Source organism: Castanea sativa, chromosome 12 (assembly GCF_040712315.1).
Source record: "Castanea sativa cultivar Marrone di Chiusa Pesio chromosome 12, ASM4071231v1".
Classification (NCBI taxonomy): domain Eukaryota; kingdom Viridiplantae; phylum Streptophyta; class Magnoliopsida; order Fagales; family Fagaceae; genus Castanea; species Castanea sativa.
Genome location: NC_134024.1, coordinates 9,230,885 through 9,291,832, shown reverse-complemented (window position 1 = coordinate 9,291,832; position 60,948 = coordinate 9,230,885). Strand labels below are relative to the sequence as shown.

Below are 60,948 nucleotides of genomic sequence, written 5' to 3'. Positions count from 1 at the left end.
AATCTTGTTTATATAAGTTTCTTTATTTTGATCCTTAAGGCATAGTCCTCAATTTATTTGGTGTTTCAAATATTTACTCAGGCTTCAATCCATTTTACTATACAAAGTAATTAACCCATCCTCATCAAAAAAAAGAAGAAAAGAAGAAGTAATTAACCCATCTATCTGTTCACTATTTAGATTACTTATGGCATAGTCCTCAATTTATTTGGTGTTTAAAAATTTAAATGCCACCTTGGGTGATAATATCAAAGATAATTAAGTTTAATATGGGGCCAACTAAAACATAAATATTCTGACGAAACTTGGTTATTTATGGAATTTGGTACAAGCAATTTATTTAAGGCAATTCCAAGATTTGCCACAATTTTTTTTTTTAAGGAAAAAAAAGTACACACAATCTCATCCTACTATAATATTAAGATCAAGTGTAATCCAAATTAAGCTTCCACCGCATCATGGATGTGAATCCATGAATAAAAAAAACATGTAAAATCGTAGGCACGTTACACACGTAATCTTGCACAGAGTTTTTACTTATTGTTGAGACCTACACAAGGTAAAATAATAGCCATTAGGTTGAAAAATTAAAACCAATTCAAGAAAAGGAATAGTTAGAAATATATCTAAATCGAAATTTGTTCACAAACGTTTTAGCGAAAGTGCAGGATTCCTTAGCCTTGAAACATCCTTTAATTTGCAATCTTGCAATATTCACTATCATTGCCACGTAGAGCCAATCATTCAAGTTGTTTGTCGTCCGGAAATATAGATGTCTCCAAGAACGGTTCAACATCAGAGAGCCACAAACTCCCCAAAACCCAACCATGAATCCAAGCCCCATACCAATATAAAGACATTTCAGGAATTCATCTTCATCTTCTTGATTGTTTTTAGTACTGCCTTTAGGTGACTCAGCATTTGGTTCGACATCTCCTGGACACTTCGGTGTAAGTGGAGGGCCACAGAGTGCAAGATTACCAATGAATCCAGAAGGGTTAGCAATCTGGATTTGAGTGCCTATTGGAATTCTTCCCGACAATTTCTTATATGACAAGTTCAGGAAACTTAGAAAATTAAGATCAGCTATGCTAGCAGGAATTGAACCAAAAAGTTGATTTCTCAACAAATCCAAGGATTCTAACTATTTCAAACGATCAATCCCTTGAGGAATTAGTCCTGTCAACATGTTTCTTGCTAAATTCAATGCTTCCAATTCTATAAGGCTGAAAATTTCTGCTGGAATTTCTCCGATTAATTTATTACTTGAGAGATCAATACTTCTCATCTCTCCAAAATTCTTTTCATAGATGTAAGACTGTCCTTTCCAACTAACATTTGTATTGAAAACATAATTGTCCCCATCAAAATATATATATAACTTGAGTGCCATCCATATATGTGTCATCATCTATTGAAGTACTCTTATTATTTGTATTTTTAAAAGCCATTGCAGTCAAATTATAAAGGCATCGTGGAATATTTCCTGAAATATTATTTTGAGACAAGTCGAAAAATTGAATATGCGCTAACCAGCATAGTTGTTGCGGTATGCATCCATGAAACTTATTGGAGTGAAGGTTAAGAATGACCAAAGATAACAAGCTCTCTCCCATCCAAGCTAGTAGTTTTCCCGAAAATGAATTGTCTTTCAGATTTATAAATGACAATATTGTGCAATTTTGTAATGACAATGGCAATTCTCCCAAGAAGCTATTGTTGCTCAAATCTAATACCCTAAGGTTTATCAAAGAGCCCATAGAGCTAGGAATTTGTCCAGACGGATTATTGTTGGCCAAACTTAAGACTGCTAATTTTTGATTTTTCATTAAACAATCGGGTAGGCCTCCAGATAGCTGGTTGTTTGAGAGATCAAGCAACTCGAGCATAGAAACCATGGTTTGCACCCAACTCAAGCATAGAAAAGAATTTAAAAATCCCAAAAACTTATTGTTGGAGAGATTTACATAAAAATACCCACGGTTCCAAAACCACGAAGGGATGGCATCTGAAATTCCGTTACGGGAGATATCAAGGAAGTAAATGAGCAGTTGAGTATTTAACCATTTTGGGAATCAGGACCCAAGTTACAAGATGACAAATCTATAGTCAGCTATTGGAAAGGGGGCACCCAATCATTGCTTAATTTTAAAGCCAAAAGAATTATGAGATAATGACAATTCCTCTAAGCCGGAAAGATTTGAAAAATGTTGTTCAGAGATTTCACCTTCCAAAAGATTGGAACCAAGACACAAACTCCATAGCATAGGCATGTTTCCGATGCTTTTAGGCACTGACCCCTTCAATTGATTCCCATCTAAAGACAAGAATTGTACTGGGGACCCAGACAAGTGGTGGATGAGCTCTGCCAGTTGTCCACTCAGTTTGTTGTTCCTTATAGACAAATAACTCAAATCACTCATATTACCAAAGAATTTTGGAACACATTCTTCAAGTTGATTATCATCAAGATCGAGATTTTTAAGAAAATTCATGTTACCAAAAGCATCTGGAATTGAACCTCCTAATTGGTTATCAGAGAGGTACATCTCAGCCAAGCTGGTACTACAGTTGAACAACCACGGAAATCGATTGAGTGACATGGTTAGTTGAAAGATCAATATGATAGAGAGATATAGAACAGTTGACATGGGGGAGAAACGAGAGCTCAGTGATAGGAGGAAGATCACACATTGCCAAGTGCAAGTTTGATAGTTTAGGGAGATGACTCACAACTTCCAGCCAATCATTGGCTACACTGAGATTTGTGGAACTTAGGTCAAGGTTTTCTATTGAAGACAGACGAGAAAACCATTTGAGATTTTCAACAATTTTCAAATCATTGTTATTGAGATGAAGAGATAGCAAGAGTGAAAGGTTTCCAATTTCATGTGGAATTGGCCCATTCAGATTGGCCGAAGAGAGATCGAGGAATTTTAAGTTACTTAGAGAACTGATAGACTTTGGAAAATGGCTGTCGACGACTAAATTTCTTAGTTCGAAATAAATCAAACAAGTAAAATAGTTTCACAAATACGAATTTGTATTGATAAATGTGTGATACAATTCTCTATAATTACAAAAGAGTGATCCTCTGATTCGATCTTCCTGAAAGATTTATTGATTGGAATTGTGGTAATGTGATTTTGATTTGAACACAAGATATCCTTCAATTTGGCTGAAGAATGGATCAAAGATCTTTGAAACAGAATTACAATGAATCTCTGGCTAAGAGCTTGTTAGAAATTCTTTGTTCTTCGTGTTCTTCGTGTGTTCTTCGTGTTCTTCGTGTTTGAAGGTTTGTGGTGGAAGTTCTTCGATACTTTAGAGGCTTGATTCTGTAGAGCTTCGTTGATTTATGGTTTGTTGAGGTTTCTGGAGGCTTTTGAGCTTGATTCTAGTGAACTTTGAGATCTGGACGAGTAGTTTGGATGATTTTGCTTCGAATGTTGTCTGTATTCGAGGTTGAAGTTCTTGAAATTCTTGAAGGCTTTGGGGTTTGATTCCGGCAGAGCTTCTGGATTTCTGAACTCAAGATATCTTCTTCCTTCTCTCTGTGTGTCCTTCTAAATGTCTTAGGAAGGCTTCTATTTATAGGAGTTTAGGGGTAGGTGAGCGACACGTGGCGGAGTCTGATTGATGACACTTGTCACAGCTTGATTGGTCCGCTTACGTCATCGCTTACATGTGCAGGGCTGCTTGTGTCATCGCTTACACGTGCAGGGCTGCTTGTGTCATCGCTTACACGTGCTGATGCAATTTCATGCCTTTATTTCAATGACACTTGGCAAATTTCTATTGGAATCCGAATAGTGATGGCAAAACCTAGCAGCAGTACGTGGCGCCTTGTAATTGGCTGTATTTTGTAGACTTGGTAGTATGATGTGTCAGCTTGTGATAAGTCGGGAATTTTTCCTCTCTACAAATGCCCCCTCGAGACTCGTTCATGCACACAGTTTTTAGAGTGTGGTGAATGAATGAGTCTTGAAAGAAAGTGGATTTCTTTTTATACTTAACTCTTCTAGTGAAATAGTTGAAGGTGGTGGAGCGTTTAACAGGATGAAGTAATTGCAGAAGAGTAGACCCACCCATATGAAAGGCTTTGATGAGATCGAGAAGGGGTCTGCCAGTATTTGAATGTGCTCGTATGACCGAGCTTTCTCAGCAAAGGTTAAGTCAAAGTAATTTCAGAAGAGTATTTTGGATCGTTGGTGGCGATCACAGGGTGTTGAAGATGGAGAAGAGGTAAGAATGTTGGCTGGGTATAGCATGCAGAGCTTTGGAGCTAGCCTCTTATTTTTAAGAACTTCTGGTGAAGTTATATCTGAAGGGTATACTTCGGATCACAGAGAGAACATGTGAGAGTGTGGTTGAATGTGCTTGTGTTATCGCATCACTCAGGTTAAGTTGAGGTAATTTCAGAAGGGATTCTGGGATTGTTGTTGTTGATGGTGAAAAAGATGGTGATGAAGCAAAGTGGATGGGTGAGACATACGACACCATGGCCCTGACCCTGCATGTTGGGGACTCTCTGGTGTAGATGTCTCTGAGAAGTACACCTTCAAATGTGGGACTGGCTGCATGCTGAATGAGGTCCGACGGCAAGTCGTTGAATGCGCATGTGTGACTGGACCATACTGACGGACATTAAGTTGAAGTAATTTCAGAAGTATATTTTCTGAAATTCTTCAAGCTGATCTTAAGTTGGAGTAATTCCAGAAAGTGTGCTTTGTGGTACCAGCAATGATGAACTTTGGACCCCATGCTGGTGGAAACAGGGAATGAGGCTTTGGTGACCATTCACCGACACCAAAGGCTAATCTCTGATGAGCTGGTACCTTGGAGGTCATCACAAGTGTTGGATGGGAGACAATTTGTAGGATACCCCAACACTTTTTACCATCTTCACCTGATGCAACTTTGTTGGGAAAGCACAACAAATGAAAGATGGAGCTAACTTGTGATCCTGGTTTTAGAGACCAGCCAAGCTGCTGTTTGTTCCGAACCACTGCTTCTAATGGGAGACCAAACAGTTGAAGAGAGACTACAGAAGCCCTGTTTTTAGGAATAGGTGTCTCTGCTGGACTTGGATTTCCTGGCCAACCAATTCCACGGAGGCATGGAAGGTCGATACAGACCTTGTTATGAATAACTCTATGAACAAACGTGGTCATTATGTGAGGAAAAAAAATTTGTTTGAATCCTAAAACAGTGATGATGTTGTGAGAAGGGTTACTACTGAACCATGAAGGGGTTGATTTCAAACTGATCATGAAGTGATCTTGGTTGCTAGGTATTGAGAATGACGAGACCATAGTGAGAATTGGTTGTGAGAAGGAGGATTTGAAAATTTGAAAGAAGCAAATTTTCATTTCATGACTCAGTGTATGTGTTTTTTTTTTCTTGATGGATTTAGCGGATCCGACCCTCCTATTTATAGCGAAGAGATGAAGAATGGTAGCTGGGTAGTTAAGAATGGCGGACAAGACTTTTTGGTGAGAACGGTGGATGAGAATGGTAGGCGCCGAATGGGAACGTTAGGTTGGAGACTGGTAGGCACCGACAGAAATAATTGGCTGAAGTAGTGACCCAATGTAATTTCAATTTTAAGACATACTTGTGAGAGTTTGTTTGTTTTTGAAAGGGGAGCTTTGATCAAGTCTGGAGGATAATTTTGAGGGAATCCAGACCAAATGGATGGATTTCAAATTATGATCTTGAGAGCTTAAATTTTGGACACCGCTAGTACTTTGGAGAAGCGGATGTAGTCTCTAAGTCCAAAACAAATACCTAGATTTCAAAATCAAAATCTTTGCGACAAACCTGTTAGGACAAGTTTTGCTTGAACATCTTGATCTTCGGTCAAAGCTTACATCAAAGCCCATAGTTGTAGAATCACACTATTTTGAGCAATTTTGGATTCTCAAATGAATAAATAGACCCCAAAATTGGAAAGTACGCGAAAAATTGAGCAAGACAGGTCAATCTTAAAAATTTTGACTTTTGGTCAAAGTTTGTGCAAAAGTCAATTTTTTTAGAAATTGGACTGTTGTACAATTTTCGAGCCTCAGTTGAAGAAACAGACCCCAAAATTGGAAAGTACGCGAAAAATTGAGTGGGACAGGTCCGTTTTGAAAATTTTGACTTTTTGGTCAAAGTCAAAGTCTTAATTTGTTAAATTTAATTTATTTTTTTTTTCCAGGCGGTCCGGATCCGGGCCGGGTTTTCGGGTCTACCGGGTCGAGGAGTATGACGTCATCTGTGACGTCATCGACCTGTGGCGCGTGTGACGCGTGGCGCGTGTGGCACGTGCAAGCGCGTGTAAGCGTGTGGAAAGATTGCCGGCGCGTGGGAGCGCGTGCAACTGAAGCTGGGATTGCCGGACCTTCTGGCGGCGCGTGGCTCATCGTTTGGGCTTGAAATTTTCACATCTTGTAGTTATAAGGCCGTAGAAGACTGCTATATGGTCGGTTTTGTGAAATTGTGCACAGATTTGCACAGTTTTGATGGACTAAACCGGTGGTCATCGCGAGGTTGTGGCGGCGCGTGGTGGCGCGTGGTTGATCGTTTGGACCTAAAAATTTCAGGTTTTGTAGATCGAAGGCCGATAGCTCTAATGGCGGTATCAGTTTTGTAAAATTGTTCTCAGATTTGCGCAGATTTGAATGAGAAACCCGCGGGTCACTGAGAATTTGTGGCCATTTGTGGCGGCGCGTGGCCGGGTATCTGGGCCTGAAATTTTCAGGTTTGGTGGATCGAAGGCTGTAGAAGACTCCTGTGATGTCGGTTTTGTGAAATAAGGTCTGGATTTTCACAAATTTGGATGAGAAAGTCGTGGGTCTTTGTTGGACTTATGGCCTTTTGGTCTAATTTTGTGGTGGCCGCCCTGACAAGATGTAGAAATTCAGACGTGTCATGTGGGTAATGAGCCATTATCTTCTGTCTCCATGAGTGAATATGCTCTTTCATTTCAAAATTCAACGCAGACTTCTCTGATTTTAAGTGCATTTGAGTTTGCAAAATCTGACTTTGAGTTCCAATTGTTTTCACATTTCTGAAATGTGAACATAAGTTTTTTTCATTGGTCGGTTGGTAGAACCATTTTATGGTTTGCTGACTTTATTTATTCTTTATTTTTTTTTTTTGTCTGCTAGTTTAGCAGAAATTTTCTATATAAGATGTGAGATTGGCTTCGTTCATTTGGGCATTCTTAGCCTTCAGTCTTCTTCTCCAGCTTTTAAGATTTTTTTTTTCTTTCTTTTTCTTTTGTCCTTTGTTTAGACATGCAATGAGATTTTCTTCTGAGATTTTTTTTTGTTGTTGCTTGTTTTTGTTTTGCAGCTCAGTTTCCTTGATCTTTGGGTTTTGACATCAAACTTCACGCTGAAATTCTCATAGAAGTGTTTGCCTTCATTTGGTGACTTTGTATTTCATTGATAGCAACGTTGCAAGAACGTATGCCTTCATGTTGTTACATTCTTTTCTTGCATCAACAATCTTTTAGTGATATTCGTCTTTGCAACGACGTTTTCATAAGGATATTCAGCTAGGCAATAATGCTATCGCCCATAAAGCTATGTCAACACTTCATTTGAACAAAAGCCATGCCAACATTCATCTTTGCCATGAAGCTACGTCAACACTTCATTTGCATCGAAGCTGGGCTAATAGTTCATCTATATTGAAGTCGTGCCGACATCCATCTTTGTCATGCAGTCGTGTCAACACTCCATTTGCACAAAAGCCATGCCAACATTCATCTTTGCCATGAAGCTACGTCAACATTTCATTTGCATCGAAGCTGGGCCAACAGTTCATCTATATTGAAGTCGTGCCGACATCCATCTTTGTCATGCAGTCGTGTCAACACTCCATTTGCACAGAAGCCATGCCAACATTCATCTTTGCCATGAAGCTACGTCAACACTTCATTCGCATCGAAGCTAGGCCAACATTTAGCTTTGCCATGAAGCTACGTCAACATTTCATTTGCACAAAAGCCGAGCCAACAGTTCATCTACATTGAAGTCGTGCCGACATCCATCTTTGTCATGCAGTCGTGTCAACACTCCATTTGCACAGAAGCCATGCCAACATTCATCTTTGCCATGAAGCTACGTCAACATTTCATTTGCATCGAAGCTGGGCCAACAGTTCATCTATATTGAAGTCGTGCCGACATCCATCTTTGTCATGCAGTCGTGTCAACACTCCATTTGCACAGAAGCCATGCCAACATTCATCTTTGCCATGAAGCTACGTCAACACTTCATTCGCATCGAAGCTAGGCCAACATTTATCTTTGCCATGAAGCTACGTCAACATTTCATTTGCACAAAAGCCGGGCCAACAGTTCATCTACATTGAAGTCGTGCCGACATCCATCTTTGTCATGCAGTCATGTCAACACTCCATTTGCACAGAAGCCATGCCAACATTCATCTTTGCCATGAAGCTACGTCAACACTTCATTCACATTGAAGCTGCACTAATATTGGCCTTTATAATGAAGCTTGAAGTTTTAAGAAGCTCCCATCAAGACTTTGAGGATGCAAAGAGATGCCAATAAAACCTTGAAGATGTGAGAAGAATGCCGCCATGATTTTGACATTGCACGAACATGCCCTTAGAGGAGAGATGATGCAACATCAACTTCAGATGTTGGAGGAAGGTGACGTTGTCTAGATTTTAGAGACATGATGTGAAACAACACCACTCAGAAGGGAGATGATGTGGTTCAAATTTCAGAGTTGTGAAGTGGCACATCCTAGAAGAGAGACAATATAGCCTAGACTTGAAAGGTACAAAAAAGATGCCCCCAGGAGATAAGTGATGCAAAGTATACTTCAGAGACGTGGGAATATGTCCACAAAAGATGAGCAATGCCATGCAGACTCCATTCCTTGCAACAGAGGTTGAAGATTTTATTTTACTCCATAACCGAGAATCAACTTATCATTATTTCAAGGAAAGCTAAGTAACACCGATTCTTCGCAGCTATCACTTTCTACCACAATGATCTTTGAACATCATATAGTGAGCAATTGATTGATCTTAAGCGACGCCTTGCCAATCAAAGGGTTCTTGAAAGCATGTTGACGACTGTAGGGGTATTGGGCCCAATAGCATATGAAGGATGGCCCAACGAAGTATTTTGGGCTGGAAACCCAAAATCCGAAGACATCAAAATGGTCGTGGACTATTTACATATCCAAACACGTCCGAGGAGTAGATTTGTCCTCGGATTTCAAGGCCGAGGACATAGAAAGAGAAGTTTGGTATCCCTGGGTTATATTATAATGAGTCCTACAATTATGGGGATGCACGGTATACGTGGAGGGCGAGAGAAAGAACGGTGGAATGTCTAAAAATAAAGCTGCTACCACCGCCCATACATTAAAAGCTCTGTAAATTGATACACTGACTGTATAGATGGAAGGATGGGACCTGAACATCGAGCTTGGAACTTGGTCCCTAATCCCAGCGGGCTTTAGGGAAGAATGGATGGGACAAGTATCCAAAAAGGGGGATTGCAACCAGGAAAGTGGAAGGTGATGAAGGGAAAGGAAAGGATATAAATAGGAGGAAAGGCATACGAAGGAGGGAGGACTTTTCTGAGTAAAAGAGATAGAGCCAATAGTAAATGATAATCAACACTTGTATCCAAACTTGAGAAATATCATTAGAAACCATCCTCGGACACAATCCGAGGACGATTTCTCAGTCTTACTCTTTGCAAACGATTCTTTGTTCTGTTCTATTGGGCCCAAAGCCCGTTCTTTTTGTAATTGTCTAAACCATCCTTGAAATCTAAATTACAAGCCCATCCTCTACAAATTCATTGTAAAGAAAGGTCTTTCAAGCCCATTTTTCTCCCAGTCGTAGTTTGGGAACTTGAATTGTGTCCTTACAATTGGCGCCGTCTGTGGGGATTTAGTCTTTAAGGAAGTTTAGGACATCATGGTAGGATCAGGACCACAACGCAGTGCGGAGTCCGTGGGCTCTCAGCGTGAGGATCTCTCCTTGCATCCTGATCACGGAGAGAACCGAGAGGGAAGTGTACATACTACACATACCATCAGAAGTGCAAGTCATTCGCAAGGAGGAAGCAGAGCTCCTTATGAAAGAAATGCCAGGGCCATGCAGAAGGAGATTGACGGCCTAAAGAGGAGATTGCGCCACGAGAGGCGAAGGAGAACTCCTCCGACCTCTGACCCCTCTTCGGAAGGATCCGAGGATGACAATTACGGGCAAAGATCCAGAACTCCCCCAGGTGAATATGCCTCTTCCGAAGAAGACAATCTGCATGGGAGACGTGGCAGAGACTACCCCCCTAGGGGCTTAGGAAATGACGCAATGGGAAGAGCATTGCACCAAATCTCCAGGTCACCCTTCGCGCGCAGATTGGAAGAAGGAAGGTTGCCTCGGCGCTTCACACAACCGGCCTTCACTCTTTACAATGGTCGGACGGATCCTGTAGAGCACGTAAGCCACTTCAGCCAGAGAATGGCAGTGCATTCCAGGAATGAAACTTTGTTATGCAAGATTTTTCCTTCTAGCCTAGGGACCGTATACATTATATGGTTTGACGTATTAAGGTCAGGCTCCATTGATTCTTTCAAAGAGCTTACTAGGGCATTTGGTTCTCGCTTTATCACGTGCAGTAGATTTCCTCGTCCATTGGATTCTTTACTATCCATGGCCATGAGGGAAGGGGAAACCCTGAAAACATATTCGGACCGGTACTGGGAAATGTTCAACGAAATTGACGGAGACTTTGACGATGTAGCAATAAGGACCTTCAAGGTCGGCCTACCAACAGAGCATGACTTGAGGAAATCCTTAACGAAGAAACCTGTCGAAGCGTACGTCGATCGATGGATCGCATCGACGAGTACAAAAGGGTTGAGGAAGATCGGCGAGCGGGGAAAGGGCAAGGCGAAGGTTATCCCACAAGAAAGGAGGGATTTCGGGTCGGACCGATACAACAACAATAGGCCTACGCGGGATTTTTCCGGGCGGGGCCGGCCACATACCCCCACAAGTGGTCAACACCGTCTTCGGGGAGCCGGTGCGGCGGCTGTTGGAGAGAATAAGGCATGAGCCTTTTTTCAAATGGCCAAATAAGATGGCGGGGGACCCTTTGAGACGCAACCAAAATCTCCACTGCCATTATCACCGGGAGAGAGGTCATACCACCGAGGACTGTCGCACTTTGTGGAATCATCTGGAACAGCTGGTTAAAGAGGGAAAGGCTGAAGCGAGTTTCTCGTACCAACCCAACGGGCGAGGAAACCAATCGGGAGTGGCAAACCACGACGGTCCTTCATCCGGACCTCCTCTAGGCACTATCAACGTCATTTTTGCGGCACACAGTAGGACCGGCTCGGCTCCTTTCGGGGTAATGTCGGTGCTCGAACATTGGCCGAGGAGTCACGGGATCGGCCGAAGAGGATCAAGACAAGTATCCCGCCGGTCCTAAGTTTCTCGAAGAGGACAAGATGGGGACCATCCAGCCTCATGATGATGCCTTAGTGGTAACCCTCGGAATTGGGAACTATGATGTAAAGAGGGTAATGGTTGATCAAGGTAGTGGTGCGGATATCATGTACCCCGACCTATTTAGAGGCTTGAAGTTAAGAGTTGAAGATCTTATGCCATATGACTCACCCTTGATAAGCTTCGAAGGGAGAGGCTGTCGTTCCAAAGGGACGATTAGACCGCACTGTGCAATCAGGTCCGGAGGTAGTAGACGTAGATTTCATCGTGGTCGATGCCTACTTTCCCTATACGGCTATGGTGGCGAGACCTTGGCTGCAGGCGGTAGGGGCTTTTTCCTCAACCTTGCATGTCAAAATCAAATTTCATTCTCGGGAGATCGAGGTGGTGGAGTTACTTGGGAGTCGATCTGTGGCTCGACGGTGTGTCACGGCTGCAGTGCTGCGTCGACCAGAACCAGACTCCCCGTCCTCGGCTAACGGTGAAGCATAGCAATCAAAGTCTCTTCCCATAGCCGAGGTAGATGAAGCAACGTGTGAAGAATTGGAGAAAATTATCATAGACAATGATCCTGAAAAGTTCTTCCAGGTTGGAGTTCAATTGCCGCAGGAAGAGAAGACAGAGCTGATTTTATTTTTAAAGAAAAATATGGATGTATTTGCTTGGAACGCGTATGAGGCCCCTGGGGTTGATCCGAACTTCATATGTCATCATTTAAGGGTCAATCCAAATGTAGTGCCGAGGAGGCAACCACCTCGGAGGTCCTCAAAGGAACATTCGGAAGCCGTCAAAGAGGAAGTGCTCAAACTCAAAGCGGCAGGGGCTATCAAAGAAGTGTTTTATCCTGAATGGTTAGCCCATACTGTGGTGGTGAAAAAGAAGAATGGGAAGTGGAGAGTATGTGTAGATTTCACAGATTTAAACAAGGCTTGCCCAAAGGACTCATTCCCGATGCCTCGGATTGATCAACTGGTTGACGCTACTGTTGGACATCCTCGGATGAGTTTTCTTGATGCTTTCCAAGGTTATCACCAGATACCTTTAGCCGTTGAGGACCAGGAGAAGACAGCATTCGTCACTCCTACGGGAAATTATCATTATAAGGTAATGCCTTTTGGCTTGAAAAACGCAGGGGCTACCTACCAAAGGATGATGACGAGGATGTTTGAGGCACAGCTAGGAAAAAATATTGAGGTATACGTGGACGATATGGTAGTAAAGAGTAAAGAAGTTTCGCACATCTGGAAGATCCGAGCAACACTTTTCGAAGCTAAGAGAGTATAAATTGCGGCTCAATGCCTCTAAATGCTCTTTCGGTGTGGGGTCGGGCAAGTTTCTAGGATATATGGTGACTCACCGAGGAATTGAAGTGAATCCCGCTCGGAGTTAAGGCAATAAGCGGCTTACACCCACCTCGGAATCCTAAAGAGGTGCAAAGACTAACAGTATGACCGCTGCTCTCAACCGATTTATATCTCGGTCCGCGGACGGATGCGGGCCTTTCTTTCGGTTATTAAATAAATGGAAGGGTTTTGAATGGACCGAGGAGTGTGCAACGGCTTTCCAACGGCTAAAAGAATATCTCTCGCGACCACCGGTTATGTCTCGACCGAGAGGTTGATGAGATTACGTTTGCATATATTGCGGTGGCTAAACATGCGGTTAGTCCGGTTCTTATCCGAGATGACAATAACATCCAGAGACCGGTGTACTATGTAAGCAAATCTCTGCATGAGGCCGAGCCGAGTTATTTGCCACCGGAAAAAGCTATCTTGGCTGTGGTACATGCTACACGAAGACTTCCCCATTACTTCCGGTCTCATACGGTTGTTGTTCTTACACAACTCCCTCTCAAATCAATTTTGCGAAGTGCAGATTATATGGGAAGAATTGCCAAATGGGGAACTCGTCCTAGGAGCTTTCGATATCAAGTATATGCCTCGCACCTCTATAAAGGGGCAGGTCATCGCGGACCTTGTGGCGAGTTTGCCGAGCCTTCGTTAGAAGACTATCAAGAAGGCATGGGTAAAAAATCAGTAGGCATGATTTCGTGTGAAGGGCCTCCGTTATGGAAAGTCCATGTTGATGGAGCGGCAAATCGAGAGGGGATCGGGTATCGGATTAGTTTTGATATCCCCGAGAGGGTATTACTTTTGAGAAATCCACGAGATTAGGATTCTCGGCCACCAACAACGAAGCGAGTATGAAGCGGTCCTCGCGGGGATGAACATGGTTCATAAAATGGGAGGAAAGGCGGTGCAAATGTTCTCGGACTCACTATTGGTGGTAGGCCAAGTAGAAGGGAAGCTAGAAGCAAGGGATTCCGAATGCGAGAATACCTAACCCGAGGTCGAGTTTATGCAATCTAAATTTGAGTCTTTTCTACTATTGCATGTATCCGGATGTGGCAATACCCATGCCGACTCATTAGCCACGCTCGCGACGTCCTCGGCACAAAGTCTACCACGAGTTATCCTCGTTGAAGATCCGTTGAAGCCCACTGGGACGGATGGTAACTCCACTCAAATTCTTCAAATTAGGACGGGACCTAGTTGGATGGATCAAATAGTAACATTTCTCGAAATGACATCCTACCTGGAGAAAAAGCTGAAGCGGATAAGGTTCGCGAGAAAAGCCACTCGTTTACGGTTATCCGAGGACCAAAAATTGTACAAACGTTCCTTTTCGGGACCATATTTGCTATGCATACACCCCGAGGCAACGAGCTACTTTTGGAAGAGCTACACGAAGGGATTTGCGGAAGTCACACGGGAGGAAGGTCTTTAGCTCACGGGGCCCTTACTCGGGGCTATTGGTGGCCAAATATGCGAGAGAGAAGCGCAAGATTATGCAAAGAAATGTGACCAATGTCAAAGGTTCGCTCCAAACATACATCAACCAGGTGGAGTCCTAAATCCTCTATCTAGCCCATGGCCTTTTGCCCAATGGGGCTTGGACATTGTTGGACCCTTCCCCAAAGCAACGGGAAACCGACGGTGGCTTCTCGTGGGAACGGATTACTTTACCAAATGGGTTGAAGCCGAGCCATTATCAAACATCGGAGACACGGAAGCAAAAAGTTTGTATGGAAGAATATCGTTACCAGGTTCGGCATCCCTCATACTCTCATTTCAGATAACGGTTTACAATTTGATAGCAAAGCCTTTCGGAAATACTGCTGTGATCTGGGCATTACGAATAGATATTCCACTCCGGCTTATCCCCAAGGAAATGGGCAAGCCGAAGCTGTCAACAAAGTAATAGTGAGCGGACTCAAAAAGAGGTTGGGTGACGCCAAGGGGAGGTGGGTGGAAGAACTGCCACATGTCTTGTGGACGTATAGAACTACACCACGAAGATCCACAGGTGAAACACCCTTCGCCATGACTTATGGAGCCGAGGCAGTAATCCCCTTAGAAACTGGGTTCCCAACTCTGAAGAAAAGCTCCTTTATTTCAGATAGCAATGATGATCTATTAATGAGAAACTTAGACTTAGTTGAGGAACAGCGAGAAAGCGCCATGGTTCAACTAGCTTATTATCAACATAAGCTCAAGCAGGGATATGATTCTCATGTGAAACTTCGACCTCTTGGACCAGGTGACTTAGTATTAAGGAAAGTTTTGGGCACGATGAAGAATCCTGCGTGGGGAAAATTGGGGCCCAACTGGGAAGGACCTTATCGTATTACTTCGGTCGCAGGAATAGGGGCCTACAATCTGGAAGATTTGGACGAGAATGTTGTACAACGTCCCTGGAATGTAAATAATCTACGAAGGTACTATTACTAAATAAAGGGCACTTCGGCCGTTCTTTGTTGTAAACTACATTATATTCGTTATCTTCATTCGTCTAAGTATCAAGCTGAAACTTGGTATGCCTGGATCCTCGGACCACATACCTCGTCTAAATTGATATTCTTTACTAAGTGTTAAACAGAACCTAAGTTACGTCTGGTCCTCGGATCATCTACTTTGGGAAAATTAACACTTTAAATTTATTCATCTAAGTATCAAGCGGAAACTTGGTATGCCTGGATCCTCGGCCCACAAACATCGTCTAAATTGATATTCTTTACTAAGTGTTAAACGGAACCTAAGTTACGTCCGGTCCTCGGATCATCTACTTTGGGAAAATTAACATTTTAAATTTATTCAACTAAGTGTCAAGCCGAAACATGCTATGCCCGGATCCTCGGACCACATACCTCGTCTAAATTGATATTCTTTACTAAGTGTTAAACAGAACCTAAGTTACGTCTGGTCCTCGGATCATCTACTTTGGGAAAATTAACATTTTAAATTTATTCAACTAAGTGTCAAGCTGAAACTTGGTATGCCTGGATCCTCGGACCACATACCTCGTCTAAATTGATATTCTTTACTAAGTGTTAAACAGAACCTAAGTTACGTCTGGTCCTCGGATCATCTACTTTGGGAAAATTAACACTTTAAATTTATTCATCTAAGTATCAAGCTGAAACTTGGTATGCCTGGATCCTCGGACCACATACCTCGTCTAAATTGATATTCTTTACTAAGTGTTAAACAGAACCTAAGTTACGTCTGGTCCTCGGATCATCTACTTTGGGAAAATTAACACTTTAAATTTATTCATCTAAGTGTCAAACTAAGTGTCAAGCTGAAACTTGGTATGCCTGGATCCTCGGACCACATACCTCGTCTAAATTGATATTCTTTACTAAGTGTTAAACAGAACCTAAGTTACGTCTGGTCCTCGGATCATCTACTTTGGGAAAATTAACATTTTAAATTTATTCAACTAAGTGTCAAGCTGAAACTTGGTATGCCTGGATCCTCGGACCACATACCTCGTCTAAATTGATATTCTTTACTAAGTGTTAAACAGAACCTAAGTTACGTCTGGTCCTCGGATCATCTACTTTGGGAAAATTAACACTTTTCTTTTTTTAATGTATTTATGAAGCTTTATCTTGGTATGCCTGGATCCTCGGACCACATACCTCGTCTAAATTGATATTCTTTACTAAGTGTTAAACGAACCTAAGTTACGTCCGGTCCTCGGATCATCTACTTTGGGAAAATTAACACTTTAAATTTATTCATCTAAGTATCAAGCCGAAACTTGGTATGCCCGGATCCTCGGACCACATACCTCGTCTAAATTGATATTCTTTACTAAGTGTTAAACGTAACCTAAGTTACGTCCGGTCCTCGGATCATCTACTTTGGGAAAATTAACATTTTAAATTTATTCAACTAAGTGTCAAGCTGAAACTTGGTATGCCCGGATCCTCGGACCACATACCTCGTCTAAATTGATATTCTTTACTAAGTGTTAAACGAACCTAAGTTACGTCTGGTCCTCGGATCATCTACTTTGGGAAAATTAACATTTTTAAATTTATTCATCTAAGTGTCAAGCCGAAACTTGGTATGCCCGGATCCTCGGACCACATACCTCGTCTAAATTGATATTCTTTACTAAGTGTTAAACGTAACCTAAGTTACGTCCGGTCCTCGGATCATCTACTTTGGGAAAATTAACATTTTTAAATTTATTCATCTAAGTGTCAAGCCGAAACTTGGTATGCCTCGATCCTCGGATCAATTACTTGGGAAAAATTAATACTTCGTTCTTTTTTTTTTTAACATAAACATCAGATATTTGCATAGACCATATGCCTTATCTTTACATAGTTCAAACTAGAGATCCAAAATGAAGAATCAAATACTCAAAAAAAAAAAAAAAAAAAAAAAAAATCAATTAAATGCAGTTCCCGGCATAATTAAACCCTCCTGGAGTATCAAATTTCAATTCAAGTTGTTGCTAGTAACTTTGGTAAAAGACAAGAAGATGATATTTATGGAATGATATGATCAGCATAAAAACAAAAAAAATATATGTATAAGAATCATCTAAAAACAAACATTCATTCTTGTATTAAATTCCAAAAAAGTACTTTTGCACCTATACTTAGGTATTACACTTGGAGACAAAATAAAAATAAAGAAAGGAAAGACAACAAGCAAGTCACTGTTTCAGCTTAATCTTCAGAGGGCCTTTGGAGTCTTGAGGAGATGGAAGCTGAGCCGAGGACTCAACGGCAATTCCTTTGCCTTTGGGATCATCTATCAAGGTTATTGGGTTAGCTTGATCACCCAACTCATCCTTTGAAGATTCCCGAAGATCACTTGAAGGCTGTACGTCTTCAATTGCCTTTTCTTGTGCAGGGTCAAGTTGTTCGGGGGCATCTTCGGGAAGAGTTGAGTCTTCAGCCAAATCACCCCCTTATCCTCGGATGATCCCCGGCGCCTTCTTGTGCAGGTCGTGAATGGAAGAAGCGCGAATTGCAGGAGGATAGTAGACACTCTCTGCTTTCCAAAGAGTGGAAGAGGCATCAACCCCAGCTTGGGAAAGTGCCTCATTCCACACTTGGAGGCAGTAGTGCCTACATACCTCGGGAACCTGAGCCTTGAAGGTTTCAGTGACCTCCTTCACGCCTATATCATAACCGTCTTGTTCGGCTTGGTCCCTCGAGTTCTCGGCCTCTTCCTTTGCTTTCTCGGCCTTTTTCTTCTCCTCAATGGCTTCTTCTTTGCCCTTGATGGCTTCTTCTTTGGCCTTCTCGTACTCGTGCGGATCTTTCTTAAGATCCTCTACGAGCCTTCGTGCTACTAAGAGGTTATCCTCGGCTTGGCGAAGCATTAGGCACCGATCCTCGGCCTCGTTTAGTCGTCGTTTTCGCATCAGCCTCTAAGCCCGCCTTGGCACTCTCAACCTTAGCCAATTTTGCCGTGACCTCCTGCAGCTTTCTTCTTATGAAGGTCCGAGATCTTTTGAGCAGCTTCACGCCCGGACTCCTCGGCCCTCGCAGACTTATAGGAATTAATGGCAATCTCTTCCGCCCTATGGGCGCATTGAACGGCCTACAAACAAAACATATAAACCTTAGACGTATAGATATATATAGGAAATAAAAACAAAAGTCAAGGTTTTAGAGAAAACTCACCATTGCAAGCTCCTTCTTCAAAGTCATGAAGACGGTGTGGTCCCTTTTCTTTCTCACTCAATCATATCCTCGGGGAGTAACAGCTTGCTCCAAAGCATCCGCGACGCATGCCGCTGTCCCTTCATCGGAATTTCTAATGGACGCATCCACGGTAATGACCTCATCGTCCATAGAAAGGTCGAAGCCATACGGGGGCGCGTACGACCGCCCGTTGGTCGGTTCTTCTTTCCGACCTAGTCCGTATGGTGCGGGCTTGCTTTGCACCCTTTTCAACCTCGGGCTCCTTGGATACAGTAACCCTTTCCTACCTCCACAACTTCCTTCCCTTTCGGCTGATCCCTTTTTCTTTTGAGATCAGCTATGTTGGCACGTTGAGTTTGGGAGGATGGAGGAGGAGGAGGAAGCCTAGCTTCGTGGCGTTTGTCGGCACCCTTTTCTTGAGTCCGAGGGCGCACCTCTTTTGGAGGTTCTTGGACTCTAGGGTCCTTGTCGCCGCCCTCAAGGACATCTTTCAGCTGGGTTTAATCTTTCGTTGAATGCCCATAACGTCAAGTTCTTCGCAGTAACCTTTGAGATTTGGGTAGAAGTGCCGAGGATGGAAGTTGAGTCTTCGTGAGAGTAGAGTTGATTAAAAACCTCGAACTCGTCCTCGGAATCTGGTACGTCAACTTCTTCTTCTTCTTCTTCTTCCTTTACAAGCAAGGTAGGAAGATGCGGCTTCACCGCAGGTTAAAATTGTGGAGAAAGGAACCGTGGGAATCCCAACCGGAACAAATGGTGGCGGTTGGATTGGTTGGGTGACCAAGGTACCTTGAGGAATGGTAGTCCCCCCGGTAGCAAAAACCCTCCACGCGCAACGCTAATCCGAGGAAGACGAGGATCGCGGGCTTTAATCACGCACTTCGGCGCCCGAAAGGCTTTTGATATTGGAGTGTAGCCGAGGATCGATGAGCCGCACGGAGTTGACCGTCGGTGTGCACGAAGATCTCGGCTTGTAGGATCCTATCCAATCGCCCGAAATCCACAAGGTTAGGATGACGATCCGCCGCGTGTGGATCCGCAGTTGTCCAAGTAAAAGTGGGTAAGAGTAAGTAAAAAGACGAAAGATAAAAGTATGTAAAAGAAACTTCACCTGGAGTCCCTTCCCTTGTCGGACAGGAGGCTGTCGTGCCAATTTCCCGATATGATCGGGAAGTCATTTTTTAGGCCCTTATTTGATTCGGGCGGACATTGAATTAGCCTCGACTTCGGGTGTCTAGACTTTAGGTAATATTCATCTTTTTTGCTTAGGTGATGGAGGTTATAAACCTAGTTCACGTCGTGGTGAGTGAGCCCTAGGTTCATCTTCTCATTTAAAGCGTCTATGGAACCTAAGATCCTAAAGACATTTGGGGCACACCGGGTGGGAGCCAACCTAAAAGCCCTAAGATAATCCCTAGTCACAGCTCCCATGGGGATTTTCATTCCCCCTTCGATGAACGCAATCATCGGGATTACAACTTCCCCGTTTTTCTTTTTGTATAAAACTCTTCCTCGTTACGCACCTAATGGATACATCCGAGGGAATTTTGTACTTAACCTTAAACCGTTCTATTTTTTCGTTTGAATCCACCAGGGACGCAAATCTACCCATTCTTTTTGAAAAAAGGCGGGGTGTGGAGAAAAAATAACTATGCCGAGGATGAAAGACACAAGAAAAAGAGAAGATGGGAAAGAAAAGAAACAAAAGAAACAAAAAAGCCGATAAGGAGGGGCGAGTATTGAAGAACTTACTTTTAAAAAGGAAGAAAGCACGGTCACCTCGGACAGGGTACTTGATAGACGAGAGAGAGAGTACGGGGAGATGAAAAGTGTGGCAGGTACGTTATGAGGTTTACGTAGTGTGAAGAATTTTGAAGAAAATTAGTATTTATATGTCGAAGATGTTTTAAAGCGGGCGAATTCCCGCCTCAACCCAAGAATCGCTCTCGACCGTTGGATATGTGTCATATTAATGAAACGTGGGGGACATAGAAGCGCCAACAATCAATTCGGGGGCGTTTCGCATACCGAAGCATTGGGAACACGCGATGGGTGATTCGAAGTTATCTCTGTCAACAATGTTGCCAAAAGTCTCAGGTAACAGGTCTATTTAAGTCGAGATTCTATTTTTCTCCCGAGGTGAAAAAATAAAGAAACTCGAGGGGCTATTGTAGGGGTATTGGGCCCAATAGCATATGAAGGATGGCCCAACGAAGTATTTTGGGCTGGAAACCCAAAATCCGAAGACATCAAAATGGTCGTGGACTATTTACATATCCAAACACGTCCGAGGAGTAGATTTGTCCTCGGATTTCAAGGTCGAGGACATAGAAAGAGAAGTTTGGTATCCCTGGGTTATATTATAATGAGTCCTACAATTATGGGGATGCACAGTATACGTGGAGGGCGAGAGAAAGAACGGTGGAATGTCTAAAAATAAAGCTGCTACCACCGCCCATACATTAAAAGCTCTGTAAATTGATACACCGACCGTATAGATGGAAGGATGGGACCTGAACATCGGGCTTGGAACTTGGTCCCTAATCCCAGCGGGCTTTAGGGAAGAATGGATGGGACAAGTATCCAAAAAGGGGGATTGCAACCAGAAAAGTGGAAGGTGATGAAGGGAAAGGAAAGGATATAAATAGGAGGAAAGGCATACGAAGAAGGGGGGGACTTTTCTGAGTAAAAGAGATAGAGCCAATAGTAAATGATAATCAACACTTGTATCCAAACTTGAGAAATATCATTAGAAACCATCCTCGGACACAATCCGAGGACGATTTCTCAGTCTTACTCTTTGCAAACGATTCTTTGTTCTGTTCTATTGGGCCCAAAGCCCGTTCTTTTTGTAATTGTCTAAACCATCCTTGAAATCTAAATTACAAGCCCATCCTCTACAAATTCATTGTAAAGAAAGGTCTTTCAAGCCCATTTTTCTCCCAGTCGTAGTTTGGGAACTTGAATTGTGTCCTTACACGTGGTTCAAATTTCAGAGTTGTGAAGTGGCACATCCTAGAAGAGAGACAATATAGCCTAGACTTGAAAGGTACAAAAAAGATGCCCCCAGGAGATAAGTGATGCAAAGTATACTTCAGAGACGTGGGAATATGTCCACAAAAGATGAGCAATGCCATGCAGACTCCATTCCTTGCAACAGAGGTTGAAGATTTTATTTTACTCCATAACTGAGAATCAACTTATCATTATTTCAAGGAAAGCTAAGTAACACCGATTCTTCGCAGCTATCACTTTCTACCACAATGATCTTTGAACATCATATAGTGAGCAATTGATTGATCTTAAGCGACGCCTTGCCAATCAAAGGGTTCTTGAAAGCATGTTGACGACCTTTGGACAAACTCTTCAAGCTAGACTGGCAGTCCTTCTTCTTTTTATGTGACTGAACTTAGTGAAAAGTACTAAGCTACCTACGTACCCCGGAGAGGGATCAAGTCATTACGTAGTTCAACCAAATTTTTTTTTTTTTTTTATGGTTTTGATGATTTTTTTTTTTTTGTTTTGTTGTTTTTGTTTTTTTTTTCTGTTTTTTTGTTGTTGTTTCTTTTTACAAAAAGGGAGGGCTCACGTGTGTAATCCTCGCCCTACACCCCACGGCATTTCATGGGTACCAATTGCGCAACAGTGGGTATCACCTCTAATCGAACCTGAGACCTTGGCCTCAAGGGTGACATGGGCATCCAACCACTACGCCACATTCACAAATGGTGACATAGAGTGGGATTAATTTCTCCTTATTTGTGCACTTTCAAAGGTAATGGAAAAACATCATGTACCCTTGTAGTGCTGCAGTGGGTAGTTTAAGCTCTTACCGAGGAGCAATTCTTGATTTTCAAGCATAGAAGCGTTTGAGGAACTTCCCATTGATGGGGCCGATCCTTACACCCTCCTGGTCAATCAACTTGTAAGCTCCATTAGTGTAGACTTCTTGTACAACATAAGGTCCATACCATTTCGAGGTGAACTTACCGCCTGTACGATGAGTCATGATGATAGGTCTTCGAACAGCGAGGACTAAGTCACCAACTTGGAATGATCGTGGTTTAACTCTTTTATTGAATGCGCTTGACAAACGAGCTTGATAGCACTCAAGGCGCTGTTGGGCCTCGAGCCTTTTCTCATCCAGTGCCTCCAACTCTTGTAACCTAAGCTTGGCATTTTCCTCTTCAGTTAACCCTTCTTGAGTGGCGATCCGTAGTGATGGGATCTGGCGTTCTAAGGGAAGGATAGCTTCTACTCCATAAACGAGAGAATACGGGGTCGCTTGAGTAGGCGTTCGAAATGTTGTTCGATATGCCCATAATGCTTCTCCAATTCTTTCGTGCCAGTCTCGCTTAGTTTTGGATACCACTTTCTTTAACAAACTACCAAGAGTTTTGTTAAAGGCTTCGGCTAATCCATTCACTGGGGCATTGTACATAGAAGAATTGTACTGTTTGAATGCAAATTTCTCGCACAACTCTGTCATCAACCTATTCTGAAACGGTTTGCCATTATTGGTTATGATATATCGAGGGACACCATACCGATAGATCAAGTGAGTTCGGATAAAATTGACCACCGTCTCTTTCTTTACTTCCCTAAGAGGCACAACTTCTGCCCATTTCGAGAAGTAATCAGTTGCAGCCAAGATGTACAAATGGCCGCCAGATGATTTTGGTAATGGTCCTATTGCGTCAAGCCCCCATGCATCAAAAGGCCAAGAAGCTACAGTTGGGTGTAGAGGTTCTGGTGGCTAATGGATGAAGTTTGCATGATATTGACAAGCTTCGCACTTCTTAGCATACTCCATGGAATCTTGCACCATCGTAGGCCAATAGTAACCCATTCGCTTGATCCTGTAGTGTAACTTAGGACCTGATTGGTGTGCACCGCATATTCCAGAATGAGCTTCTTCTAAGGCTTGTTTAGCCTCTTCCTCTCCTAAGCAACAGAGAAACAAACCATCAAATGAACGGCGGAAGAGAGTTTCTTTATAGTAAATGAATCGAGCAGCCCTTCGCCAAACTTCGGTCTTGTGGCGTACATCATCTGGGAGTCTTCCATGTTGAAGGTACTCAATGATTGTTTGTCACCAATCTTCCTTTTCGACAAGGCATACAAATATGACGTTGGCTTGCTTTTCTTCTTTTTCTTCTTCAATCCCGGAAGGCACCACCCACCTTTGGGAAACAGCAACTTTGGCAGTCTCTTCTTGGGATAATGCTAAGGTGGTAGCCAAATTAGCTAAAGCATCAGCCTGTCTATTCTCCTTCCTCGGTATATGCTCCAATGTAATTGCCTCAAAATTTGTGAGCAACTTCTTCGCATATTTGCAATAAGGGACAAGGTCCTCTTTCTTGACATCATACTGCTCCAAGATTTGGTTGATAATTAATTTGGAATTCCCAAAGATCTAGAGTTGCGATATGCCGATTTCAATGGCCATTTGTAGACCAATGATCAATGCTTGATATTCGGCTACATTGTTAGAGCAAAGTTTGCTTAATGAGAACGAATATAGAAGTATTTGTTGTTGTGGAGAAACAAACACTACACCTGTCCCCGCTCCTTCTTGACGTGCAGCCCCATCGAAAAACATCATCCATGGTGGCATTACTTCAATGTAAAACACATCCTCATCTGGGAAATCATCAGAGAACTCCCAATCAGATGGAACTGGGTGATCAGCTAAGAAATCTGCCAATACTTGTCCTTTGATAGCTTTTTGCGGAACATATGCAAGGTCGTATTGTTGCAGCAAGACTGCCCATCGAGCTATGCGACCCGAAACCACTGGCCTGGAGAGGACATATTTAATCGGGTCCACCTTTGCTATCAAACAGACCGTATGTGCTTGCATGTAGTGCTCCAGTTTGTCTACGGCAAAGAAAAGAGCGACGCACATATTTTCAATAGGAGATTAATTTAATTCAGCTCCATTGAGAGTTCGACTTAAATAATAAAGGGCTCTTTCTTTCCCTTCTTTATTTTCTTGTGCCATAAGAGCACCTAGAGACCTTTCTTGTGCCGCGATGTACAACACCAAAGGCTTTCCCGGGATAGGAGCACCTAAAACTGGAGGATTAAGCAAGTATCTTTTGATGCGTGCAAAAGCATTGCTACAAGGCTCATCCCATTGAAAGTGTGCATCCTTCTTCATTAATCTATTGAAAGGTTGACATCGACCTGCCAGGTTTGAAATAAATCGTCGTATATAAGCTAGTTTTCCTTGCAAGCCTCTAAGTTCTCGCAGGTTCTTGGGCTCTGGCATTTTCTGGATAGCTTCAATTTTGGACTGGTCAATTTCAATACCGCAGTGCCTTACAATGAAACCAAGAAATTTCCCGGATGTTACACCGAAAGCACATTTGCGAGGGTTCATTTTAAGCTGATACTTTCTTAAGCGGTTGAACAAGGATCGTAAATCTACCAGATGGTCTTCCCTCCTTTTTGATTTAACCACCAGATCATCGACATAACACTCCACGTACTTATGAAGTACATTATCAAAGATCTTTTGCATGGCTCGTTGATAAGTAGCACCAGCGTTCTTTAATCCAAAAGGCATCACTTTGTAACAGTAAATACCTTTAGGGGTACAAAAAGCTGTGAACTCTTCATCCTTAGGATTCATTCGAATTTGGTTGTAACCAGAAGAGCCATCCATGAAAGATAAGGCTTCATGACCAGTAGTGGCGTCAACCATGATCTCAGTGATAGGCAACGGAAAATCATCCTTGGGACATGCATTGTTCAGATCATGGAAGTCAACGCACACCCGGATTTGTCCATTCTTCTTTTTGACAGGGACGATATTAGTGATCCACTCCGGATACTGTACTTCACGGATGAAGCCTGCCTCAATTAGCTTATTGACCTCAGTTTCTATTTGAGGGATAAGCTCTGGCCGAAAGCGTCTTTGAGCTTGTTTTACTGGGTGAACGCCCTTCTTTACTGCCAAATGGTGTAAAGCAATACTTGGATTGAGCCCAGGCATTTCTTTGTAAGTCCAAGCAAACACATCTTTATATTCTACCAGGAGCTGGAGGTATCCTTCTTCTTCTGCAGGAGTGAGAAGGGCACTGATGAAAGTTGGTCGAGGTTCTTCAGTAGTTCCTAAATTGATCTCTTTAAGTTCATCAACTGTAGCCTGTACTCCATCTTCCAAGGCTAGGGGAGCTTCATCGACCTCATTCTTTGCGGCTTCATCATCTGACAGTGTATCTTCTTCTACTATAATGTGAAACGAGGATGATACTTCTTCATTTTGCTCATTGTGGACGAGTGACTGACTTGTGTGTACAATCGTTCGCCTTTTGACTTTGAGAGCTCCTTCAGTGCTGATATCCAAGATAAAGTTACGCTTCATGCGTGAAGGAATACTACTACGTATCTCATCATTAGTTTTCTCCTCCTTTTGGTCCTTAGAGTTTATTAAACTTTCAGAGCAAGTATCAATGGGCCTTTTTGTTGCCCCCAATCGATTAAAGATTGATCCACACGCAAAAGTGTCCCGAATTTGCGTTAAACAAGCCGTATTCAACCTGTCGAACACTGTAATTCGTGACGATGAAGCCTTAATGCGATCGAATACTGAGATGCGTGATGAAGAATGATCTTTTCTTTGATTCGGACTTTCATCAACCTCTATTGTTATGTATTGGGAACTTGAAGCATTGCTTCTTTTATTGATCCATATTTGAGCTGGTGGTTCTGGAGTATAACCTATTCCGGTCTTTGGGATAGGAATTTCATGCCCTTCAAGTCGCATTTTCCCTTGCGTTTTACTAAGACCATGCATCTTTTCTCCGGTGGCTTCTGGAATTAGTTTCCCTAGGCCACTTTGTTTTGAGAAATCATAGCCTGCTTTGGCTAATAGCCTATATGCCTTTGGGTCAAACCATTCTTTCGTCCGTTTACTTGGTAGAATACCATGCTCTGTCAAACTTTGTAAAGACTTCACGAATCCATTTAGTGGCTTTGAGGGCAAAGGATTTGTGGATGAAGTTAAAGGCATTACATGATTTTCTTTCAACATGGCTACATCCTTCATTGTAAGCTTTGTAGGCGGTCTTCGCATGTCCATTGTAGATTGAAGGCATTCCGTGAATGGTGATTGTCCATTTTTGCGGCGTGACAATGGTACATAACGGAGAATGGAGGGTTATTGGAAGGCGTAGAACTTTCATCCCCTCTCTCTGAATTGCTAGTAGACTCACTAGATTGTTTATTCCCATATCGTGGATCTTCCTTTGGGGAAGGAATATCCTTTCTAGTGATGAATTTAACATGCTTCTTTTCACCCTGCTTGCTTTTCATGGACGGGACTTCAACTGGGAGAACTTCATTAGGGATATCATCTTCTACATAAAACTTCGCGTCAGCAAAGTGAGCTTCAGTTTCAGAAAAAGGCTTCAAGTCGGCATCTACTTTCTTTATTCCACCTTGAAGATACTTGAAACATTGGTGCAAAGTTGACGACACTATTCCATTCCCATGGATCCATGGACGTCCTAACAACATGTTGTAGGTTGTCTTGGCATCAATGACATGGAACAAAACATTGCTTGTCAATTCTCCAATAATTAACTCCAAGTGTATCATGCCGATGGCGCGTTGTCCTCCTTGGTTAAAACCTTGTATGACCAAGCGACTGTGTGATAATTCCTCCATAGCAAGACCAAGTCGTCTCATTGTCATTTTCGGTAGTATATTAATAGCTGAACCTCCATCAATGAGAATGCGATCAATCTTTTGTTCACGAGCATAACCAGAGACATAAAGTGGACGATTGTGAGGCTTAGGGCCTAACAATAGATCCTCGTCAGTGAAAGTCAAGTCTGGAGAGCATGCGAAACATTCCTGTGTTTGTTGAAGTGTATTGGTACAAGGAGTGTACATCTTTGGCTCTTCAAGAGCTTGGATGATCCCTTCTTTCGGTGAGGTGGAGAATTGCGAGGGTTCATCTTTATCAACCTGAGATTTGAGTTGTTCTAAAGACGACAAAGTCTTATTTGAACTACCATGGTCAACACCTTTTTGTTTTTCATCAACTTCACAACGAGAGACCGTGTGAACAGCCTCTGCTGACTTGTTTTGAAAGAATTTTATGGGGAAAAATTCTTCCAATGTGACAAGACTTCGAAATTTTTGGGTTTGTGCAGAATCATCACACATTTCCATTCTTAGTCTTTCTTTTCTTTTATCATTCTTTCTTCTTGACTGTGGCTGAATTTGGTTTTGTGCTCTTCTGGACTCTTAGGTGATCAAATGAAGAGGGAATACTCGTCTCTTCTTCCATCTCTTACGAGTAACCAACGTCCAACCTTCTTCCTCATCCATTGCTGACTTTTTATCACCATTTGAGTTATAATCAGATGCTTTTTGTGAGAGCTGAACTTGAACAGGTTCCAAAGAGCCAAATCGGATGAACGTGGTATTCGCCCTCTGCTTAGTAGTTGGAGACTTGCAACTAGGCGACCCGTAAGCAAATGTTACAAGGTTTAACTGAGCAACGTCATTAACATCTAAGTTGAATTTCCTTTCCTTGGCTAGCTTCATGATGAGTTCTTTAAGAACAAAGCATTTTTGGATCGGATGACTTATGATGCGATGATACCTACAATAGTTCGGGTCATCAACCTTTCCTATTTCTTCGGGTCGTTTGCATTCTGGCAATTCAATTAATTTCAAGTTGAGCAGTTGTTCTAGCATTTCGGGTATATCTGCATCAAGGAAAGGATACACCTTCTGTTCCCATTCCTTGAGTGATGAGCGACGCATCTCGCGTCGTTGGCCTCCCTCAGGCCTCTTCTCGTTAGCCTTTACATTTCCCGTTGAAATTTTGACTGGGGCAGGGTTGACATTCATGGTGTGTTTGACATTACTTTTTGTATTCCTGTCATTTCTCCTTATTTCTCGCCTTTCTTTTTTTTCTTCAGGTACGGGAGGTTTCATATTTTCATGGCAAGAGATACTCAATTCCATGTCATGCGCACGAGTTGCCAATTCTTCGAATGTTCGGGGCTTTACCCCTTGTAGGATGTACAGAAGTCCCCAATGCATGCCTTGGATGCACATTTCTACAGCAGATATTTCAGACAGTCTATCCTTACAATCTAAACTCAAAGAACGCCACCGACTGATGTAGTCAACAATGGGTTCGTCTTTCCACTGCTTAGTATTGGTAAGCTCCATCATGCTTACCGTACGACGCGTGCTGTAAAACCGGTTAAGGAACTCTCTTTCCAACTGATTCCAACTATCAATTGACTCAGGTTCCAAATCTGTATACCAATCAAAGGCATTCCCTTTCAGAGAACGAACAAACTGCTTTACAAATAGGCCTCCTTGAGTCCCTGCGTCCTCACAGGTTTCTACAAAGTGCGCAACGTGTTGCTTAGGGTTTCCCTTGCCATCGAATTGCAAGAACTTGGGGGGTAGATACCCATTTGGCATTCTCATATTGTCAATGCGCTTCGTATAAGGTTTTGAATATATGAGAGAATGTGTAGAAGAACCTCCATATTGTACTCGTATGGTGTTCGTTATCATGTCCTACAGTTGTTGGACAGATATCGAGGCCATTGAGGTGGAATGTCTTTGTTGAGAAGTGCCTTCACCTCCTTTTCCCTTATCACCCCTAGAGTTTTCGTCCTTCAAGGTAAAGCCAGGAGGTTGCTCAAGGTCTAGATTTGATTCACCCGAATCTTGGACTTCCAGTTTGTTCATCAGGGTTGCAATTTGGACGTCCTTATCTTCAAGTGCTTTTGTGAGAAGGGTGACCCTTTGTTCCATTTCAGCCATTTTTTCTTCCACGGTAGAGGTGTTGGTCATCATTACTGGCATAACCTCTAGATATGATGGAGAAAACGATGCGACAGGACGAGTCAAAGGCATTTTGTTCCTTAGGCTTCTCATCACGGGTGAAGAGTTGATAGAAAAGGTCTTTGTTGAGGATGATTCATCATTGATCTCAAAATCCTTCAAGACAGATGAATCCTTAGCGGTAGCTTTCCTTTTTGCAAGAAAGTCTAGAGAGATGATATTATGAAGCTTGCTTTCTTTGGTTGATTGGGGTTGCGGTTGATCAAGAGCTTTGGATCGACTACGAGTGATTGGGCCGACATAATCATCCGCAACGGAAGCATCCATCACCGATTTTTGAGCATTCTTGTTAGAAGCCATCGAAGCTAGTAGTAGATTGAATTTCTTTTCTTTTGAAGGAGAAAGAGATGAGAGGCAGAGATGTCCCACCGGGCGTGCCAGAATTTGTCGACGACTAAATTTCTTAGTTCGAAATAAATCAAACAAGTAAAATAGTTTCACAAATACGAATTTGTATTGATAAATGTGTGGTACAATTCTCTATAATTACAAAAGAGTGATCCTCTGATTTGATCTTCCTAAAAGATTTATTGATTGGAATTGTGGTAATGTGATTTTGATTTGAACACAAAATATCCTTCAATTTGGCTAAGGAATGGATCGAAGATCTTTGAAACGGAATTACAATGAATCTCTGGCTATGAGCTTGTTAGAAATTCTTTGTTCTTCGTGTTCTTCGTGTGTTCTTCGTGTTCTTCGTGTTAACTCCCCCTATGCGTGCCATAACGAAGTGTTCCAATGGGCCTTAGGCCTTATTTTGGGTTATGACTAAGTGGGCCTACGTGGGCCTTCCAAGCCCAAACCCCCTACACATGCATTTAGAATAATACATGTGCTTAGATATAAATGGTTTTGATTTTAGAGGGGGGACATGTCCTTACTTTAAATTCTTTTTAAAAAACCCATGACTAGCAAGAGTTAATGTTGAGATTAAATAAAAATCTCAATGTGTGAGGGCTACCTCGATCACTCTTATGTGTGATCTATGGCATGCCTGCTAGTATCTTGTTGTTAAAAGAGATTTTTCAAAAATCAAGGTGAAAAATATGGATTTTAAACAAAATTTTAAAGGGTGTATATTGGAACCTTCCCATCTGTTCTAATCGGGTCGGTGGCTTTTCGCGGTCAGCAGCTGGTTTGGAACTTCTCCGCTTGTTTTGATCGAGTCGGTCATGGGTTAGGCACACACCCGACCCGGACCGACCCGTGGACAGCCTTATATGTCAATTTGTAATCCTATAGTAAATTTGTGTTATCCTTAGTATCACTAATAATAATAAAAGAAGGTAAACAACCATTATATACACACACACACACACATATAATTTTATAAAATTTGAACCTTTTGTAATAGGGGACAATGCTTTTTTTCTTAGGAGTAGAATTTTGAGCCTTTTGTGGTGTGGGCCTTAGGCCATCCCTACAGGGGCATGGGTCTAGAATTTGACGGTTTTGAAAATGACTTCAAATTCAAAGTCCAACCATTGGATGGGAAGAGCACGGTAAAAAATGGGTATTGGTGAAATTAAGGTGTGATTGGATGGTTTGGTTGTGAGAGCAGGCCGATTAAAGTACGGATACATGACATGTAACCTTCATGTGCCAATTTAGATTCCAATTCTAACCGCTGGATTTACATAGCAAGGTAAAGTATTGGTGTTGATGAAATTTAAGCTCAATTGAACAACCAGATCGAGCTCAAATTAAACCATTTTTACATATAAGCAAACCCATCATTTGTTTTAATATTTAATAGCTGAACTATATTGTTATTTTATAGTATTTGATATAGCTCACTCTAGAGATTTCATATTGTTCTTTTAACATATGACATATAATCTTTTTTATTATCTAATTTTGGGGAGCTATTCAATTTATGAATTATATCTAATTTATTTCATTAATTAATCTATGTATTTCATATACATACTCCTATTTATCCTTGTTTATTATAAAAAATTATACTAATTGTTTAAACTTTAAACCTTATGAACTTCAAACCACATGCTGCTACATATATTCTAAAATTTAAATTAACAAAATTTTTTTTTCTTATAATAAACAATTTCTTATAAAACTTTTTTTTTTTTGGAAAAGATTTCTTATAAAACTTTAACCCTTAGCCCCACATGTCCATCAATTCCCTTTTCCCTCAAAATTTTTTTCACTTTTCCCTCTAACACTCCCTACTCCCAACTCCCAACTCCCTCGGAACGCAATTCCCCTTTCCCGCTAAATTTTTTCACTTTTCCCTCCAACACTCCCAACTCACCATCACTCACACTCTCTCTGCCTTTCCTCAGTCCTCACCGTCACTCTCTCTCTCTCTCTCTCTCTCAGATCTCTCCAGTCTCCGACTCTCCTCATCGTCACTCTCTCTCTGCGAATCAATCGGCTTTCAAAGATTTACACATGCATACACACATTTATTGGTTTTGGCATCGATTTTGCGCTTGATTCTCGTTCCTCATTCTCTGCGAATCAACTGGGTCTTTCTACCACTCTCTTTCCTCAGGTAAATGACTCATTCTTTTCCCTCTTTTGCTAGTTTGGTTTCAAAAGAAAATTCTTTTTTGTGGGTTTCTGGGTGTGACGTTTTGGGAGGATTCTGATGATAATTAGCTTTTGTTTCCTTTTCTAGATTGAATTTGTGAACTGGTGAGTTTTTTGTTCTTTGCTTGTTGTTTACTTGTGTTGTCTTATTGAATTTATCATCTGGGTGTGTGTTAGATTTTGATTTTAGAGTTTGAATTCAGTTGGGTATGTGTCGAATTTGGTTTTTGATTGAATTTTATCAACTGAGTATGTGTTAGAGTTGGTTTTTGATTGCATTAAGGTGTTTGATTCTATATGGGGATATGTCTATTTATAGAGCGGAGTGAATCTGTCTAAGTCTTTTCACAAACGGAGCATGTAAGACTTGGTAATTCTTCAAGCGTTCTCAATTTCTTGTTTGATGGTTGAACCTTTCTTTAAACAATAAGTCTGTAATCTGTACATATTTGAAAAGCAGTCAAATTAGACTACTTTAATGCTATTGTGCAATTTTCGTGTTGCTTTTGATGAAAAAAAAAAAAATTAACCTTACGTTCATAGTATATTTAACAATGAAATGATTGAAGGACCCATGTATATATCTTGACTCTGTGAGGTCCTTTGGTATCAGACGTAATGAAATGATTGCATGCTATGTCACTGTTAGGGGTGAGAAGGGAATGCAGCTTTTGGAGAGCTGTTTGAAGCTAAAGGAATATGAGATGCTGCGAAGGAACTTTTGTGATACTGGACTTGGGGGAAAAAACATAAAAACATTTTCTTATATTTTTGTTTTTTTGGTAACTTTCTTGTTAAAAAATAGATGTTCAGTAGAAAAGTAGTGATTCCTTGTATTGTTTTTTGATGCATCATTGTGCTCCAGTTTTAAATTTTATTTTCATTTGTTGGTCATCTTATGAGTCTCTAGCCCAACCTGAGATGCATGTTTACTGTTTTAAAATAGCTATTGGGTGTTCCAGAACCACCAAGGTGAAAAATGCCAGGTGAAATTAAACAAGATGAGTCTTTTTCACCAACTGGCCACTGTAACTGTTTCAGTTTGTGATTTTTAAGTTGTAGGGTGTTGAGGTTCATAAAAGAACAGAGATTTTTTTTTTTTTTTTGAGAATTATAAAAACAAGGAAGGGCAGCAAAGATCGCAGGGCAAGGATAGTGAATGGCTTATTGCATTGTTTCTCTGTATAGTATATGACAAACCAACTTAATTTTCAACACTGTTGGGCTAATGTAATCAGCTTGGGATGGGATGATCAAATAACTAATAATTTTTATTTAGGTGTTATGAATTGGTTATTGGGTAACTAACCAATAAAAATCTAATCTGTTTTCGAGAAAGCTTATCCCAAACTCATAATGTTTCCTATGCATGTATGTTTGGTATCACTATAATGTATTGTCTTTCACTCCCATTATCATTTCCTTGTTTAATTGACCCACTTTAATCATTGTGTATAAAACTGGTAGGTCATTTTGAGTTACTTTCAATGTTGTGAATAGTGCTTCTTGTCCCAAATCTAAATGAATGAGTATTTTGTGTTTTGGCTTTTAATGCAACTAGATGGCATTTTCATAACCCCATCTCTAGTTATGTACCCTGAAGACCATGAAACATGGAATGTACAATTGTTTTGATCAATTGATGGAGGAGCCGCCTTTGGCTTCCCCAATGCTCCTGAGGATGCAGCCAGGGCCGGTCTTCACACTTGGAAGGATAATGTAGTTGACAGAAGCATTCAGGATGCTTATATCAATGCCATTAGACGAGAAAAGAATTTCATATATATTGAAAGTATGTGCCCTTTAGATGTTTAGTGAATTGGGTTTGTTTGAGCTTGTGTTGTTGAAGTTTTTGTTATGTTTTGCACACTTAGATATTGTACATGAGTAACGCGGTCATGGCCTTTGTAGTAAAGTGGTAATTTTTTATTTTACGAATTCGTAAAGTGGTACTTATTTTCCTTAAAAAATGTTTAAACAGTGGAAAGTGAGAGCCTTTTGGGATGAAAGATTGCTACTCTGTTACTTATTAAAAAAAAGAGATCGCTAACCTGTTGAAACTGTGTATTCTTCTATGTATGTTTTATCAAGTAATAGGGATTGAAACAATTCCAAGAGAGATTCATATTTTAAAATTGCATAAATGATTATTCATTGAGCTAGCTACATAATTAAATTCTGCAGCTTGGAAGGCCTTTCACCAAATACAATATCAAATAGTGGAGAACTTCATCAAATGCCTGGTCTGCATGATTATGGACTTCCAGCTGTAACAAGAGATTCTATTCAATGCCTTCCAGAATATAACAGCACGAACAAAGTTGGAGCGTCGTTTGAGACTCCTTGTGGGCATCTTTTGGTAATTGGCCCATATCGCTTCTCGTATGCTTAAAAAATCTAATTGATAATATTTAGTGATTAACTTGAAAATATTTCTAAATAAAATTGTTTGCTCTCAGATCAAACCTGTAGAATACATGGAATTGATTCCTTCCATGAGGCCAAATATATGGGTCACTTTAGCTGATGAAGTGCCTACATGGGTATCTGACAAGAGAAACAGGACATCAATGGATCGAACTATGAGATGGCTTGATGACTGCATTGCATTAAGTCCAGTAAGAACTATACATGTTTTCCCCCCATATTTGGACATTATAAATTACTGTATTAAGATGTTTCTGAGTTATCAATTGCTAGTCAATATTCATTGTTTGAGATTTCAAATGAAATTTGATTAACCAATATTATAGCAATTTTAAAATCTTTAGCTGTTATGCTGTGTGGGAATCTCCCTCCTAATGAGTGTTGCACACATTCATGGACATGAAACCCACTTTCCCTTCCCATTTGGATATTCAACTTCATTTATTATGATTAAATGTGAATCAATGTGAGATCGAGAGAAGGTTTTCCCAAATTCCTAGCTGCTTGCTCTCCCACCTTGTGGTTTTCATTCAATTTTTTTCGTAGAATCATGTAAATTGTGAGCTGACTGCTGAGTATTGACATGTTTTAGATCAATTTGATAGATCCCTTGTTGTATAGACTGGTCAATAATGGGCTTGTTTTAACCCATATTTGTTGGCAGGTGGAGCTGTATTTGTAGCCATTGTTAAAAAATAGATGTTCATTAGAAAAGTAGTGATTCCTTGTAAAACTAATGTTCATTAAAAAATAGATGTTGAATTGGGTTTCTTTTGGAAGCTCTTTCTGCTGGAATTCACATGGCCTTAAATTTGAGGAGGTCGGTGCTGTAAATCTTATTCCAAAAGAACTGTCACTGAAGATTGTTAGTAAGATTGAGGCAGGAGAAAGATTTACAGTCTATGTTGTCATTCCACTGGCCAGAGGGTATCCCAGAAAGTGCATCTGTGCAAGCAATATTGAATTGGGAAAATAGGACAATGGAGATGATGTACAAAGATATAGTGCAGGCCCTCCAAACTAAGGGGAAAGAGGCAAACCCATTCATAGTATTGAGACCTCTATTCTAGTGAGACACTGGACCATGACTTGCCAGGCCATTTGCTCAGTTATCCCATTCATATCACTGAAAAAGGAGTGGTCAAAGAGCTACCTGGGATAGAATTCTTCCCAGACACAGGCTAAAGTTCTTGGATCCAAGTCTGAATTACTGCCTCCAATTCTCACCACTTAATTGCCTTGCATTGATTTTAAAACTGAGCTTTTTTTTTTTTGTTCATCTTATTTCCCAGTACTATGAATGATTGGCAATCACTGATTGCTATGTGTTGTGGATATGTAAATAACATTTTTACTATAGTCTAGTTCATGCAACTTTCCAAAGAAGCGATCATGTAGTTCTTGTAGTGGTTAATTACGCAGATAGAAAATGATGGATAAATTAGAATTATGAAGTTCAAAGTCAAGCTGAGTCCAAAGGTTTCAAAGAATTAGAGCAACCAACTATAAGTTGGTGGCCTAATTGAAAACCAGAGATGAAAAACAAGATATTATGAATTTTAATAAGCATAATTTTGAATACAAATTTCCTATCACTTTATAATTCACCAATCATTATATTCTTTGAATTTTAAAATAACTTTTATCTCCAAAGAAAATTATTATTTGCGAAGGCCAATTGTGTTCCTCGCAAATAAGTTAGTATTAGTGAGGCTATGTTTTTAACTCTCACAAAAAATAAATTTTTGTAAGGGATTTTTATTGTTCCTCGGAAATAATTTGGTAGGAACATTTCCTTCCAAATTTTTTGACATTTTAATGATTATTTGTGAAGGTCGATCTTGGCCCTCGCAAATAGTTTAGTATTAGTAACGGCATTTTTTTAACTGTCACAAATAATACACTTTTTGCGAGAGATTTTTAATTGTCCCTCGCAAATAATATGGAGGGAAAATTTCCCTCCAAAATATTAGTATTTGTGATGGCTATAACACATAATTGCGACAGTTTTTTTTGTTGGTCACAAATATTTCACATTTTACCAAGTATTTGTGAGGGTTTTATTTTGCCATCACAAATAATATTTTTTGAGAGGGCTTTTTGGGTCCGTCAACAATTCTTGGTCGCTAATAGGCATTTTTTTTGTAGTGGTTTGAAGGTTTGTGATGGAAGTTCTTCGGTGCTTTAGAGGCTTGATTCTGTAGAGCTTCGTTGATTTATGGTTTGTTGAGGTTTCTAGAGGCTTTTGAGCTTGATTCCAGTGAACTTTGAGATCTGGACGAGTAGTTTGGATGATTTTGCTTCGAATGTTGTCTGTATTCGAGGTTGAAGTTCTTGAAATTCTTGAAGGCTTTGGGGTTTGATTTCGGCAGAGCTTCTGGATTTCTGAACTCAAGATATCTTCTTCCTTCTCTCTGTGTGTCCTCCTAAATGTCTTAGGAAGGCTTCTATTTATAGGAGTTTAGGGGTAGGTGAGCGACACGTGGCGGAGTCTGATTGGTGACACTTGTCACAGCTTGATTGGTCCGCTTACGTCATCGCTTACATGTGCAGGGCTACTTGTGTCATCGCTTACACGTGCAGAGCTGCTTGTGTCATCGCTTACACGTGCTGATGCAGTTTCATGCCTTTATTTCAATGACACTTGGCAAATTTCTATTGGAATCCGAATAGTGATAGCAAAACCTAGCAGCAGTACGTGGCGCCTTGTAATTGGCTGTATTTTGTGGACTTGGTAGTATGATGTGTCAGCTTGTGATAGGTCGGGAATTTTCCCTCTCTACAATGGCTTTGATTAAAATCATTGTTACTGAGATCCAGGTAAGTCAAATAAGGAAACTCAAGTGGTGAAGGACTAATCGTACCTCGCAAACCATAGTAATGAAGGTTTAGGTTAATTACATGGCCTGTTTGGCTGTTGCAGTGTACTCCGCCCCAATCGCAGCAATTCTTTTCATCTTCACTCCCCCACGAAGAGAGCATGTCGTTGCCATTAACAAAGCCTTTTTTGAATTCAAGGAGGGCTTGTCTCTCCTTCTTTATGCTCAAAACGCTGCCATTTCCAACACCTGAAGTGAATCCAAGGGCTGGTTTCAAATGTAGTAAAAGCGTTAAAAACGCATAGAGAAGTTTTAGGGACCTTCCACCCATGACCTTTATCATCGCTTATGAAGAGCAATTAAAATTAGCTAGGATCAAGAAGAGAGGAAGGACAGCTAGAAAATTCAGTGCAACAAGAATGATTTTTTTTTTTTGGTTTCCAATTACTTTTAATAAGCTCTGAGTCTCAGAATCCCCAGCATAATAAACTATTTATAGCGATGGCTCCATGCAAAACATAAAAGAATAATAAATAATAAATAATAAAACAAGATTAAACACTCCCCACCCAAGCGACAGCACTTGGAAAATTTGCATTTGGACACAAAAGATGAAAGTAGCCATTAATTAATGCTTCTAGGAATAAAAAAATAGAAAGGAAGAAAAGGAGCAAGGGAGACAGTTAAAAAAAAAGAAAGAACGGAAAAAAAAAAGTGAATAAGGAAAATGCTGAAAGTTGTGTTTTCTTAGCAAGCTCTACAGAGTTTCTCTTCACTGTCAATTGCCCTTTTTCTTCATTGGTCAGAAAAAAGTTTCCCATTTCCTTTCCGTGGACTTGAATTCAATACCTTATATTTGCCTCACTAGAGAGAAATCAGATTAAGAGACAAAGACTCGATTAGTACTTATCGAGTCTTTGTCTCTTAATCTGATTTTTCAAAAAATGAAAAAAAGAAAAGAAAAGAAAGAAAGATTGTAATCAATAAGACATTAGCTGATTTTTCTATTTGCTTAAAATGCAAAATTAACCTTTTAACTTTCTTTGAATTTTATTTCAGTTTTCTAATTTTATTTTCGTTTATTTCAGTCATTTGCGTTTTATATTTATTCAATTAAGATTTTTCCATTAAATTTTGTTGAAATTTTTTGAAATAAAAAATCTGAAAAATATTTTTCAATCATTAATTGAATTTCTTAATTTTAAAATTTTAAAAAAGTAACCACATCATAAAACAAAAGTTAATGAAAAAGTCTTAATTTTCCAATCTTTTCTTCTTCTTTTTTGTGGTTGTGCGTTGATTTTGATGGGTTGTGGTGGGCAGAATTTGGTAGGTTGCGATGGTTGTGGGCTGATTTTGCCATATTGGTGGTTGTGGTTACAACGGTGGGTGGTGTTTGGTTGATTTTTGGTACAACCAAAAATAAGTCGAGATGGTAGAAATTTTTAATATGGTTTTATTTAATTTTGATGTGGAAGAAATTTTTATCAAAATAAAAGTAATGTATTGAAAAATAATTTAAAATAAGTAATAAAACCTTATTTTGATTTTCTTAAAATTTTTGCAGTAGAGTAATTCATTTAAAGAATATTATGTTAACAATATTAATGCAATATATTTATATTGAGACATCTCATATGATGCAAAACCCGAGTTTTATTTTAAAATGGTACAACTTAGATGTGGTTTGTGTTATATATTATTGTTTACAATTATAAATGGTGTGTTAAAATAAATAAAGTAACATTTTAGTGTTTTAAAATGACATTTTTTTTAGCACAACTGATGATGGTCTAATTGAAAAAATATCAAGTACACAAGCCAATTATATATTTGTCATATCTAAATATATTCTATAATCCCAGGTATACATACCACCACTCGTTGAACGCTGCTTCGTCTAGTATTAGAATGACAATGGAAATGGAATATGTACATCTACTATTTCTTTTCTTTTTCTATGAAACCACTTTTTTCACCTATCTCAAATGTACCATAAGCATTAACAGTTTAACTCGTTAAAGACGTAACTTTTAACTCGTTAAATAGTTGACCGTGACCAAAAGAGAGAAAGAAAATGGATTTTTGAAATAAAAATAAAAAAAAGTTAGATTTTAGATATTATTAACTTTGCACTCCTTTTTTAAATAATAAAAGAAAAATGTTAATGGATGTTTTAAGTGCATTTGTTAATTAACCATTTTTAAAAGCTTTTTATGGAAAAAGAAAAAAATTAATTGACCTATTTGATAGCATTTTATATTTTCCATGAAAGTTGTATCAAAATTTTCTTAAAATAATTAACCAATACCTTGAGGGCATTTGTTAACATTAAAAAAATCAGTCAATATTACCTAATTTAAATAGAAAGTAGATACAAGATAGATTGACTATATATATATGTAAGGATACAAATTGTACCTGGATCCAACAGTATGAAGGGAACCGGCCCAAGGAGCCCTAAACAATAAAATTTGTAGAGAGTGGGTTTGAAATTTAGGTTATAAGGTTAATAGATAACGGCAATAGCGGGCTAGATCCCTAATAAACAAAGAACAAACTGTTTTAATCATAAAATCCCTCTTGGGACAAACGCCAAGGATCACTTGTATTACTGTTTATTGTTCTAAAGATAAAGTACAGTTGAGAATGGTGTGTACAATGTTCTTTTCCTTTTTTCCCAATCCCCCTCTTGAATGCCCCCCTTTTCCTTTTATATCTTCTTTCCTCCTCCCTCCATCTTCCATGTATGGACCAGATCACCAGTCCAGGCCTTTTGTCCTATTCTCCATCTTCTTGAATCCCTTAAATAATAGCTGTAACACTACCCATTACTATTCAGAGGTCGCTTCCCCATTAATGCGGCCAGAAAGGTAGGTGCAAAATTTTTAATGCGGTGGTATCAACTTTCCCTCAGATATTTCTCATTTACTCCATCTCTTTATGCTCATGCGAAACTCATCCTCATCCACTTGACCTTCTAGAATTTCCTTATCAGCACCAGGATGCATAGTAATTCGTCATCTCACAAGGTTGAAGTACTCCTCTTCGGACCATGTTCATCCAACCTCTGTTGTAATGTTCTGCTTATGGGCCTCTAAGTTTTGTGTAATTATTACCCTTAAATCCTCCTCGGACGGGCCTATACCCTTGGATCACACTCAACTTGGATCACACTTAGAGCCCATGGACATATTTTGACAATTCTGCCCTCACAATATATATATATAAAAAAAAATATATATATATATATATATATATATATATATATCTATATATATGAAAGATAATATATAGACAGAATACATTTCAAAGTTTACCTGGATTTTGACATTTCTAAAAAGAAACAAAGAGAAAAGTAGAGCAATACTAAATAATAAAGATGTCTTCATTTTCAAGGTCTTAACATCTTGAAACTTTTTAGACTTATATTAAACCTTTGTACACTTCAACCGAAATCTATTAAGTCTAGATGGCAAACAATAAACATGCAATAAAACTAGCTTTTGTGAAAAGGATGTAAAAATTTATGCTTTTTGCATCATTCCATTTGGAAACATAACCCCCAAAAAAAATTGTATCATTTGGAAAATTTTGCATATCAGATTTTTAGTAAAATGATTTTTTTTTTTTAAGTGGAAACTTTATTATCAATTTTGCAGGAAAAGATCTCTAGTCTAAACGTATCTATTGTATATATAAAAACTAGAAACAAATATATATTGACCTCTTATAATATTTTTTGTTATTATATTCACCTCATATAAAATACAAATTATTTACATTGATCTCTCTAAATGGCTGAAAAAAGGTTATTAAAATTTATTGTAAATGGTCGACCAGGACCAAAAAAGAGAAAGAAAATGGATTTAAAAAATAAATATAAAATAAAGTTAGATTGTCGATATCATTAACTTTGCTACTAATTAATAAAGTGAAATGTTAACGGATGTCCTAAGGGTATTTTTTAATTACCAATTTTTAGAAACTTTTTTATGAGAAAAGAAAAAAGTAATTGGTTTGTTTGACAACCTTTTACATTTTTCATGAAAGTGGTATAAAATTTTTCCTAAAATGGTTAATTAACCAATGCCCTAAAAGGATGTTAACAAGACTCTTAATAAAAACAAAACAAGTCAATCAATGTTACCTAATTCAAATAGAAAATAGATATAAGACAGAATGCAGATATTATGTGTATGTGTGTGTGTATACAATAATAATAATAATATCTAAACAGAAAAAATTCCAAAGTTGCCCTAGACTTCGACATTTCTAGAAATTATGGGAAAAGCAAGGTAATAATTAATAATAACGACGCATTCATTTTCAAGGTCTTGACACTTTTTAGAATCTTACTTATATTAAACCATTGTACACTTCACTGAAATTAAGTTTATCAAGTCTAGATGGCAGACAATGGACGTGTAATGAAACTATATTTTGTATAAAGGACAGGAGAATTTATGCCTTTTGCATCATAAGATTTTCTATTATTATACTCACCCCATATAAATTACAAACTATTTATAATAATCTCTCTAAATGGCCCAAAAAAGGTTATAAAAATTTCTTGTAAAACTTTTTAGAGGTTTTTCCTTAAATCTCTTTTATATATATATATAGTGTATTAACTTTTCATCAGCCATCAGATTTTTACATATGACATTAGCTTATCAGGTGAAATCAAAACCCATTTTGATGCTATTTCTATGTCTTATAGTAAAAAACTTACATTTTATGATATATACACTTTTATCTCTTTAAGATTTGTTTAATTTATTGTAGATTAGCTCTCTTATTTTCTATTAAAGAATATTTTACAACTATATTGATTATTGAATACATGATTATTACCAATGATTTTTCACTTAAATTTTTTTTATATAAGGCAAAATCTCACGATATTTTCAATTTGATTTGGGAGGCCCTTCTACCCAATAATAAATAAATGGTATATTTTCTGGCTAAGACTAGGTACATTATAATTCTCTTATACTCAAGTCTCTCCAACTTGAAGGGAAGTAGAATTAGATCTCAAATCTCTAATAATTCACCAAGGTTAGGAGATGAAAATTTTGAAAAGTCCTTAGAAATTTTTGAAATAATGAATTTTGATCCCATCAAGTTAAATTTTCATGTTTACATGAGCATGTTAAAATGAATAAATAATAATAATAATAATAATAATAATAATAATAATAATAATAATAATAATAATGAAATTTCGAAGTTTAGAACTTTTCAGTTTGCACAATTTAAGATATTCTCTTATTAATTTACCAACAAAACAAAACCAATATTAAAAGTCCCTTAATATATTATAATAAATTAATTTGCATTCATGGTTCTGCATATCCCATTGGGTCTTACATCTACCATCTCGACTTGTCACAAAAATGTCCTGTGAATACTCCTTGGACGAAGCCCAATTATACAAACATAATTTTTTGATAAATTGATCACACTCATTGGTCCCAAATTTCGAGTCGTCATAATCTCATAGGGAGTGGGGTACAGTATGATAACATTTTTTGAATGATCATTGTTTCAAATCCCATACTCAAAGGAAAAAGAAAAACGTGGTAACTATCCACAAGATACACAATACTTTTTTCTTTTTTTTGAATTTTTATTAATATGATGACAGAAAATTTGAACCTTAATGTCATTACTCTACTTATATTTAAAGCAATAATCAAATACCAAGCTTTATTTCATGTGTATTTTTAGCAATATGACTTACTTCATAATCATGTGACTTGTTTAAATGAATTATTGAATCATGTAGTTTAATGCATGTGGAGGGAGTTATAAGGGTGAAGTTTAGTTTAGAACTAGTCTAAAGGAATCTCTTCTAACCTACTACATGACGATTTATAAGACTATTAATGTATATTATTTAAAAAAGGCACAAGACTCTTTTAATGAGTCATGTGACTAAATTACACAAATATTTTCTCTTCAATTACTATGTAGTGGGTTGGAAGAAGGTAACTCCAAATCAATTTAGAATTAAGCTTTTTCCGTCTTATAAACCTCCATGTAATGAGTTTGAGCAGATTCCTCGAACTCTGTTTAAAGGATATTTGTTTTCACAACCAAATGTGTTTATAGGAGATATTGATATTTATAATGTTATAGAAGTATATTTTCATTACTCACCTTTTTTAGAAAAACATATCATCATTAGAACATTTGTCTATAATCTTAATATGCATCAATACTAGTGGTAGGTCTAGAAGAAAATTAATAAGAAATTGAAGTATCAATAGTTTGTAAAAATGTATGTTGGTAGCATTACTTTTTTTTTTTTTTTTTTGGTCCCACCAAAAAATTACATTTTGGTCTCAACTCTGTATGTTTCACTTTCCCCGTTAAACAACTCCCGCACCCTGAATTCTGATCTGAAGTGAATAGTTTTATATATTAAAAAAAAATTTTGAAAACCCCAGCGACATCATTTGGACAATTTGGGCATGAGAGATAAAAGTAGCCAATATAAAAGGAAAAGTTAGGAAGAAAAAGAGAAAAAAATTGAACTGAAAGTTGAAACTGGTGTTTTCTTAGCAAGTTCTGCAAAGTTTTTCTTGACTTATTTGACACTTTTACCGTTAAAACTACTCCCCACCCAAGCCACGGCACTTGGACAATTTGCATTTGGACACAAAAGATAAAAGTAGCCATTAATTAATCTTGCTAGGGATAAAAAAACAAAGAGAGGCTTAAAAGGAGCCAGGGAGACCGTTAAAAAAGAAAGACAAGGAAAAAAAAAAATTGGTGAAAGGAAAATGTTGAACCCAAAGTTGAAAGTTGTGTTTTCTTGGCAAGTTCTAAAGAGTTTCTCTTTCACTTGATAATTTTCCTTTTTCTTCAGTGGTCAGAAAAAAAAAAAAAGTCTCCCATTTCCTTTCCCATGACCTGAATTGAATACCTTTTGCTTTTCTAAGTCTTTGTCTCTTAATCTGACTTCTCTCTTTATAATAAAATAATTAAAAAAAAAAAAATGTATTCAGTTAAGACATTTGCTGATTTTTCTATTTTTTTGGTGTTACTTTTAGGCTTATTTTTCCACCGTAATCAATATCTTTGAAAAACTATTAGCTATTGGAGCCAGTTATATATATATATTTTTTTTTTTTTATATATATATATATATATATATAAATTAGTTTATTCTTTTATTAAATAAGTTGGTAAATTGCACTATCCCTCTTTTGAACAAAATGATACTCGCTTCCAATATGGACATAGTGAAACTCCTCATTTGAGATTTACATAAATGTAACATATAAGTTCATACTCGTTTTTTTTTTTTTTGATAATTTGATAGAAAGGAGATTTGAAGTTTTGAATCTTAGATATTTCCGTTTGAAATACTATGAGGTACTAATTAATTAAGTTTCAAGACTCTTGACTATAATCTTTCACATCATAATAACAGATCTATTTTTTTTATTTTAAAAAAATCATATTTGTTAGAATATATAATGATTTTATCCATTAGATTATTAGAACTCTATTTAAGGTGTATCCTATTATATTCTTATACACTTGATCAGTTATACAACCCTTCAATTAACGACCAAAAAAAAAATTAGGGTGGAGTGTTATGCCATAAATCTCATGGGGGTATCAGTTTATAGATATTATTGTTTGGAAGTCACAATATGAGATAGCTTGTATTTATACACCCTCAAGGAGAAGTGCCATTTGTTGAGACAATTAGGGGAGCACTTTTCTGTGAAATCTCATTAAAAATTGGTGTTACTCAAAGTTAATTTATTAAAAGAAAGAAAAGGGCAAATCACAATCTTAAATGCTTTCTTAGGAAATGTTGTCATGACCAAGAGACTACAATATTGCATGTTTTAAGTTATTACAAATGGGCTAAAATCTTGTGGAATTTGTTTTCGATTCCTCTGCCAATCAATTTCTTCTCCTCTAACATTCAGGACTGGTTACATGACTTTGAGCCTGTGGAATCTCGCTGATTACCTAGAAACAACCATACCTTTTGACAAACCATCGTTTCTCCGAGATTGCATCCATAAAATAGAACAAAATTAAGTTTAATATGGGGCCAACTAAAACATAAATATTCTGAAGAAACTTGGTTATTTATGGAATTTGGTACAAGTAATTTATTGAAGGCAATTCAAAGTCCTGCCACACACAAACTGTTTTTTTTTTTTCCTTAAAGAAAAAAAAGTACATACAATCTCATCCTACTATAATATTAAGATCAAGTGTAATCCAAATTAAAGCTTCCACCGCAGCATGGATGTGAATCCATGAATTAAAAAAAGCATGTAAAATCATAGGTACACTACACACGTAATCTTGCACAATTTTTTCTTATTCTCGAGACCTACACAAGGTAAAATAATAGCCATTAGGTTGAAAAATTAAAACCAATTCAAGAAAATAAATAGTTAGAGATATATCTAAATCGGAAAATATTCTCAACCTTTAGTAACAGAGCAGTTGCCTTAGGTCTGAAACATCCTTTTCAACCTTGCAATATTCAGCATCATTGTCACGTAGAACCAATCATTCAAGTTGCTCAACAACCGGAAATATAGATGTCTCCAAGAACGGTTCCACATCAAAGAGCCACAAACTCCCCAAAACCCCACCGTGAATCCAAGCCCCATACCAATATAAAGACATTTCAGGAATTCATCTTCATCTTCTTGATTGTTTTTACTACCATCTTTAGGTGACTCAGCATTTGGTTGCACATCTCCTGGACACTTCGGTGTAAGTGGAGGGCCACAGAGTGCAAGATTGCCGATGAATCCAGAAGAGTTAGCGGTTTGGATTTGAGTGCCAGTTGGAATTCTTCCCGACAATTTGTTATATGACAAGTTCAGGAAACTCAGAAAATTCAAATCAGCAATGCTAGCAGGAATTGGACCAAAAAGTTGATTACTCGACAAATCCAAGGATTCTAACTGTTTCAAACGACCAATCCCCTGAGGAATTAGTCCTGTCAACATGTTTCCTGCTAAGTTCAATGCTTTCAATTCTGTAAGACTGAAAATCTCAGCTGGAATTTTTCCGGTTAATTTATTACTTGAGAGATCAATACTTCTCATCTCTCCAAAATTCTTTCCATAGACGTAAGACTGTCCTTTCCAACTAACTATTGTCTTGAAAACATAATTGCCCCCAACAAAAAATACAAACTTAACTTGAGTGCCATCCACATATGCATAATCACCTATATTAGTAGGCCTATTATTTGTATTTTTAAAAGTCATGGCAGTCAAATTATAAAGGCATTGTGGAATATTTCCTGAAATATTATTTTCAGACAAGTCGAAAAATTGAATATGTGCTAACTGGCATAGTTGTAGCGGTATGCATCCATGAAACTTATTGGATTGAAGGTTAAGAATGACCAATGATAACAGGCTTTCTCCCATCCAAGCTGGTAGTTTTCCCGAAAATAAATTGTCTCTTAGATTTATAAATGATAATTTTGTGCAATTTTGTAATGACAATGGTAATTCTCCCAAGAAGCTGTTGTAGCTCAAATCTAATACCATAAGCTTTATCAAAGACCCCATAGAGCTAGGAATTTCTCCAGACAAATTATTGTTGGCCAAATTTAGAACTACTAAATCTTGCCATTGCATGAAACAATCAGGGAGGTCTCCAGATAACTGGTTGTTTGAGAGATCAAGGTAGAAGGATTGCACCAAACCCAAGCATAGCAAAGAATTTAAAAACCCCGAAAGCTTATTGTTGGAGAGATTTAAATAAGACACAGTACTCAGGTTCCAAAACCACGAAGGGATGGTATCTGAAATTCCGCTATAGGAGATATCGAGGTGGTAAACTAACCGTTGAGTACTTAACCATTTTGGGAAATCAGGACCCAAGTTACAAGATGACAAATCTATGGAACGCAAATGGAAAGGGGGCACCCAATCATTGCTGAATTTTAATGTCAAAGAATTATTAGATAACCACAAAACCTTTAATCTGGAAAGATTTGAAAAATGTTGTTCAGAGATTTCACCTTCCAAAAGATTGGAACCAAGATACAAACTCTGTAGCATAGATAGGTTTCCGATGCTTTTAGGCACTGACCCCTTCATTTGATTCCCCTGTAAAAACAACCGCTCTACTGAGTATTGCACGCACCCAGACAAGTTATGGGTGAGCCCTACTAGTTGTCCACTCAGTTTGTTGTTCTTTATAGACAAAATCTGTAAAGCACACATATTACCAAAGAATTTTGGAACGCCTCCTTCAAGTTGATTATCATCAAGATAGAGAAATCGAAGTGAATTCATGTTACCGGAAGCATCTGGAATTGAACCTCCTAACTGGTTATTAGAGAGGTCAATATCAACTAAGCTAGTACTATAGTTGAACAACCACGGAAATATTGATTGACTGACACGGTTTGTAGAAAGATCAATTATAGTGAGAGATTTGGAAAAGTTGATATGGGGGAGAGACGAGATATCAACCACGGGCGGAAGATCACAGCTTGCCAATATCAACCCTGATAGTTTTGGGAGACGACTCAAAACTTCTAACCAATCATTGGCTATACTGAGATTTGTGGAACTTAGGTCAAGTTCATCTATTGAAGACAAACGAGAGAGCCATTCTAGATTTTCAACGATTTTCAAATCATTATTATCCAGATAGAGATTTTGCAAGAGTGAGAGGTTTCCAAGTTGATGTGGAATTGGCCCATTGAGATTGGCCTCAGAGAGATAGAGGGATTTTAAGTTACCAAGAGAACCAATAAACTTTGGAATATGACTTTGATTAAAATCATTGTAACTGAGATCCAGATAAGTCAAATAAGGCAACTCAAGTAATGAAGGACTAATCATACCTCGCAAACCAGATGAATAAAGGTTTAGCTCAAGTACATTGCCTGTTTGGCTGTTGCAGTGAACTCCTTCCCAATTGCAGCAATCCTTTTCATCTTCACTCCCCCATGAAGAGAGCCTGTAGTAGCCATTAACAAAGCCTTTTTTGAACTCAAGGAGGGCTTGTCTCTCCTTCTCTATGCACTTAACGCTGTCATTTCCAACACCTGAAGTGAATCCATGGGCTGGTTTCAAATGCAGGAAAAGTGTTAGAAATGCATAGAGAAGTTTTATGGACCTTCCACCCATGACCTTTATCATCTCCTATGAAGAGCAATTAAAATTAGGATCAAGAAGAGAGGAAGCACAACTAAAACATTTAGTGCAACAAGTCTGATTTTTTTGTTTCCCAATTACTTAATAAGCTCTCAGTATCAGAATCCCCAGCATACTAAACTATTTATAGCAATAGCTGCATGCAACAACAACAACAATAATAATAATAATAAAAAGATTAAACAGGGATCAAAATCAAGCTGACTCTTTAAGGTCTTTGATTTGAATTTAAAATGACTGAACTTTGATCTCATTCTTTTGCAAGCCCTTAACCGCTGTAAGACTTTCATACTTGTCTGTAAGACTCAACGTGGCAAAACCACTTAGTTTTGGGGTTTTTTCTTTTTTATAAAGAAAATGCTAAAGTTTCAATTATTTTACCATTTTTTTTTATAGAAAATTTTGATTTGATGAGTGATTATTATAAAAAAAATGCTAAAGTTTCAATTATTTTACCATTTGTTTTTTTTTTTTATAGAAAATTTTGATGTGATGAGTGATTATTAGAAGATAAAAAAGTGATGTCAATAGTAGGCTATTAATAATTTGTAAAGCTAGACTTTGATACTCTTTTTTTTCTTTTTCTTTTTTGGTCCCACTAAAAAATTTCATTTTGGTCTTAACTCTGTATGTTTCACTCTCACCGTTAAACAACTCCCGCACCCTGAATTCCAATTTGAGGTGAGTAGTTTTATATATTAAAAAAAAGTTTTGAAACCCCAGCAGACATCATTTGGACAATTTGGGCATGAGAGATGAAAGTAGCCAATATAAAAGGAAAAGGGAGGAAGAAAAAGTTGAACTGAAAGTTGAAAGTAGTGTTTTATTCGCAAGTTCTACAAAGTTTTTTTTTTTTTTTTTTTTTTTTTTTTTTTTTTTTTTTTTTTTTTTTCTTGTTTTACACTTAATTTTACCGTGAAAACAAAAGATAAAAGTAGCCATTAATTATAAAAAAAAATTACAGGAAAGAAATGAAGTAGTGTTTTCTTAGCCATTGATGTTGCAAGGGATAAAAAAAATTTAAGTGAAAGGAAATTTGTTAGAGATATATTAGACATATTAGTCCAACATAATAGGCCCAAGCCCACCTACTATGTGTACAAGACAAGTTTCCTACTTGTACTAATAGTTTAGGGATTAATCTCCTATATATACTCATATTATGGTTCATTGTAATGCAAGTTATGTACTACACTTTTTTTTTATATAGAAAATTTACTACACTCTTTTTATATAATAATGATGTAACCATTAAGAGTTTCTTCCATGGACGGAGTTTAAAGACGAAGTTTAGCTAAAAACTAGTCTAAATGAATCTCGTCTAACCTACTACATGACAATTTATAAGGCTACTAATGTATATTATTTAAATAAGTTACAAGCCTTTTTTTAATGAGTCTTGTGACTAAACTACACATATATATTTTCTCTTCAATCACAATATAGTGGGTTGGAAGAAGGTAACTCTAAATCAGTTTGGAATTAAGTCTTTTTCGTCTTATAAACCTCCATGTAATGAGTTTGAGCAAATTCCTCGAACCTAGTTTAAAGGATTTTTTTTTTCCATAACTAAGCGAGCGTTTGGATGGGGCTGAAAACTTAAAATTATTTTACTATTCAGGTTATTTTTACTACTATTCATGGGCCCCACTGCACCTTTTAGTATTATTCATAGGCCCCACTGTACTATTTCAACTAATTTTTACCTTTATCTTCAGTACTTTCAACAATAAGTTTTTAATTTCAGTAAAATAAGTGGTATCTAAACACACCCTAAATATGTCAGTTATAGGAGATATTGATATTTATTATGTTATTGAAGTGGTTACCACTCATGTTCAATATGACATCAATTTGTAAGCATTTCAATAGCAAAATAGATAAAAACATTTGCATAATCATTAAGATTTATGCAGAAACATTTTTTCAATACCCACCTTTTTGAGAAAAATATAGGCGAAAAACTCATTTTCGTCCCTACATTTTCACGTGATTTTCACTTTGGTCCCTAACTTTTTTTTTTTCCATCGATTTTAGTTCCTATCCTGGAAAACGCGTTTCGTTTTTGTCCCTAACGTTACATCAAAGACAGAAATTGCACAACTGGCAAACAGCATGAAATAAAAATATTAAAATAATGCCCACAATCTCCACGTGGCTTTCCACGTCAGCATCTAAATTAAAAAAATTAATTTATTAATTTTAACTAAATAAAAAAATTTAAAATAGAAATAAAAACCAAAAAATTAAATTCAAGAACAACAACAAGAACAACAAATTTAAAACCCAAAAAATTAAATTGAAACCCATATTTCAAACCCCCACACCACCAAAACACTCCGGAATCCACCATACCCACGGCTACATCATACCCAATCAAAACAACCACACCCAAACCCAGAAATTTGAATCTAAAACCTCCACAAACACATAAACAAGCACATAATTAGTCATTTAAATCTAAAAGCTCTCTACTTTCAAAGACGAAAACACCAAACAAAGATATATAAAACGAATAGAAACAACAATGAAAATAAACCAAGAAACAACTATATCGATAATGTTCCATTTGGTTGCCGAGAAAATGCAAGAAAATACAAAAAATAAAACACGAAATCACAAATTCAAAATACACCTAACCTAATAGTAGGGGAAAAGAATCGTCTACTTTATTTTCTCTATATTAATATTGAATTTTCTAGAGCTTTCTCGAGAACCAAACGAAGAAGAGAAAGTTAGAGTTTAGCACACCCACAATATCAAAACACCCATCATCACAACCGTAGACAAACCCACTACCACCAAACTCAATCGGCTCTGTGTTCTTCGCCGCCTCTCGCGTCGTGATAGCTTCAAGACCAAGAGGAAGAACTAGTCCTAGCTGCTGTTCTCGTGAGAAGAAATCGCCTAGAAATTGAATTTCTCCGTGATCGGAACCTTCCTTTGTTGGTGGCGACTCGCGTCGTCTCCTCCCACTCCACCTGTATCGGCGTCAAGGTAGACCGAGAACTGGTGCAGCGATATTCTGATCTTCCTGCTCAAAATCGATTGGAAGCCCTTGAATTGCAACGATGTGGAAAGCCATATGGAGATTGTGGGAATTATTTTAAAATTTTAATTTATGCCGTTTGCTAGCTGTGCAATGTCCGTCTCTAATGTAACGTCAAAGACAAAAACGAGACGCGTTTTTTAGGATAGGGACTAAAATCAGTGGAAAAAAAAAAAGTTAGAAATCAAAGTGGGAATTACGTGAAAATGTAGGGACGAAAATAGGTTTTTCGCCAAAAATATATTATCATTAGGACATTTTTCTATGATCTCAATATGCAACGATAATAGTGGTAGGCCTAAAAGAAAATCAATTTGAAATTAACACATTAATAGTTTGTAAAAATATATGTCGGTAACATTATTTTTTGTTTTTGGTCCCACCAAAAGTTTACATTTTGGTCTCAACCTCTATATGTTTCACTTTCCTTGTTAACTCCCCACCATGAATTTCGATCTGAGGTGAATAGTTTTATATATTAAAAAAAAATGAAAATCCCAGCGACATCATTTGCGCAATTTGGGCATGAGAGATGAAATTAGCCAATATAAAAGGAAAAAGAAGAAAAAGAGGAAAAAGTTGAACCAAAAGTCAAAACATGTGTTTTCTTAGCAAGTTCTGCAAAATCTTTCTTGCCTTGTTTGACACTTTTACTGTTAAAACTACACCCCACCCAATCTTTCTTGCCTTGTTTGACACTTTCGTCCCTATATTTTCATGCGATTCTCACTTTGATCCCTAATTTTTATTTTCACCTCTTTTAGTCCTCATCCTTAAAAACGCGTCTCGTTTTTGTCCCTACCGTTACATCAGAGACAAAAAATGTACACGTGGCAAACAGAGTGCACTGTTGGCGCACTAAATGCTGACGTGGCCATTAAAATAATAATAAAAAATGTTATTTGACATTAGAAAATGCCACATCAGCATCTAAATTTAAAAAAAAAAAATTTATTAATTTAAACTAAATAAAAAAATAAAAACAGAATTAAAAACTAAAAATCATATGAATTGAGATATAAGTATGTCTTGAACAAGAACAATAAATACACAAACCCAGATCCAAGAACACAAATCTAGAAATTAAAAAAAAAAAAAAACCAATAAATCAAAACCCAGCCAAATCAACGACAAATCATCCTACGTCAACAACAAAACAACATAGCACCAATCAGACCATAGATCATCAACAAACCCTAGAGAAAACCCAATCATCAACCCAAAATCCATAAATTACATCATCAAACCATAGATCATCAATAAGCCCCAAAGAAAACCCGGATCCTCCATGCTTCTCTCTTTCAAATCTGGACCGATAGACCACCCAATCACTACCGATTGGCCATGGGGTTAAAGAGAGAGACAAAGATGATGAGTTTGAGAGAGAACGAACTCAAGCCAAAAAAGAAAAAATCTCCAAGAATTCAAATCCTACAAAAATCCCAAATCCTAGCAATGCCGACAACCACTCCACCACAAGTCAACCGAGCTACAAGTAAACCCATCAAGCCACAGTTCTCAACCTGGCCAGCAATGCTCAAATACCCGAGATCCAAACAGTTGTGTTGCTGCCATCCGCGTCGTAGCCGGTGTCATCTGTCATGGTCGAGATCGCCGATCTGCCATAGATGTGTGACTCCGAGTTCCATCTCCTCTGCCCAGATTTGGGTTATCATTTCCCTTTCACCTGTTGCGATTTTCTAAATTTGCTGAGAATTCTAAGATGAATGTTTAAGGAATCTGGGGAGTAAGATGCGGCTTATCGCAAATGTTGGCTTTTTTTATTCTTTTTCTCTATCTGGGTTTTGGCAATAAAATTTTGAATATGTATAGGCTGTACAAGTTTGAATATGTATTTAGTTGAATCATATTTGTGTGAAAGAGAAATTTTTGGTTTAACTTGATTTTATTTTTGGAATAATTTGTAAAGACATTATGTATTGAGATAGAAAATTTTGATGAAAGGGTTCAAGATTACAAATTTTGTTCTACCTATTTGATTTTTTATATGTCGTGTTCTTCTTGTTTGAAGATTAAAGATTAAGTTAATTCATTTTAAAAAGAAAAAAAAAAATTTAAGTTTTGTTTTTTAATTTTTTTTTTCTTTTTTGGTTTAAATTTTTTGACATGGCTTTTTAAAAAAATTAAAATGTTGATGTGGCATATAAAAATGCCAAATAATATTTTTTTTAATAATATTTTAATCGCCACATTAGTGTCACATCAACACCACGTTAGCTAGTAAGATGTTCTGTTTGTCACCTAAAACTTTGCCGTTAGGGCATTGACGGTAGGGACAAAAACGAGATCACTTTTTTTATTTTAGGGACTAAAAGCAGTGAAAATAAAAGTTAGAGACCAAAGTGAAAATCGCGTAAAAATATAGGGATGAAAATAAGTTTTTGGCCTTTGGAAAATTTGCATTTGGACACAAAACATAAAAGTAGTCATTAACTAATTTTGAAAGGGATAAAAAACAAGTAAGGAAGAAAAGGAGCAAGTGAGACCGTCAAAATGAAAGAAAGAAAGGAAAAAAAAAAAAAAAAAAAAAAGGTGAAATCGTGAAAGGAAAATGTTGAACCCAAAGTCGAAAGTTGTGTTTTCTTAGCAAGTTCTACAGAATTTCTCTTTCACTTGATAGTTTCCCTTTTTCTTCAGTGGTCAGAAAAAAGTTTCCCATTTCCTTTCGCATGCCCTGAATTGAGTTCTCTCTTTACAAAAAAAAAATAAAAATAAATAATCCATCTAGCATTTAGAATGACAATGGAAATGGAATACACCTACTGTTTCTTTTTATTTTTCTATGAAACCCACTTCTTCCACCTTTCTCAAATGTACCAACCACCCACCACCATGAATCAAGCAACTTTTAACTCGCTAAATGGTTGACCGTTACCAAAAAAGGACCGAACAATTTATGCTTTTTCATCATTTCATTTGGAAACTTAACCTATATATATTTTATCATTTGGAAAATTTTTGCATTTCAAACTATTGACGTATCAATAGTTTGTAAAAATGTATGTTGGTAGTATTACTTTTTTTTTTTTTTTTTGGTCCCACCAAAAAATTACATTTTGTCCTCAATTCTGTATGTTTCACTTTCCCTGTTAAACAACTCCCCACCCTTAATTCCGATTTAAGGTGAATAGTTTTATATGTTAAAAAAAAAATTGAAAACCCCAGCGACATCATTTGGACAATTTGGGCATGAGAGATAAAAGTAGCCAATAGAAAAGGAAAAGAAAGGAAGAAAAAGAGGAAAAAGTTGAACCAAAAGTTGAAACTAGCGTTTTCTTAGCAAGTTTTGCAAAGTTTTTCTTGAATTGTTTGACACTTTTACCGTTAAAACTACTCCACACCCAAGCCACGGTACTTGGACAATTTACATTTGGACACAAAAGATAAAAGTAGCCATTAATTAATCTTGCTAGGGATAAAAAAACAAAGAGAGGCTGAAAAGGAGCAAGGGAGACCGTTAAAAAAGAAAGAAAGAAAGGGAAAAAAACATTAGGGAAAAAAACATTGGTGAAAGGAAAATGTTAGAACCCAAAGTTGAAAGTTGTGTTTTCTTAGCAAGTTCTACAGAGTTTCTCTTCATTTGATAATTTCCCTTTTTCTTCAGTGGTTAGAAAAAACGTTTCTCATTTCCTTTGCCTTTTGTCTTTGTGTCTTAATCTGACTTCTCTCTTTACAAAAAGAAAAAATGAATGTATATATTCAGTTAAGACATTTGCTGATTTTTCTATAAATATTAGCTACTGAAGCCAATTATACATTTGGCATATCTATATATATATTCTATAATCCCAGGTATTATAAGATACTGATGCCAACCGTTGAACGCGGCTTCAATACGTCTAGCATTAGAATGACAATGGAAATGCATTTCCCGCGTGTTTTGTAGTGATGGAATGCTACGCCTATTGTTTCTTTTCTTTTTATATGAAACTCACTTCTTCCACCTTTCTCAAATGTACCAAAAGCATTTTTTTTTAATGACCATCCCAACCACCCACCACCATAAATCAAGCAATTTTTAACTCACAAAATGGTGGACCTTGACCAGAAAAGAAAAAAGAAAATGGAATTTTTAAAAATAAATAATAAAGTCGGATTGTCATATTATTAACTTTGCTTTGCTTTGTTTTTATGGGTTTCAGTTAGCTCAATTGGTAAAATATTTTATAGTTGTATAAAAGATTTGAGGTTTAATCACCATCTACACCAAAAACTGATTGATATCATAGTCTGATAATAAAGAGCTATTATTAGAGCAGAAGTCATAGGTTGAAACTATCTTTAAAAAAAATTTGCTCTACTTTTGTAATTAATAAAAGGGAATGTTAAGGCTCTGTTTGGGAGTTCATAAGGGAATGGAATGGAATTAAATATATTTAAGTAAGAGAAAAGAATGGAATGGAATTAAGTAACCTTGATTGGATATTTTAAAATAAAGGAATATAAATGATTGAAAATAAATGTAATGTAAATAATCTTGTTTGAGAGCAACATGGAGGGAATGGAATAGAATCATTTTATAACAATATTACTATTAGACCCCTATTTTAAAATAAAAGATTGAATATACAGGGGTATTTTGGGAGTTTTATTAAAAAAAAAATCATTAAATTTAATTTCATTCCCTCCCATTTCTCCCAATTTCGAAGGAATGAAAATTTTAGGTTTTAAGGGAATAGAGAGGAATGAATGTTCCCTCCTACCCATTCTAATGGGTTTTTCATTCCCTCCATTAAAACTCTTAAACAAGGGAATGAAAGAATATTCTAAAATTATTCTTTTTTATTTCTTTCAATTCCATTCCATTCTCTCCTCTCAAACGAGGCCTAAGGGATGCTCTAAGAGTGTTTGTTAATTAACAATTTTTAGAAACTTTTTGTAGAAAAAGAAAAAAGTAATTAACACATTTGACATCTTTTTATATTTTTCTTAAAAGTGGTATTAAGACTTTCCTAACATGATTAATTAATCAATGCACTAAGGACATTTGTTAACAACAAAACAAGTCAGTCAATGTTACCTAATTCAAATAGAAAATAGATACAAGACAGAGTGGATATATATGATAAGATAATATATAAACAGAGTGCATTTTAAAGTTTACTTGGACTTTGATGTTTCTAATAAGAAACAAATTAAGGGAAAAGCATAACAATGATTTATAATAAAGATGCTTTCATTTTCAAGGTCTTGACACTTTTAAACTCTTACTTATATTAAACCATTGTACACTTCACCAAAAGTTTATCAAGTCTTGATGGCAGACAATGAACATGCAATAAAACTAGCTTTCATGAAAAGGACGTAACAATTTATGCTTTTTGCTTCATTTCATTTGGAAATTTAACCCCAAAAAAAATTATCATTCGTAAAATTTTTGCATATCAAATTTTTAGTAAAATTGTTATTATTATTATTTGTAAAAGTGGAAACTTTATTATCAATTTGTTGTGGGAAAAGATCTCCAGTCTGAATGTATCTATTGTATTTATAAAAATTAGAAAATATACATGGACCTTTTATAAGCTTTTCTATTATTATATTTACATCATATAAAATACAAATTATTTACACTGATCTTTCTAAATGGTTGAAAAAATATGTTATAAACATTTCTTGGCAGTAGAGGTCATTGGGGCAACAGTGTTGGAATTGTATGAAATTTGGTAGGTTGAAAGGAAATTACATTCTAATCTAGACTCGAGGATTGCCTAAATTTAGGCAAATTCCTTCATTAAGGCCCCGAAAACAGTGCTTTTACTATTTATTGTAATATTTGTTTTTCCTTAATAACTTTTAGTTTAAAAGTCAAAATAAGGTCTCGTCTACTTTGGGATGACCCTTAAAGTCAGTAGTTTATGATTATTCATTTAACTTAATTTTGCCATTTTTGGCAAATTTTGGTATTTTGTCACCTAATTGCGTAATTAGTACAAAGTAGAGTTTCAAAATTAAGTTTCCTAATCATCCTAGAGTTTTACTTTCTAAGTATTTATATGTTTTGTAGCCGTCAGAGGAAAATTAGACTATTATCAATAAAACATAGACTTTTGTCAAATTCTTTCTCTGGTGGATTCCTGTTTATCTCCTTATAGATTCAGGGAAACTCCTCGTAGATTCGAAATTTACTACCAGAAACTAATAGTTTAGTTTGTGTTCCATCAAAAGAGTATCGTGTGACTAAACTACACATGAATATTGTCTTTTCAATTACCATATAGTGGGTTGGAAGAAGGTAACTCTAAATCAATTTTGCTCTCCTTTTCTAATTAATAAAAGTGAATGTTAATGGATGCTCTAAGAGTGTTTGTTAATTAACAATATTTAGAGCCCCCTAAAGAAACAAAGGGAAAAGCAGAGCAATAATTAATAATAAAAATGCCTTCATTTTCAAGGTCTTGACATTTTTTAAACTCTTACTTATATTAAACCATTGTACACTTCACCAGAAGTTTATCAAGTCTAGATGGCAAACAATGAACAAGCAATGAAACTAGCTTTCGTGTAAAGGACTTAACAATTTATACTTTTTGCATCATTTCATTTGGAAACTTAACCCCCAAAAAAAAAAATTGTATCATTTGGAAAGTCTTTGCATGTCAAATTTTTAGTAAAATGATATACATACATATATATATATATAATGTAAAGTTTTAGACCCCTTAACACAATATGTTTAATCTAATATTAAGCCAAATTGATTAACAAGTTTGTTAATTAAAACTAGGTCAAACAAATATAATGCGGAAAGTAAAAAACACAAAGATCTGATTACCCAGGAAAACCAAACCGGTAAAAAACCTGGAGAGGATTTAACCTAACTATCCTCAAGGTAAAACAGACTCACTATGAAAGAATTGAAGTTTGTTCAATAGAACTTAGACCACTAACATCCTATTACTACCTCGAGTAGAAAACTTACTACCACGACCACGTAACAGCTCCGAGTTCATGGACTACTCCTTTCTTTGATCCACTGCAACCACAAGTTCTCCTACTTATGACTTTGAGACTCTACTCAAAGGTTTCAAATTTTCTTTAAGTTCTTTATGCAGCAACTGAAGCAATCACCAAGTTCTTGACATGAATCTTGATTTTGATAACCCTAAGTGTGTATGAAGGTAAACACCTCTAGATCTCATAAGAGATTCAACACACAGCACATCAAAGACTTTTAAAATGTAGCTAGGCTTTTTCTTTTTATATGTGAAGTAAAACATAAAACCCTACACGTTAAACGGGCTTGGGCTGAATTGAAAATTCTGCAGAAAATTAAATCTGTAGGATTCTCGATCGATCGAATCTAATTTTCGATCGATCGAGCTTTGGAGAATTTGTCCAATAATTTCTGCAATCACTCAATTCCAATTTTACAATTAAACATACTTTGAGCAAGCCTAAACCTATACTCTATGTTTTGATCATCGTTTGCCAACACATTACATATTGAAGTTCTAATATATTAGTCCCTAAGTTCTTAGAACCTAACAATCTCCCCCTTTGGCAATCCGTGACAAAACACATCACAAAAATGAAATGCCCAAAGTTACAAACAGCCCATTTAAATTTAAAATGCCCTAAACATAATTCAACCTAACCACTATCTATCAGTTGCCAATGTAGACAACAGTCATGACTGAATTAACCTGTATATTCCTGAAACACTCAACAAACACATAAACGCATGTGTGAAAAATACAAGTAAACCAAAATAAAATTTTAATTTCACAAAATATAAAAGAAAATACATATACCACGAATAACCTCATAATATAAATCAATAACCATGTACCATATGTTAAACAAGAAACGATAAAAGAAACAAAACATAAAGCATAGTGTCTCCCCCTAACATATACATCACCAAAAAGAACTCTCTAATCATCAGCTTGGACAAAAAGGTTTGAATAGAACTCTCTAATCAAAGCAGCAGCAGGAGGATGCTCTACATCTAAAAGAGATAACGAACCCTTACTTTCAAAGTTCCTCCTAATCTCCTTATTAAGCTCATCTAAAATGACCTTATGCTTAGCCTAAACCGACCTAAAGATGTTAAGCTTCTTATAGGTTTCTTGGTTTTTCTTGGTTCTAAACCTGTCACTCTCAAACACAAGGGTAGAAGGGGTGGTAGTTTTCTTGGCTCTAATCTTCCTAACCATGATGCTAAAGATTGGAAAGGAAAGACAGAAATAAAGAAAGAAGCACAAAGGCAGACTGCATTAGAGAGGGTTAGAGCACAAAAATCTCAATAAATAACAACCTATATGATGCAGTGGCAACTCCAGGAAATTTTTTCAGGGTGTTCATTAAGAAACATAAATTACATAATCTAATAAAAAGAGAAATTATTAGTTATTATTAAAATTATTGTTGTTAATTATTAGTAACTATAAGTTCATTTGAAATATTAATAAAATTATTAATTATTGTTGCTTAGTTCTTTCATTAATTTGTTTGTCTTTTATAAATTATAATTTATTATATTGTTGTTTCATTAATTATAAAATTATTAATTATTGTTTAGCCTAACATAATTTATTTTTTTTTCTTTTATAATATATTGATTAATTAAATTATTAATTATTGTTTATTAATTGCTTCCTTTAATTAATTATTAGTTAATTAAATTATTTTTTATTAGTTGCACTAGCACACATGTATTTACTTCCCCCAATTAAAATACCTCACCCGACCCCATGTGCCATCATGCCATGTGCCCATCTACCCCCACCCCCACTCAACAGACAATGAGACAAGCCCCCAATCACAAGAGCCAGTTGCCAATCATAAAATTTCACAATCACAAATCACAATAAGACAATTAATCATATCTCACCAAGTCTCACCAACACCAAACAGATTCCAACACCAACGGATAAAGCCAAAAAAATAAATAAAAAAGTCAAGAACATGGCCAATATATTACAGTAATAAAGTTAAAGCTAAGCTGAGCCAATCACAGTTTTTCAAAAGAATCAGATAAAGTATTAAAGATAAAGTCGGAGAGAGACTCACTCATTCCATTTCAGATTTTACTTTCATTCTCATTTTTCAAATAAAAGAGAGAGAGAGAGACTGAGAGAGAGTCAGAGAGAAAAAGAGAGAGAAGTTATGAAATACCTTGAGGTTGAGGTTGAGGGAGCACCGGAGCAAGCCAAGCGACGAAGCAAGCGACGTGACCGAGTCGAGCGACGGAGCGAGCAATGTGACCGATCGGCAATCTCCAATTCGATCCAGTGAGCGATCTCCAAGACTCTGATACCTGAAACCCTATGTGATGTGCTCTGGACTGGACTGGAGCTCGAGTTGTGTTGGTTGACCATTCTCCAATGCGGCAATTCCCGATTCGTCTGTTGGCTTGTGTTGCAGTGTTGGTTGCGTGCTCTGTTGACGTTTTTTGTCTTTAGGTTTGCTTTAGTGGTTTCTGATTTAGTGAAATGAGGTTTCTAATTTAGGGATTTGCAACATATATTGGGTTTTGGTTTTTTTTTTTTTTTT

General features: G+C 37.4%; 1 protein-coding gene and 1 pseudogene across 1 annotated transcript; both read right to left on the bottom strand.

The window, feature by feature from the left end:
• Nucleotides 1–598: 598 nt before the first annotated feature.
• On the bottom strand, nucleotides 599–37,546 carry LOC142620142 (receptor-like protein EIX2; annotated as a pseudogene).
• Nucleotides 37,547–45,420: 7,874 nt separating this feature from the next.
• Nucleotides 45,421–48,490, bottom strand: LOC142618219 (receptor-like protein EIX1). The gene is made up of 2 exons (XM_075791123.1): nucleotides 45,674–48,490; nucleotides 45,421–45,574 (listed from the first exon to the last, which is right to left on the bottom strand). Exon 1 carries the CDS (start codon nucleotides 48,363–48,365, stop codon nucleotides 45,696–45,698), a length of 2,670 nt encoding a protein of 889 aa, XP_075647238.1. The 5' UTR covers nucleotides 48,366–48,490; the 3' UTR covers nucleotides 45,421–45,574; nucleotides 45,674–45,695.
• Nucleotides 48,491–60,948: the final 12,458 nt, after the last annotated feature.

Bases quoted from the DNA above. Each gene is read 5' to 3' on its own strand.
- LOC142618219 (XM_075791123.1), bottom strand. From the start codon at position 48,365: ATGATAAAGGTCATGGGTGGAAGGTCCATAAAACTTCTCTATGCATTT.